This window comes from Gavia stellata, chromosome 1 (genome assembly GCF_030936135.1).
Source record: "Gavia stellata isolate bGavSte3 chromosome 1, bGavSte3.hap2, whole genome shotgun sequence".
NCBI lineage: Eukaryota > Metazoa > Chordata > Aves > Gaviiformes > Gaviidae > Gavia > Gavia stellata.
Genome location: NC_082594.1, coordinates 17,311,591 through 17,383,679, shown reverse-complemented (window position 1 = coordinate 17,383,679; position 72,089 = coordinate 17,311,591). Strand labels below are relative to the sequence as shown.

The 72,089-nt window shown below is 38.2% G+C and overlaps 2 protein-coding genes across 2 annotated transcripts; one reads left to right on the top strand and one right to left on the bottom strand.

Moving 5' to 3' along the window:
- Positions 1-23,530: 23,530 nt before the first annotated feature.
- AASDHPPT (aminoadipate-semialdehyde dehydrogenase-phosphopantetheinyl transferase) lies at positions 23,531-54,621 on the bottom strand. Its single transcript, XM_059824553.1, has 6 exons — positions 54,472-54,621; positions 53,176-53,401; positions 34,068-34,189; positions 33,444-33,605; positions 28,811-28,888; positions 23,531-23,763 (listed from the first exon to the last, which is right to left on the bottom strand). Exons 1-6 carry the CDS (start codon positions 54,613-54,615, stop codon positions 23,605-23,607), a joined length of 891 nt encoding a protein of 296 aa, XP_059680536.1. The 5' UTR covers positions 54,616-54,621; the 3' UTR covers positions 23,531-23,604.
- An 11,960-nt stretch (positions 54,622-66,581) lies between these two features.
- KBTBD3 (kelch repeat and BTB domain containing 3) lies at positions 66,582-68,202 on the top strand. Its single transcript, XM_009808140.2, has one exon. It carries the CDS (start codon positions 66,586-66,588, stop codon positions 68,200-68,202), a length of 1,617 nt encoding a protein of 538 aa, XP_009806442.2. The 5' UTR covers positions 66,582-66,585.
- Positions 68,203-72,089: the final 3,887 nt, after the last annotated feature.

Sequence of the window (72,089 nt, the reverse complement as noted above, 5' to 3'; positions counted from 1 at the left end):
CTGTTACTCACCACCTCAGTGGCAGCCTGTGTCAAGCCACTCAGGTGTAATGGGAGAAAGCAAAGCTTGTCTGAAGTGCTGAGCTTCATTTCACGTGTCCACGGTGGAGCTTGTCCCCCAGACTCCCACTGTTAGTGGAGGCAAGTGGGCACTTTAAGTCAGCAACTCCGCTCAGTGTGTTAAACACCTCTATTAAGCTGATAAGAATCATGCCCTAGAAGATCCCATGTTCCTCCAGATAAAAGAGATGCAGAAAGCTCAGTCTGTTGCAGACATCAGCACCTACAGATGTGCATCCCTTGTCATTTGTCCCTTCAGTCAAGTGCAAATCAGTCAAAAAAGACAAAGGATGCACCCACCTTCAAAAGAGGCCAAAAGGATGACATGGGAACCACAGGTCACTCAGCCTTACTTGAAAACTTCCTCCCTGGGCACACTGTAGAGCGAGGCCTCTTGTAGAGCATTTCTGAGCACAAGAAGCAGCTGACTGGGAACACTTGGCAAATATTTACTGAGGATAAGCCCTGCCTGACCAGCCTGACTGCCTTCTGTGATAAACTGGGCAGATTTTTCAAGAGGAGAGCAGTACAGAGTGGTAAAATCAAGTGCCTCGGCTTTAGCAAGGCTTTTGACACTATCTCCCACAATATTCTTGTATCCAAGATCTGGCTTGGAAACAAGCAGGTGGGTAAAAGGCTGGCAGGCTGGTACAAGGGGCGCACCACAGGGGTCTCTGCTGGGACCTGTCTGCTTAACATCTTTATCAGAGGCTGGAGGAGGTGACTGAGTGCACTTTCATTGTGCTTGCAGATGATGCCAAACTGGGGGGAGACTTAAAGAAAGGGCTGCCATCCAGAGGGACCGGGTCAGGCTGGAGGAGTGAGCCATGAGATTCAACAAGGAGAAATGCTGAGTCCTGCCCCTAGGAAGGAAAGGCATCTGCAACAACCCAGACTGGGGACTGACTACCAGGGAGCCGCTCCGCAGCAAAAGCCCTGGAGGTCCCATTGGGCAGCGAGCAGGACACGGGCCAGCAGCGAGTCCTGGCTGCAAAGACGGCCAACAGCAACCTGGGGTGTATGACCAGGGGCACAGTTGAATATTGTGAGGATGGGGGATGTGAAAGGAAACAAGAAAGGCTTCTAAAGCTGCATCATCGGTAAAAGGAAGGTGAGAGGAAATGTGGGGCACCTGCTGAGAATATGGAAAAGGCTGAGGTACTCAATGAGTTCTTCACCTCAGTCTTTACTGGTATGATATGCCATCAGGAATCCCAGACCCCTGAGAGACATGGGAAAGACTGGAGCAAGGACAACTTACCCTCAGTAGAGAGGAATCCAGTTAGGGAACATTTAAACAAACTAGACATACACAAGTTTATGGGACCTGATGGGATGCACCCACAAATGTTGAGGGAGCTGGCCAATGTCATTCAAGGCCACTCTTGATTGATTATCTCAGAGGGGTTGTGGAGATTGGGAGAAGTTTCTCAGGACTGGAGGAAAGCAAATTTCACTCTTACTTCAAGAAGGGCAAGAAGGAGGACTTGGGGAACTACAGACTGGTGAACCTTACCTTAATCTCTGGGAAGGTGATGGAACAAGTCCTCCTAAAAGACACTTCCAGCCATGTGAAGGACAAAATGGTGATAGGGAGTAGTCAGCATGGATTTACAAAGCCTGATAGCCTTCTGCAATGAAAAGACAGGCTCAGTGGATGAGGGGAGAACAGTGGAAGTTGTTTATCTCAATTTCAGTAAAGCTTTCCACACTGTCTCACTTAACATCCTCATAGACAAATAGATGAAGTTGTACTAGATAAATGAACTGTGAGGTGGATTGTGAAAACTGGCTGACAGAGTTGTGGTCAGCAGCACAAAGCCCAGCTGGAGGTGTGCCACAGGGATTGATATTGGGGCCAACACTGTTTAACATCTTCATTAGTGACCTGGATGGTGGGACACTGTACTCTTACCAAGTTCACAGATGACACAAAACCAGGAAGAGTGGTTGATACATCACATGGGTGTGCTGCCATTCAGAGGGACCTGGATAGGCTGGAGAAGTTGGCCAACAAGAACCTCATGAAGTTCAACGAAGCGAAATGCCAAGTAGAAAACTGAGTTGTCTGACTTAAATCACTTTGTACATTTCTACTTCTGTCAGGTCCTCGCGCATCCACATGTGTGACTAGGTTAGATGGCCGAACAGTATAGATCTATGATTGCTTCTGCAGGTCTTCTGCATTTCAGACATCTGATTTATACAAAAACCCCCTTGTGTTTCACACTCAGTCATGACCAGGCAGTAATGCCTATGTACTGGAGCTTTTTTTCAAACTCTGACAAAAAGAGTATTTAACTGTTATATCACCCTAGAGGTGATTACCTGATAGCAAAAAAATTATGTGCCACTATTTACCTCACATAAACAGATTTTTTCTTCTTAATACCAAAGATAATCTTGTTTTGTACCATTAGTCATTGTGAGCTCCTCAAGTTGAACACCACATCAGCACATTTCAGTGAATGAGCAGATGCTTGGCTGCTGCTCTGGGAATAAACTGAGATGTCAGCTTTCATTCTTTCAGGGTTATAACCCTGAAACTGTGTCATGTTTATCTTTAAATAGACTATTTCAGATTTTATGGGAAATTGTAGATGTTTTACTAAACAGAATGCAATATAGTCATTGCATGAAACAATGAAAAACAAGATCTCTGGCATTCCTGTAAAAAATATATAAAATATTAAAACGCAGCAAAAGCTACTAAGAGAATGATGTTGTGTTCACTTATTTTAACAGTAGAGTCCTGCTGGCCTCCTTCTGAGGTTCATTTTCTTCTATTTTTCACAAATCCATTCATATTTCACAAAAAGAAAAATATGCAATCAAGTACAATTTGCTGCCAAGTGTCAAGCAGGAATTCACAGGACTGCTGCAAGAGCAGCTCTTTGGCATCCCAAGGAACACGGCTATCCGACCTCCTGTGAAAGCAAAAGGGACTTTTCCTATCATAATCTGAAAAAGTTTGTGGGCATTCACATTGTGTTAACAGTACAGGGAGTTGGGATAGCCAAAGCCCAAGGGCAACAAAGCTGTGTGATTTGGCTGCCAGTGCCGTGAGCAGCACCACAGAGATGCTGGGGCTCGACACCCCGCCTGGGCGGAGGGCACAGCTCACACTGCTTGCTCCCTGGACATCTTTCCTCTGTGAACATCCTGAGAAAGCAGGCAGAGGGGTAGCCAAAAAAATGAAAAGGAGGGAAAAGTCACTGTTAAAGACAGTGAATGTTAGAAAGAAACCCTCAACCCATTCTCACCTCCCTGTAACTGCATTGGGGTACTCTGGAGAGGGGAAGCGGTGAAAATGAGATTTGTCTCAGGATTAATTGACAGACAAAGTGGAAGGGAGTTTAATGAAATGAAAAAAAGACCAAAACCACAGTCTGTGTCTGTGAGCATGGTGTTGCCATCAAAATAATCTGCTTGTGGTGCTGGTTTAAACAACGAGGAGAAGCATGTCAGCGATGCTTAGCGGTAACACTATCCTGCCTAAGCAAGCAGCTCCACAGGGAAAATCCAAGCATTTGTCCTTGCTTTCCCATACAATGATTCACATCTTATTCAACTTCTTATACTTTCCATTTCATGTCTGCAACTCTTTTCCCAGGCAGTGACTGGGGCTCCTCTCAGCAGCCATGGGATGTTCTGCTCAGTACCGCAAAGCAGGAGCCCGGGCACTAGCATTGCACGTACAGCCATCGACACACAAAGGGTTCATCTTTCCTTATTTTTCCCCTTGGTAAGTTCATAGTGAGTCCATGCATTTGCTGTGCTGGTGTTCTTATCAGTCACTGCTAATGCAGCAGAAAAAAGCATCATTTCCATCCCTCTGCCCTTTTCCACTTTCTGTTTTCGGCTTCGTGCTTGGATTGAAAGTGTTTTTGCAGAGAGGTGATCTTTTTCTTCTATATGTGTATGGCATTTAATTACTTGATATTAATTAGTATTAAAAAGCATCTTTTTCATGAAAAGTCGCAAAGACTTTGTAACCTGGCTGCTGGACTTGGGTCACTTGTTCATTTTCAGATTGTCACTGAACTCAAGCAACAGGAAGACTTCATCCTCTGGCTCGTCTTTTAGGCACCGTCTCCCTGCTGACAACTGTTCTTCTCCAGATGGCAAAATTCACACCCAAGTGCACAGCTTTTCATACTGGGGATTTATTTTGGATATGTCATTGCATTTCTTTTCTACAATTTTGAAATGGTACACAGAGCTAACTAGCAGCCTGCCCAATTTCAGATCTGGCAGAAAGTGCTGCAGAATTTCCGTGCTGATTCAAGTGGCACAGCCATTCATTCGTCATACTGCAAGTTGGAGAAGTTGTTTATAACTCAGCAAATTCAGTTGGTTTCCATCTTACATACTCTTTTCCATAAGATTTCACACCTGATTTTACTTTTTTTACTTCCCTTACTCTAATATCTCACACTTTTTGAAGCGACCTTTTCTTGCTCAGTAGAGGGAGAATATTTCTAAGCAACTTGTAAATCTCTGGACTGTCTTGATCCTTCTTTTTGGCTTCTATTGCTGGCACTCTCAAATGTTAATTATTTTTTACCACTTATTAGAAGTTGTCAATAATGTTCAAGCAATGGAAAATTCAGACTGCATACAGTAACTGTTACATTTTTGATGGTGGAGGTTGTAGCTTCCAAATAACCATCGAGCAAAAATTTTTTTACAAGCGCTATTTTAACAACCCTTATTAACCTTTGCAATTTCACCTAAAAATGCTGAATTGGAGTGGTTTACTAAAAAATTCCTCCAGTTTTATCAGAAAGAAGTAATCAGCCCTTATCTACTTTGTACATTCATAGATGTTTTTTATTCCAGTAAGTTTAGCTCCATAAGGATTGAACTGTGAAAGGCAATGAGCTTCCAAGCTCTCTCTGTAGCTTGGGACTGGGAAATTGAAGTAATTACATATGATGGTTTAAATGTGAATGGAAAGCAGCTAAGTAAGATTTTTATGAAATAATATCTCCATAGCAACACTTGGCCATTGGGTTTAATAGTGACTTACAACAGTTTTAGCTATTTAGACAAGCAGTTTTCCAGGGAATGTTTAGTAATTATAAGTCTTCCTATTCCCCTTCTCCTGGCAAGTGCTAGTCTAAGACAAATCAAGTTACTGTTCTGCTTTCCTCCCATTTTTAGATATACTTCTGAAATAAAGAAGAAAAATACTATAATTTCTCTGCAAAAGACGAAAGACTCCTCAGTTGCAGATACCTCAAAACAGCAGTGCAGGAGCTATTTCTGCCTCCTGCACGGTGTCTGTGCGGGGGGTGGAGTACAAAATAAACACCCGCTCCCTATACCAGCACCAGCACTGAATCCATGCTTAGCTGGATGTAAGTTGGCATTCTCACTCAAGTCAGTGCACTCTTTCCAAAGCAATTGTCATTGACGTCAATGGAATTACTCACATTCTTGAAGTAATTCTCTGAGCTGTCACCAGTGCAGCATTGTGCAAAGCAAAAGCAATATATCGCCTCTTAAAATACCAATGACAATATAGTAACCTTACATCCACTGCTCAAACTGTTTCTGAGGGTTTTTTGGTAATGTATAATATGACGTGATAGATTTTAATATACTGGAAGCCACTTAAACACTTTCATTTAAAATTAAATTTGAAATAATTTTTTTCCCAATTTGTTGCTGATGTTAAGGCTTTTACATGTTCAAGATGCTGTGCAAGCTCTTCATCATTAATTGCTCAGAAGACACTACCCTGTTTAGGTAAGTCACTATTAAATTTTTTTGCCCAGGAGGCTGGATGAAGACTGCTGAAGCCAAAAACATCAGTGTTCATCTTCTATTCAGAGTAAAACCAAAAAGCAGCTAAGTGTCTCCAAGAACCGAGAGGAGCCTTTGCCCAAAAAACACGTTGCATGTTAATGTGGTCAGAAGATGGTCTGCATGAAAATAGCAGGGTAACCTGGGAGGTGGTGTCATGCTGAGGCTGATCAACAGCCGAGTGTGAAGGGACAGTGGGTGATTTTTGGGGGTGGGGGGAGGGGTGGGGGGGTGGGGAATGGGAAATACTCAGGAAACTCCCAGATGTTGCTTGACCCTTGTGGAAACAGGTGCACCTCTTTGGAAAACTAATGGAGTTGCATGAAAGAAGTTCTTGTGTACTCATTCAGCCCCAAATACCAGTAACTCTGGCCAGATAATTAACCTTCTTCCACTGTATTTATGAGAATAGCAGACAGCAAGTTACAGCCACTGTTATCATGCTGGACGCCAAAGATTATAGCATTTACAGCCCAACCCAACACTTAGGCCCCCAGTCCTGAGCACCAATAGACTCCATCTGATGATGTGTGTCCTTCCCCAAAGACTTCCATGTATTCAGTGCTGCTGAACATAAGGGCACATCACTTACTTACATTACAAACACATGGTTAAAACCTTCCTCCTCTCCAGGGTTTGTATCCCAGGACCAAGAAAAGCCAAACCCACTGCCAGAAAAGTACCTTGTAGTTCTGGTGTACAACTAACAACAGTGAGAGGATGGGCTTAAACCCTCAGCTTTAGCTGCAGCTGGCTGTTCCCCACAAGCCACCGGGCAAACCAGAGGCACGGCGGTCGCCACTCTGCTCCTCAGCTCAGTGGGGTGCACGTCCTCGCCTCCCGCTGAGGTGCATCCCCCCGCTCTGGAGATCAGGACCGATTTGTGCCACTCGTGTGGAGAGCAGGGCACCACACCCGGCCCACGTCAACTGTGGGGCTTCAACACGAACCATGGTCTCCACTGGTATTTTTTCTGTAACGCGCAAAGATATAAGTGATGTGGTGAGAGGCAGGGATATGTCACCATTGCTTTGTGCTGAAATAAACGCTGGGCTTTAAAAATAGGCCTATTTGCCATACGGGAGCTTGATAAATGAAGAAGCAGTTAGGGGCTGTGATTGAGACTGTTCCCTACAGAGGAATTGAAGGTCCTCAGGAGGAAGATCGTCAGCTGAAGAGATGTGCATGCTCCCAGGGAGCCGGGGAAGACACTGCTGTGCCGTAGAGAAGTGGGAGCCACCTCTGAGACCTGGTTCCTCTGTGGAATGAGATCATCTCAGCCTGCCCTTACCCCACATGCCCCCTCCTCTGCTAGACAACCTCCCCCCTCCTCTGTACCAGCGCTGGCACCGGAGCCCTGATGGGTAAGCCAGTCCAGGGAACTGAGCAAGATGAAAACTGAGTCCTCAAAAGGCCACAGACCTCTTCTCTAGAGGACACCTGCTTAACAGATGCTTTCTGTTTAACTTCGTCTGTGTTGTCAAGCAATATCTTTTAGGGGTAGCATCTCATTGTACTGCTGTTCTTTTGAGTTGCATTACTGAAAAGAGAAGAGTAGCGTAAGCGTATGAATCATGACTATGCTGAAGAAGGCCTTTCTTTTAAAGCAAAGAGAAGCAAACTGGATGAACATTTATTGTTTCATCTTTATTTATTATCTCACAATATATCAAAGTACTGGGCCTGTTCTAAACACCTAATACAGACAACATTTACTGAAAACTTCAGCATTTTTTTAAACAAATATTTTTCATTAAAAAACCCCTTATCTGTTTCTTGCACTGATTGAAGTTTTATTTTAGAAAGTTGTATTTCGTCAGAAAGTTTATCAAAGCTTTTTCCTTGACGAACTGTGTGAAACAAAATGACAAGCATATATACAAACAGCAATGTTCTCATTTGCATTTAGATAAACATTATAAACACAGCTTAAGTAGTAGCAGTTCTCAGAATTCTTAAATGCCTTCTAGCAGTAAAAGCAATGCTCCACTTAGCTTAAATAGTTATTTTCTATGCATCATTACATTTGCAATAGTCATCCTGTACTTCTACACTCAAATCAAAGCCAGCCTTGAAAACGTCAGGCAGGGTGTGGATTTTGAATGGGATCATTATTTCAAGAGTATTGGGCCAAACTATAAGCTGGTTTTAGTCTGCGAAGTTCTTTTCACTTCAGTAGAATTAAACTGATTTGGGTCTGCTAACGGTCTGGCCCATAGCATTTATTTATTTGGAAAAGAAAAATAAAACCAGTCAGGTTTACAACAAGCTCCCAACTCAGGGGAACAGCCCTAAAGCACAAAGCAGAATGTCTGATTGCACCACAAAACTGTGAATATTAAATGGTACCTGACAGCAAGGAGAGAATGAAAATATAAAGCATTTAAACTGATGGTTTGACAGTTTTTTAGCTGTTACTATTCAAATAAAAATATCAAGATTTTTTTAAGGAGTGAAATGAGTAGTGTCAGCTATTAGTCAGCTTATAGCCACAGCACAGAAATCTACAACAACCAACTCAACAGTTTAGCAAGCTCAAGGTAACAGCCCAGCTCGTGAGTTTTCCAATCCGGGCTGATGGAAATAGGTTAGAAGATTTTGACACAATTATACTTGTACAAACGATCTGACTCGAATGTAAATTCAAATCGCAGAGTTAAATACAGCATACAACAGACCTATCCAGAGCTCCCAACAATGAGTGGATACGGCTCCTGCTCTTCCTAGGCTTAGCTCCAGATCCTTTGGAAACCAGAATCCAGGGCAGACCCAGTACTCCCACTGGCAGCCTCTGAGCCTGACGGACCTTGGCGGCAGGGAGAGGTCCGCCCATACAGCTGTCTTTGCTGATCCAGGGTAAATTAGTCCTCATTTACATCCATCAAAATTTGCAAGCTGTCTGGCAATAGCACCACAGATGTGTTCTCCTGCAAGAATTTAAATAATAACGATGTCATAGAAATAATTTAAGGGTAAATTTATATTGGCATTTAGGATCATTTTAGAGGCTGTCCAGCCCAGACTGAGCTATATGAAAAGTTCTCCCTATTTCTTTGTCATATGCTGAAGGTTGTTTCCAATTCAAGAGTAAAAGATGTGATATTGAAGTACTGAAAGTTAGAGAAGATAATTGGTCTGTTCAAATTAAATAACACAGTTTTTACAATTAAAAAATCATGGATAAAAATAAATTTGAAAGTAATCAGAAAGCTAGTACATGGAATAAAGAGAAATTGGGAAATGCTTTTCTCCAGAAAGCATTCTCAAATATTATTTGAAGTTCTCTAACATTTTTGTGATTATATCTGACATGAAGGAGAGCATAAGCCTGTGTGACTCCACAAGAAAAATTAGAGCAGAAGCCTAGGTTCAGTTTTAAAATTGTTTCTCCTTTTTGCAGCTGAGACAAGTCACAGAGTGAAAAAAGCAGCTTATGAATGAACTCTGGTTTCTGATTCTTTGCTGGAGCTTTCCTGTGCCTGGAATCAACCAGGAGAAAGTCTCATCTGCGCCCATGTAACACTGCAGCTCACACACTTGGGTCTGACTCTTTCCTGGCCCATCTGTCAATCAGATGCTGTTGTGCAAAAGACTACAGGACATCTTTAGGCACCTGCTTATTCCACATCGCTCTGCCTGCTCTATCTAATTCTCTCCTTTCCCGCATTCAGGTAGGAGGAAGAAACTAGCCACAGGCTAACCTGGATGCTGATCCTTTAAATATAGGACAGTAAGGCAGTTGTAGGAATGTCCAGCACCAACTGCTGACACAAGCTCTTGATCCCATGTGCATATCAGGTTTTCCAGATGCTCCTGTCTGCCTGGCTGCAGCACTGCTCAGTGATTACCCAAAGCCCAGCTGCCTTTAGGTATGGGTAGGTGAGCCAGCTATCATTGCTAACATACAAGCAGGGGTAGACAGCGCTTTTGTGTGATTCTGTCTGAATGACTTCTCCAGCCCTGGTGACAGATGGGGGGGCCACTCTGCTGCATATCCAGCTCAGCCCTCGCCCAGTCACTGTCTGTGTCCCACCCTGAAATGGAGGGAGAAGGTCTGAAGGTAAAGTGCTTTGTATTAGACAAGTAGCAGAATAAAGGGAGGGAAGCAGAGGTTAATCACATTCCCTTCATCTCACCTTCCCCAGATGGCAATGATGTATTTTCTAGCAGAGTTAGTGCATTCCAGTGATATTGTTTTCATCCTCTCTGTGTCAAAATTCAATTTTGCCTCCGTCACTGGAGACACCTTGAGCCATTGCAGAGACTGAGGTCTGTTTCTCACTGGTTACCACCGCATAACATGGTCTCTGCATAACACACTGGCCAGCTTTTACCAGAGCTCAGTAAAGGCAGCACTTATTACATCTTCCTTCCCCAGTCAAACATAACATTAAGAATAAAAAAATTTCACATATTACAAAATTAACATAATACAACATTAACATAATACAGAATTTTAAAAACATCATCCCGTTAACTAAAGCAGTTGATGAGATTCAGGGGGCGCCCAGCATGCCCTGGGATGTTCTGTCTTGCCTCTACTTCTCCTATTTGTCAAATGGTTGCAGGCAGAAGAGGTCTAGGGTCTCTGCTTGTTGGGCTTTGTCACCTACAATGCTGGAATTCCAGCTGATACACTGCCCTGTTGTCCATCCTGCAGGGATGAGAAGATACTGCTGCTTCTTTCACAGTTTATAATGTCCATCTGGGCCCAAAATGTCTACTACTGAGAACATTATTTAAAGCACATAACCCTCACTGCTCTGTGTAAAGGTAATTCAGGCACCTACTTCTGGGTTGTGGATTCTCTTCACAAGCTCATGCATCCAGCTTTTGGATGTGGCAGCTCTGAGGGGCTGAGATCTTTTTGAGCCCTCCCGAAGATATTTAAGACCCATCAAAACGTCTGTCAATGAACTGCCTCAAAGGTTTTCTTCTAGATTGTGTCATGCCCATTCCCACAATCATAAGCTTTTTCACTCCGTACAACTTCCACACGTATCTTGCACGTCCGGTGGAAGAGAAGTAGCAAACTGATTACATATTAACAGACTGTGGCTTTTGAAGTTAGAAATAACCTTTTAAATTCTGCTTTGATTACAGCTCTGTTCATTGTCCAATGCAAGTCTGTTGCCAGAAGGTCAATATCCAGATACACAATCCCTTATCACAGAGTGATTTGGACCTAATAATTCTGTTGGACAAAGATGGAAGAGAAGCAAAAGTTCAGTTTGTATTTATTGGAGAGACTATTCTCATGGGAAAATAATAGAAAACTTATTCTTTACTGCAGAAAAATAATAAAATCATAAGCATTTTACTTTTTATGCATAATTAAGCTAGTCACTGTTTTTGTTCCTGTGATGTGTAACATAAATCATTAATAAGCAGTTACAATATAAAACAATCTTTTGAAAGCATTAAGCTAACATAAAACTATTCATTTATCACATTAAATGAACATTTATCCAAGTACTACAGCCTAGTAGTATGCCCTTTAGCTATCTACTACATTTTGATACCTCTGAGAAATTATTCTATCCTGACAAATTTCAAAATATCTTATGAATAAAAATTAGACTTTATGCACTCCTTACACCAAATGATCTCATCAAAAGCTCCAGTTGCAGTCAGACTGTTCACACATACCTTGGAAAGCAGTTCTCTTTTTTGACTTAGCACACTGTTGGGGTACCTACTTTTTGAAGTGTTTTGGCAGGGTACCTGTTTTTTGCAGCCTTTTGGCTAGTATCAACCATCTCAATGAGGAGGCATAACTGTCTTGTCTGTGATTTCACCATTTCCATCAAACTGATGATTTGAACATTTTTGTTTTAATTGATTCAAGACCAGCTTCAATGTTATCTGATGACAGATGTTATAAAGTCTGTCAGACCCAGGAACTGCCTTATTCACTCACAGCTAATTGTAAGAACCGGACACAGGGATGGAAGGATGATAGGATGGATGCCTGCGATGGAAGGTCCAAAGAAGGGGCAGAGCCGTAACGCACCACAGAGGCCATGTAGTTGACTCCTTGGCTCTACCTGGGCTTCAAGATGTAAAGAAAGTGGTAGGCTGGCATCTAAATCCATCCGGGCATAGCCTATAGCTAAAAGCTAATCTGCTGGCAGTATGTGTGGATGCACTCAGGAACCTTCACAGTGGATTATGCTGATTTCTGCTTGAACATTAAAGCTATTAAAGCCTCCAAAATCCACTGATGTCTTTCCAAAATGCATAGACCCAACTGGAGTAACAATTTTTCAGTATTTTTCATCTCTGTAAAAGCTTGAATCCAAGGGCTTTGAGACACTAAACAATGCAAACCACTGGATAACAGAAACGTATCACCCCATTTTACAAGTGAGAAAGCAAGCGCATTGATGACTTGCTGAAGGTCCCATGTAAAGGGGAAAACAATGCCGGTGAGACCCATGTGGCACAAACCCAGACACTTTTCTTGTCTTGTTATAATGTCAGGTCCGGCATCACAAGGATACAGTGAAGATCCTTAATGAACCAAAGTAGCAACATAACCCTATTGTGACTCTGCTGTTCAAAAAGAGTGGGCATCATCTCTGCAAGAACCTGGATGAGCGTACTGCTGCCTGAAAACAGCGTCACAGGGTAGCTTGAGCCAGTCTAACTGGATGTGCCTTCCCCACCTCTGTAGCTAGCACATGGTGGCCTTTTCTGAGATTGATGAGGACAAAGGGATATATCAGAGAAAATGTAGGCATGGAAAAAAGGAAAAAAAAAACAAAATGGCCTCAGAAAGAGCATATCATTTGAGGAGAGATTTAAGGGCTATGTAGCAGAAAAGAAGAGGAGGAGGGAGCAACCTGGGAAGTAAAATGTGGATTTATTGGATCAGGAAAAATAGAAGGGGCTTTAGATTGGAGAAGATGAAAGTGTATCAGGAGAAAAAAGGAACTGAGAAGGAGAAAAGGGAAATAAGAAAGGTGAGGAAAAAAACCCAAAACCAAACCCAGAGACTCACGTTGCAGGTATTCAATTACACTCATGCAAAATTGGAGTTCATTGCACTGAATGGCTTTGCAGACATGGGAAGGACAATCTCCACTGCAAGAGGGACTCAGACTCTGTACCCCATAGAGGGAAATTAAACTGGAATGGGTAAAAGAACATGAAGAGGAGGAGGAGAGTGCTGTGATTATACAGTATTTGTGAATTGGCTTGGGATGTAATCAGCATCACAAAAGAGACCTCAGCCTGCAGAAGATAAAAATATTCTGGCCAAGAAGTTGTAAGTTAAGCAGGGAAGTATGGTGAGCAGAGACATATACCCTAAGCACAACTGAATTATCTTTTAGTTCATACATACACTCAGATTTAATTATGGTATTGTCAAGTCTTTGGCATGCTGCCTGCTGTATAAACATTTCTGGTGTAGATATTCTGTAATTCTATTACAGACTTATTAATTCAAATGGAGGAGTAGGCAGGCCTGAAACCAGCTAGAAATTTCAACCGAAAACCACCTATAGGTTAGGCAGAGAAACGCAACATGCCGAGGTGGAAAAGCCTAACAGTGACGTCTCCCTTCACAGGAGCCACCCAAGGTCTATGACCATCTCTTTAGTGTATTGGCAGTCAAACAGCCAAGTCTGTCTTGTATCAGCACAATGACTCGTGATCATCCCCCATGTACAAGAACAGCATCGTCTGAGTTCGAAGGAGCTGCTGTTGGATTATTAGGTTTGTCATTGGTAGGATTCAATTATTTCTGTATTATTTGTTTAAGAGTAATGCAAAGAGGCTCCAGCTGAGACCAGGCCTCCATTTTATGAAGTACTGGGAGACAGTTTCTTTCTCAAAAGGGGCTTGCAGTTTCAGCTGATGATATGCAGACAGAGGGGAAACAGAGGCATCAAGAAGTGATTTTATTATGGTTGCACAGAAATACAGTCAACAGGCAGAGGCTAATTCTAAATTACACTTTTATATTAGCTGGTATGCAGTTAAAACATAACCATATGTTCTTTCTTGATTAAAATAGAAGTAAGGCCATTTTAGACCTGAAAAATAAATAAAAAGTCATACATAAAATTACAAGAAAATGTATGTTAGAGATACAGAAATGTTACACTTTGGAAGCTGGAAGAAGGGAGAAAAATATTTTACCACCAGAATCGGAAGACTCCTTAACTCTTACCTCCCAGCTGCGCCGTTGTCCTGTACTGTGTCTAATAGAAAGCACATGTTTTTATTTTCCTTAAGGAAAAAAAAGACAGACTGGAGTCTTATTTTAGAATCTATAAACCTTAGAACAATTGTTTTCACCACAAAAATTACATTATAAACCATTCTACACAGATCGGGTTTTAGCTGCCCTGTACTTACCTTAAGAGTAAAGCTGCTTCTTCCAAAGTCTTGTTTGATGCCAGCTCGGGTGCCAGGCTGGTTTGCAGTCCTTGGCCTGCCTCACTTCTCTTACCAATTTTGCCTGGGTAATCAGAGCTCTCAGAGATGCTCCTGAAGCTCAGGAGGGAAGCCTTGTGTACTGTAATGGACAAACATCTGACTCGGTGTCCCGCGGTTGAAATCAGATTCCTTAGAGCCAGGGAATCATTTCAAGCAGGCACATAAAAGCTAACAGACATCCATCCTTAGCACCTCAGGATGTTCACAGGTGTTTAGATTCAGGTTTTTGTTAAAACTTATGCTCTTGATCATTCTGTTACCAATAATGTTCTTTTATTGACACCAAGAGTAAGTTTGTGTCTGTCCCGGAGGACCTGTACTGCTAAGTGGTGGAGAAGAGGTAGGCAGCATTTCTGGTCTTTGCCTTACACTAAGACCATGAAATCACCTCTTCAAAGCAGGACGGAGCACACAGTAGTTATTTGGCTGTGACATGCTCACCAGATTTTCTAATTAACAGGTGTTTTGCTACCTGCCAACCCACAACGTCAAAAGTCTTTTTCAGAAGCATTTGCTTTCTGAAACAGTTGCATCTGGACTCTTCTTTTGAAGACCCATGAAAAACTCAAACATATTTCAAACATGCACTCTAAATATACCACAGATTTTCCTCTGTCACACTGGATATCGAGCTAGAAAAGCCCTTAAGACCTATGGGCTAAAGCAAAACAAATTCAATGCAGTCTTATTTCTTGTGTTTCTGTTGTTAACTTCCCTCATACAAAGTGTCAATCATTAAATGACACAGAAAAAAATGGCTATTTAACTATATTCACTCCTTTTCACATTTTTTAATTCATGTATTTTCAATCAAATCTTCCAACAGATAAAGAAATTTATGTCTTAATCTGCTCCTTCCCCTATTTGTTCAAGGTACTGTTTTTAATTTCCCCCACTGCCGAGACTGAAATTGTCTCTTGCATCAGCCATTTGGTATTTGTACCATTTTTGTTACTTGCTCTTGAAGCTCTTTTCTTGCACTTCCCAGTTATTGAGTTAATAAAGATGGGGTCAATTTCTAGTTCTTTTAAAGCTGATTATGTGTATATCATATATATATAAAATGTATATATGTATACGTGTGCTACATATCCATAGCAAATCCGTGATACACCTGTCAGTCATGAACTGACTGTAGTCTAAGAACAAATGAGTTAAAACACACTGTGTGGCTGAAACAGGTATATTTGCATTAACACATCTAAACTTTAATGCAACTGCATTTTTGTTTCCCTTTTAAAAGCTGTTTATACAAACTCAACAACTCAATCAATGCTGCACTCAAACTGTTGTCATGCCACAAAAACTAAACAAAAAACCATAATCATTGTATCACATTGTTTCAGAAGTCCCAAAACTGACTTTTATAAATAAATCAGATATATTTCAAAATTCCTGGCACATACAAGGTTTCTTCACTATTTCAGCAGCCCTTCACTCTGGCACAAATTATTGCCTTCATATGACAGTACTTTAGTCCCTCTTTTAACTGAAGACTCGTCTCAGAAGATAAACTTATTTTCTGATTACTTAAAGGAATTTACATGACCAATGTTACATAGCTCTATGGCCAGCATATCTGACTTTACCCAAGCAAACTGAAACCAATGTGCTTTCACTGCAATGAGCAGTTAGCTATTGTCTCTTTTTATCCTGAAAGGTGACTGAGAGATAATAATGATTTCTGCAAGTAGGAGCTGCCTGACTGTCCCAGTTTAAATGCAAATAAATATCCTACTGCACTTCAGGGAAAACGTCCTAAATTAACACGGACAATTATTTAAAGACCCTAACAAGCAATTAGGCAGAAGCAATGATATCAGAAAGATCAGTCTCTTTGTACTATGTTGTTTTCACTTGCACGAGAATTTTAATTATGGTATAAGCAAATACAGAACTGAAGTACAAGCTTTACCCACACACAATTTTACTATACAAAATTAATCCAATACATTTTCCTGATGTTGTACAGGTAGCTAATTAATTGTAGATCACAACTGTCACAAGATTAACAAAATGCTTTTATGTAGGTAGTAAACACTGAGAATATTACTGTGTTCAGTAGACAGTGTTTGAACTTAATACATGCAGGAAAATTCCACTTCTCTTACAAAGAGACCAGTGACCTCACTGAACATGCAGTTCACTGTAACTTTCACAAAAGCCCTCAATGAGGATGAGTAGCACATCATAAAATCAGCTGATACACAGGCTGAGAACCCACTCACCACTTTCCAAGGTAGTATTTTCAGATTTTTGCCTGTGTGCTGTTTCAAATGCAAACTCAAAGCAATTTTAATAGGTAGTCATTTAAATATATCGAACTCCACTCTACAATGAAAAATAACAAAGGCATTTTTTTAACTACATGTAGGTACTTACACCTATACAAACTGCAGAGGAAAACACAGGTCTATCCTTAACTGAAACTCCATACAGTGTGTGTGTGTGTATATATATATCTGTAAGTCTACATGTATAAATATATAATAAATGTATAAAGTTCTTATATAACAGATAATACATGACATTGTGAATACATTACGTATACAGCACACAATATGTATCATGCATAAATAAAATCTGTAATCATATTTATAATGATCATTTATACTTTTGTTAGTCTTTTTGCACTTCTTCAACACTGCAGTCCCTTCTGCACTGGTTATTAGGATTGCCATCTATGATGCCTTAAAGCCAAAACCAGCAGTACGTTGCTATTATGGCAAAAATTGCCAACAGTGATGAGAACAGCCATTAGTAAATTCATGGGGCAGAAGCATTAGCTTCAACACTGGAAAAAAAATCAAAACTAATTATCAGTCATGCAACTGAGAGTTTAATATTCAGTGATGTCAAGTTGTGACATCACTCAGTTGAGTGAGTTAATTCAAGAAATCTTAAGAGCCATTACAACAGGAACATGTATTCCCCGCCTCAGACCAAAACAGGGCCACACTGAGTTACTGAATAACCCCTGGCTGTTCAAGCAGCAGCAGGTTGGATGAAGAGCTCCACTCTGTCAAGCTCTTGTGTCTGATGATGTATTTTTATGAGAACATCTGAGACGCACCGTCCAACTGCAGCCTTTGCCATCCCTTAGCACTGCTGTATCAATGGGAAGGACTACAAACACGCCCTGCCTGGGCAGCTAACAGTTTCTGCAGGCACAGAGGGTCCTGGATGCACAGGGCATGATCAAGCAGGAGGATGGGAATTTGGGGGCAGTCCAAGCTCCTGCTTTCGGCCTCTGGTCAGATTCCCATGGATAAAATGGATGTGACCAGCTACTTGAGTGAAATTCAGCCTATTTCAAGATTAAAGGAAAGCAATTTTTTAGAACACTGAACCAAGGCTGGAAACATTAAACTACTGTGACAAGAGAAACTCACTAGATGATAGTTGGAAAATCTTAACAGGAACTTTGGAAGTGTGTAATATAGATACTGCTATTTAACCTTGATGGAAAAAAGAGAAACCCAAATAAAAGGATTGAAATAATTTCAGCTGCTTTGAGACCTTAGAGCAAAGCAGAACTAAGAACTTCTCTTTGTGAGTTAAAATACACTTTCAACTTGTCTTTTACATTTATTTCACCTTATTGTTTGCAGTACAACATTAAAGTCTTAACACATAATTCCTTTACTCATCTTTTCCATTAATTACTAGGGAAATATTATACCAGTTTTTGGTAATGATAGTAAAACATTTTCTTGTCAGCTCAGGGACAAAAACCTGCCAGCAGGAATTTTCAGCATGCTGGCACTAGCCCATTAAAAGCTGTTGCAGCAAAAGGTACCTCAGGCAGATGTGTTGGAGGTCCTGTGGTACCGAGGGCAGAGCACAAGCCATACCGACACATGCAGAAACAGGATGGAATTGATGCATCAGCTTGTTCTAGTGCTTTACAAAAAAGGCAAGTTTGTCAACAGCAATGACACTGAGCTAAGTCCTCAAATCTTAAAGCAATCAAAACCTCAGTGGCCCTTGTGGAATATCTGATGAGACTTAAATGCCTGAATAACTTAAGGGGGTAATAAACAAATCTAGAATGGGACATTTATACATCTACAACATAGCTATCAAAACTTAAAAGTATAAACCTGAAAAAAAACCCACCCAACCCTTTTAGTGCTTTGCCATTTGTAAGAACATTACCATTTACCAAAGCTCCATCAGTCCTTCCAGGTTCTGGTATTGCATATATAAGTCTGGCACTGCATCTTGCTTCTGCTGGGAACCTTGGTGGTAGCTTCCTGCCCTAAGCCTGCGCAGGATGTTCAATAGGCACCCCTAAATCCCTAAAACATATCTGACAAGCAGTCTGGCAAACCTTTTAAGTACACTTAACACACAGCATTTCTAAGATTGGAACATTAAAAAAAAATAAATCCTTGCCTTCAGTAGTACCTACACCTTTTTTTTTTTGTGGCAGATTGGTAGATAGTGCACTTGCCTTGAACACATCTGCAAACCAATGACTTAAAATCCTTTATTCAGAGGATTACAACTTTGACTAAAAGGTATAAACTCCTCCAGAATCCTCCTCAGCATAAGGAAAACATAACCCCTTTCCAGAAACAAATTTGATTAGCAGGTTATAGGCTGACACAGGCAGGGTTACTACCCAGTAAGATTCCTAGCAGCCAACAAGAAATCAAAGTCTGAAATTAGCATTTGAATAAGACCTTTGCAACAGAATAAAAAGTCTGGGGTTTTGTACCCTATTGCCATGATTGCTCATGTGTTTTGCAATAGCCACTGGATAAAACCTTTAATCATTAGAAGCTCCCACCTACTTCAGTTCAAAGAACTAGATTTCATTACTTACATGTAGAGCGAGTTGGATGTGACAACATCTCAATCCACCACGCCTCAAACCATTCTTTCTCTTATTGGGCATAGCCCCTACAAACATAAAAAAGCAGTTTTAAAATGTATTATTCAGTTGTTAGTAGTGATGCAAACTATTTCCTAACATATTATACACGCTCATTGCAGATACTTTTCTATTTGTGGTATGAAGAATGCGTCTTTATAAGGCAGCTACTGGGCAGCTTCTGTAACACCTTGCTATATGACAGTGCTTCTTTACTACTTTGTAAAGTAGAAATAAAGGTGTCTAGGTACCTCTAGATGTTGGAGGATCGAAGATGCATTTCAACTGAAATACCCATTTTCTTACTGTTTACATCACTTACGAATTCAAAACAATTTTCAAGGGTTTTGAAGAAAACCCTTGTGCAAGAAAAAGTGCTTTTTCTTATGTGAATAAGCTCCTACTAGAACATGAAGAACCTTTGTGTTCTACAACATAGTTCCAAAAAAAATTCTTCAGAAATTTCCTTACATGTGTAAGTACCACTATGCAACACTGTCCCCTTGTATTTGAAAATATGTATATTCCTACAAGCATCAAACCTCACACTACTCCAATTAGGCAACACAAAATCAGAACACAAACACAAAATAACCCACTTTTTATTGAAATAAAGAAATTAAACTTAATCTCAGCAGGAATAGGAGTCATACATAGTATCTGGCCATAAAAACCTGTATGTACAGCACAAGAAAATAACATATTACAAAAAGTGACTTTTTGAAAAAAAACTTTTTAAATGTTGTCTCACTTGAAAAGAATTCAGAACTTATTTTCATGCCTACATTTTCTGTACAGTGTAGAGCAATCTAAAATACCCGTATTCTGGAGGAATTTGAAACACGTACATTTGATTAACACCAGTGCATTTGATCCCATAATATAGTAACAATATACATCTTGCATAGGTTTACAAACGTTGTGAAAGGCTAAGAGTGAATTCATATGATCCACATTTCAAAGTTACAGATTTTCACATCAAATGGCACCAGTCTCTTGTCACACAGCTGCAAATTGTCTTCAACACAGTTTTATCCCCTAATCCACACTAACAATTTTTATGCAAGACACACAAAAGTTTAAACATGATAATATGTTCAAATTAAAACACGTTTATTCACTTTTGCCAATCTGTTCACTGAAGACCAAAACTTTTTAAACTTTATTTTTAGGTCAGAGACTATTAATAGCTACTCCTCAGAAACACTGGGCTGATCCACAGCCTAGGGCAGCAGATCTGATCCAAGATCTAAATCTGTACTTTGAGAAACAGGAAGGCTGGTCAGTCCTGTTCCATAGGGAAGATGACTACCTAGCCACAGCCCTTTGCTGGGAGAGGCTCATGTGGAGCAAAGCTTGTGTTTTTGCAGCTTCTTACCCTTTAGGATCCAGGTACGTGGTATGGTCATGTGTAGCACAGTATATAGAAAACAAAACAGATAAAGGAATAGAACTCTGGAGAAGGAACCGGAAGGCCAGAGTGCTTCTAGGCATAACTGGGAAATTTCTTGCAGATAGAAGAGTGATGGGAGACCAGCAAAGGTCAGTTCATCTACACTGGACTGAGCCAACAACCTGAACTAGGTAGGGAAGCTGGAGCTGTGCCACACCAGTATTTCTAAAAATGACAGAGACAGTCTGTGGACTTTAAGACTGTATTCTGAGGAAATGCAAGGAAGCCAGTGTTATGGCCACATGTGGATACAGGGCTCAATTTTTTATATAAGGGAAAGGGTGATGGTAAAATAAAAAAAAAAGTCTTAGAGCTGTGAGATTACATTAACTTATCTGTACATACTAGCAATATTTATTTCAATATGTGCCTCTACAGTACACAGATGCCCAGAAAAACATTCTGATGACTTTAAGAAAGATCATTCACATTCATAAAGAGTCAAGAGTGTCTTGCTGGCCTTTTAGCAGCATGCTTTTAGCTGATAATTCCGTAACTATATACAGCTGCTCTTTCCCACAATGGTAAAAGCAAGGGTAAAAGTTCTATCTGTTTGCACTGACACTAAACAACCTGACTCAAGTGGCTCTTCACAAGGCATTATCATCACCTAACCTTATTGTTACCTAAGGTTAAAAAAAAAAAAAAAAAAAAAAAGATTAATCTAATTTTTCAAATAGTTCAGTGTAAATCAAAGAAATTCTAAAAAATCATAATGTGAGGAACTGCAATCTTTTACATGATTCTGTCTGGACTGTTAGAAACTATGCTTTTATTTCATGGAAAGATGACCAAACCAAACTCCTTTGTTTTTCTAACCTTTCTAATTAGATATAGTCCTGAAAATTGTCATATTCCTGGCAAGCAAACCAAGTGTAATTTTTCTAATTTAACAAAATTGTTTTGTCCTCTACTTACATGCAAGCCCAGTATTATAAATAATTTCATTAATACTTTTTAAACTCTTTCCAGTGAGAGAAAAATTCTGTTTTGAGACAGTGTCACCAGGCAAAAATAAATAATCTCTAATATGAAATTAATTCCTTTATTCCCAGAAATCTAGATCTGAAAATTCTCTGTTCATTTCACCCCATATTTGCAGTTCATTTCATTATCCTAGCAAAAAAGTTGGCAATTTAAACTGGTTGGTACAGCTGCAGTTGATGGGGTCCTCAGTGACTGGTGAGGATTGGCATGTACTGGACCAGTTAACAGCCAGCCAGCCATGGAGCTAAGTACTCTCCAGCCCTTCATACTCTGAACAGGCCTCCTTATTCTGCAGACTTCCAAAACCTGTGGCAGAACAAGTCCTTTCTTTCAGCTTGGCAACACTTCTAGTTATCTCAGCTCTTAAGCACCCTCATGTGCCTGCTCATCTGGGATTATAGTACACTTCAGGTAGAACAGAGTAAGACTGAGTCAACTGAATCAGTTGAAAATATCCTATCCCAGTAAACGATACCATTACACATCCACTGAATAGTCTTTTCTGGCCTCCATGGAGTGCCAATTATTTATGGCAAGTTCTATTTATTTTAAAAAAAACAGTCTGGAACACTTGACTTACAATTTGTACATAAATTATTCTGTATTTCTGTTAACTTCAGATTTGAAGTTACTGAACATCTAATTTAAGCCCTGTGGAGTCTGGAGAGAGGAGTCACTGCTTCACTGATTTGCAGTTTGTATAATATTGTAAAACTCATATCCGTCTCTCTCCAAACCTTTTCTTTATCTTTCTAATAAGGCATGGCTTCAATAGTTACACTACAAGTAGATTCTCCGTTAGTCAGAATACAGGGTGCAGCCAAGTTGCACACAAACCTGAATTCACTGAAGATCTATGTTTAACTGGAGAACAGAAATTAACTCTTTAGCGGTGAAAATCATTCTGTTCAGTATGACTCATTCTGTTCAGTATGTTTCCTTACATTTAGACCATTCATAATGTATCTATGACTTCTAGAAAGGAAAGGGAGAGGTAATGACACAAAATAGGATTTTTTTTGAAAAAGAATACGGAATACTTTAAAGGTGCACTCAAGATCTACAGATCTTCTCCAGAAATTTTAATTCACTGTAAGAAAATAAAATTTTCTGTCTTCAGATGTTATGAGACTATGTGGAAAAAGTAAATAGGTGGGTTTTTTGTTGTTTTGTTCCCCCCCACTCCTCGCCATGACAGTGTCTATGACAGTACAGATGTAAATGCAAGTCTAGGAACACTGAACTGCTGTTTGGCTCATATCTATTGCTGAGGGAAAAAAATACAAATAGAACTGTTAAAAATCAAATCCTAAATTACATACAGGAAGCTTTAATTAACAAAGATTGTAAGTGAAAAGGATATGAAATAAGTTAATTCCCTGCCTCAAACTAGTTTTGCACAGATGTAGTTCCAAGACTATTAAGATTCAGACTTCTTCAGCCTTCTATTTCACAAATACAAAGCGTGGTACAAACATTTACACCATACAGTAACAGCAAAAGGATTTGTACCAATTCTTCTGGCTTTATTCATCCATGTGAGAATAAAACTATTATTTTTGTGAGAGAAAAGGCAGTACCATAATTTAAGCTTCAGCATAAATGAAGTATAGAAACACATTTTTTATATATTAAACACTTGGTGACTAATCAACAACATTGTTGTAGCTCTGCTCCCTGTTCCTAGCATGGGTAATTATTGAAGTGTAAGAACCACAGGTGTGGAGAAGCAAAAAAGCATGTGGACAGCTTAGACTTTTCACTCAGAATTCCTTCAGCGAGGAAATAAGCATCTTCCTTAAGATACTGACATTCTTTATCAATTTTAAAAAAGGTGAAAATCAGACTTTTAGTTTAAATAAAGAAAAACATGTTTCATTTACACATGTACACTTTTTCCTACACTTTGAATTATGTAAAGTAACAGCACAACAATTTTGACAATTTTCTTTTTCTTATAAGCATTCTTATCTTGAATGTGAATTCTGTTTCACTGGACTCTCCTGCTTAGAACAAAAATTATCCCAATATGCAGAATCCTCAGGTGTGACTGGAATACCAGATGCAACTAAATCTTCAAAAGTCAGTAATGTAAACTGTGGTTGTTTAGGCTCCATGGAACATACCTAAGGAAAATACGTATTAGCATTACATGAATCAATAAATCTCAATTTTCTTCCTGCAATATTCCCTTGTCCAGTTTAAACTACACATTGCTTACCAAAGAAGAAAGAAAACATACCAGATGAGACCAATGTCACTGTCCCTAATTTAGGCTATACAGTAACTAATAGAAGCATGTAACAGGCCACACAGGAAAAGCAAGTTTTTCTTTGAAATTCAGTTCAGAAAACTGAAAGAATGAGGGATAGAGAATGCTGTAAATACCACAGAATAAGTGTTTAAGCCCAGGAAAGAGGAAGAAAAAAAGCCCATCAACAAACCCAAACAAACTCTATTTCATTCACCAGCAGACATGATTATTTGAGATAATAGCGTGAGGATTTATTCCACTAGAGGTGTGGCTATTCGTACTCTCTTTAATACCAGAAATCACTGAGATTGTGCATGCTTCTCTCAAAGTCATGCTATTTAAGGACAAAAGTGGTCACAATCAACCCACAATTCCCCATGTTAAATCCAGATTAAATGCAGACTGAGATATTAGAGATGAGAGTGCATGGTCCGTGTCAGTTCCATTACTTCAAGAAAAATCACATTTCAAAGAAAAAAAGGTGTGGCTTTTTGAGCATATGTTACTGTGCAGCCTGCTGTATGCTATCTGCAAGTGTAATTCTTTCCAAACAGCAGGGCAAAAAGTACAGCTGCATGAATTGAACGTGAATATAGCCGATCCTTCTAAATTTGGCATTTGCTCAAGCAACATATTCTTAACGTTTAATATTTCATAGAAAACAGCAGGGCTACTCTGCAGTGGGGTTATTCTGTACATCACACAAACTGACACATTTTTTGATGCAGGCTAGGGTGCTGTTAACTTCTTGGTGAGCCAATACTGATGTCTGGTAATCACAGAACAGCTGAGATTGGAAGGGAGCTCTGGAGGTCATCTGGTCCTATCCCCTGCTCAAGGAGGGCCACCTAAAGCCAGTTGCCCAGGACCATGTCCAGACAGCTTTCAAATATTGCCACGGATGGAGACTCCACAACCTCCGTAGGCAATCTTGGCCACCCTCACAGTGAAAGACAAGTGTTTCCTGACATTCAGAGGGAACCTCCTGTGTGTCAGCTTGTGCCCACTGCCTCTCGTACTGTCACTGGGCGCCAGTGAAAAGAGCCTGGATCTATCTAATTTGCACCTTCCTTTCAGATATTCACATACATTACTAAGATGCCCCCTGAGCCTTCTCTTCTCCAGGGTGAACAGTCCCAGCTCTCTCAGCTTCTCCTCATAGTAGAGACATTCCAGTCTCTCAGTAAAATTTGCAGCCCTTCGCTGGGCTCTCTCTGGTACGTCCACATTTCTCTTGTACTGGGAAACCCAGAACTGGACACAGCACCCCAGATGTGGCCTCACCAGTGCTCAGTAAAGGTGAAGGATCACCTCCCTTGACTTGCTGCCAATACTTTGGCTAGTGCAGCCCAGGATACCATCAGTCTTCTTTGCTGCAAGGGCACATTGCTGGTTCATGTTCAGTCTGGAGTCCACCAGGACCCCCAGTGCCTTTTCTGAAAAGCTGCTTTCCACCTGGCTGGACCCCAGCATGTACTGGTGCCTGGGGTTGTTCCTCTTCAGGTGTGGGACTTCACACTTCCCCTTGTTGAACTTCCTGAGGTCCCTGTTGTCCCATTTCTCCATCCTGTCAAGGTCTCTCTAGATGGCAGCACAACCCCCTAGCGTATCAGCCACTCCTCCCAGTTTTGTGTCATCAGCAAACCTGCTGAGGGTACACTGTCCCATCATCCAGATCATTAATGAAGATGTTAAACAGGACTGGATCCAGTTTTGACCCCTGGGGTACCATCGCTAGTTACTGGCCTCCAACCAGACTTCGTGCCATTGATCACCACCCTTTGGGCCCAACTGTTCAGCCAGTTTTCAGTGCACCTCACTGCCTGCTTATCCAGTACGTACATTAGCATTTTCTCTAGGAGGATCTTATGAGAGACAGTGTCAGAGGTAGAAGGTACTGAAGTCTAGGTAGACAACACCCACTGCTCTCCCCTCATCCACCAGGCCAGTCATTTCATTGTAGAAGTTTACCAAGTTGGTCAAGCATGACTTTTTCATGCTGAAGCTATACTGAGTAGTCCTGATGATTTCTTTGTCCTTGATGTGCCTGGAAATGGTTTCTAGAATTAGCTGCTCCTCCACCTTTCCAGAGATCAGGGTGAGGCTGATGGGCCTGTGAATGGGAGGCTGCCTCCATCTGTCTGTAGAGGGCCTCATCCACTTCCTTGTCAGGGGCATATAGCAGACACCCACCATACTGTCACCTTGACTTGCCCTCTCTTTAATCCTAACCCATAAACTCTCAGCTGGCTCCTCATGCATCCCCAGGCAGAGCTCCATGCACTCCAGCTGCTCTCTCACATAAAGGGCAACTCCCTCGCCTCATCTTCCCAGCCTGCCCCCCTTGATTGCAACAGGCCAGCCATGGGAGCCATCCTACCATGTCTCCATGATCCTAAGATCATAGCCCTGCAATTGCACACAGATATCTAACTCGTCATGTTTATTCCCCATATTGTGTGCACTAGTTTACAGGCACTTTAAAGGGGCACCCCAGCCTGTTGAGTTTCTGGAGAGGGTTTGGAGGATTTGTCCGTAAAGCTGCCTTGTAGGCACTTGCTTGCTTATGTGCAAGTGCTGGAGGTGACCTCGTTGATTTTGTCATCCCTTCCTGTCACATCAATGAAGGTAGGTCAGTAAATAGGTAAAGAGCAAAAATGTCTATTTTCCACTTCAGTGTTTGAGCAGTGAGCTACTGTTAGGAATAAATGGAGAGACAACAAAATGGTTTGTGTTTGTTGTAACAGCACAGCAAAACTCAAAGTTGTCCAATGCAGACTCAAAGCAAAAGTTAATTGAGCTGCCTGTCACTTTATATCCTCACACAAGTGACATGGTGTTGAGACATTACTGATCATTTGGCATTTTGGGATGAGGTAAGGCTGCAGGAAGTATGTCTAGAGCCATGCAAGTGACATCCAGATGCATACCAAACACAAGCTAACAATCTACTTAGCTCAGAGGCTTAAAAGTTCTAGTCTGAACTTCAGCACATGCTTGTCTGAAGAGAAGTGTGTTCTGACTGAATTCGTCATAAGTCTAGTGAAATTTAGCAAGTGATATTTTATAGCCCACATGGGAATTATAAAGAATTATAAACTCAGCCATCTTTCATCGAGACCTGCCTCAGATAACTGTCTAGATCTACATAAGGGTGCAGATAAATGTTCTGTCTCTTCAAGTATATTGCAATCACTAGTGGACATTTTGTTAAGATTCTTGACATTGGAGAATTTAAATTATAGTACTTTAAAGTAACAATTGGTCTTTCCTGTGAATTGTAGGTACTTGCTATCAGCTGGGGAAGAAAGCTCACTGAAAGTACATGTTCTGCAAACAGAACATAATGAATTACTCCTGTGATAGCAGAGAGGGAACAGAGACAGGCCTTGACAGCCCAAAGCAACAGCTTAATGTCTACACACTCAATTTTTTTAAACTAATATGAAGAACACCTTTTCCTCTCGACATATCTAGCAATACATAGAATCCTTTTTTACAGTTCTGTTAGAAAGAGAGAAGGCCACTTTTGTTTCCTCCACATTCCCGTTAGAAGGAGTCCTGAAAAGGCACCTTTTTCAGTGGATTGAGCTAATGAAATTTAGGTCATCACAAATTTAGTCAGTGGTCAAGTATGCCTTTGAGACTTTCTTGATTCAAAAGACTTTTCATCATAACTCTTGACACCATGCCTATTCTTTCTATGATAATTTTAAGGTGTGTGACAGTGATGGCGAAGGTCAATACTTAAAAATACTGGACTTCTGTAGAATACTTAGGTAATTGTCTTTAGAAATAATTGCTGCCACCTTTTCACCTCAGACTGACATTTACCAGTATTCCTGCAGGAAGGATGATATGCAGCCCCACTGGGAACTTAAGTATGTGCGTTCTGTTTGACAGAACATATGTTCTTAAAGAATACGTGAGCACTGATTTACCACAGTAAATCCTCAAAGGTAGTTTATCCCTCTTTTTTTTCATCTAACCAATGCTAGTTAAAACGTATGCCTTTTTGTGTTATCCATGATCACAAACTCAGACTTTATGACCATGATAGATGTGTGCACGACCACTTTCATCCTTTTATCCATTCATACACTAATTATTTTTTTTCTAGTTCCTGGCAGAACCTTTGTATCTAAATAACAGAAAACAACTAACTGATTTTCTTGTAAGCAACTAAAACACCACAGACAAATCTGGCAATTTGTCACACTTTCCTTTGCTGACTGTCTGGCTATTTCAGCTACAACTTGCCAGTCTGCCTCAAATTTGACTTTTATTGCTATTTTCATGACCCAGGTCTTAGTTAAATTACACAGAAAATCCTGAAAAGCTTTTAAGTTGCTTTGTTGCTTCTCTCAATAGAGAGACCACGTGGAATGAAAACTAACACTGCTGTTCTTCCCATCTGTTGGTGGTTGTTGCTTGTCTCAAGGGTTATCTTTTCATATTGGTGTTTGAGAGATGGATCTGCTCTAGGATACACGCACTGACGGTCCCCCATTAAAATCAACTTGGTGAGGTGCTGTGCTAGTTTAGCAGTCCAAATTGGTTCACTGCGTCCATTTCCCTCTGTGAAAACCATCTTTCCCACGTGAGTACTAGCAGACTGTGACAAAAATCACTTAATCTTCTCTTGAATGAACACATTAATGCTGTAAAACATATATTCCGTATTTGACATTATCTGTTGCTGTCCTCTGAAACCATTTCTCCTTCTCAGACCTTTCCTGAAACAGGCACAACAGAACTAGAGGTAACAGTTCAGTAACAATCTGGCTAATACTGTGCTCAAGACAAGCTTGCTCCTTGGCCCTACATCTGAGATAACACACTTTTAGCTACAGCATCAGACTAAGTTTATGTTCAAGTGATTAGTTATCAAGACCTGAAAATGTTTAATAATTTCTTACATCAGAATGCTTCTGCCCAAATCCCTCCTGTTTCCCGAGAGCCACTGCAACATGATGATGGTCATCTAACCGGGTTTCCTAGTAAAGATGAAAAATGGCAACGTAAACTCATTTTCTTTGTTTCCAGCAAAGACTACATAAATGTTTAGAATATGGTTCAGAACAACAGCAGAACATAATTTAAAATGCTTTAAAATAATGGCATTCAAAAAGCAATAGTCCTTTTCAGCAGTTTTGTTGGAGAGCTCAAGGATGCAGACACATTAAAAAGTTAGCAGGGCTGAACCGGTTACTATAGGTTACCATCATCTCACCCATTTGTCGATATTTATATTCAATTTTGTGACCTTAGCATCCCTTTACCAGTCCCTTTTAAGTCACAAGCTATACAATCCATCTTAGCTATCTGTTTTCCAATGAGATGAACTGTGAACTTCTGGGAGGTATTCTGAAAAACAACAATGTAAGCGTAAACTTAAACCAATGACTCTCTCACTCTTGACTTCAGACAGCATGTAAGATCACAACTTCAAATTTCTGACACGGCAGTCTGAGCACTACTCTGTGTAAATACGAATCAATTTTCCTCAAAAACCATTTTTAGATATACAACTATATATTTAGTAATATAGTTTATCTATTTAATAGTTTTGTTTAAAAGTGTTTTCCTCTAGAAGGGCTAAGAATTCATCCTAAACAATTCATTTCAGAAAAAAACACTTATATACTGTTTCAGAATAATGTTTATTCTATAGTCAAGCCATATATATATAAAGGGCAGGGGGGGAAATAATGTTTTCCTTGCTTCTTTATCCAAAAACTTTTACATAATTTCTGCAAACTTTCAAAAATGGAAATCAAGAGTAACAAGAATTTTACCTAGAAAAATGAATAATTTAGATATCACCATTAATCTGAAAATCAGCTAGTAGTCTGGATATTCTCCTAGGAGGTATGACTGAACCTACAACTTCCACTTCCTTGGGAAATACTCTAGCTGCACTATATTATAACATAAAGAAAGCATCATGATGTTCTTCTATTTCCTCTGACAGGTTGTTGGTTACCTTTTTTCCCCCCCTTTTAACCTAAGCAAAATGTCTTTTAAAACAATGACAACAGTCTGTATTAGGCTTCTCTACAGCTCATCTACTATATAGGATTTTCAAAGATTTCACTTGCAAGGAGACCATTTCTGTGATTCCCAAACAGCCCTGTATATAAAAAAGTGCCAAGATGCTCAGCTCAGGTCTATTCAACCCAGCTCAGCAAAGACAGCAGCTGCTTTAGTCATGTAGCAGCAGTACAATTATAAGGCTGGGGGACTTTACAGGCAAAGATGTGGGTGTCTTGGCAGATAGGTGCTGGTGTGGGAGTAGAACTGTGTTCTTACTTTGATCTCTTCAGCACCAAAACTGTGCCTATTTGACAGATTTAGCAGTGGACTTTGTAACCCTCACCTACTTAAAAACATCAAGGCTCATATTGTTTTACCTTTCTGCAAAGCACTAGTAAGAAAATTACTATTTCACTTCTATCTAGATTAGGAGAAATATTTAATGCACATAAGAAACACTAACTAATCTGCAGTGTAAGTGGTACTTCCCACAACTGCAAGAGCTATATGTGTACTTACTATGAAGTATTTTACTATGTTTTCTACTCCTTTACTACAACACAAGACTGAAAATAAGTCAAGCATAAAGAATGCTACCTCAGATTTGTACACCATTTGTATACATCACGCACATTTCTAGAACTTCCTCAAAAATAAAAAAGGACTATGAAAATTAGATGTTTGATCAAGTGTTGCTGAACAATTTATACAGTTCTAGGGTGGCAGCATTTTGCATTTGTCTAGATGGAAAAAATGACTACACCCAGTTTTTACTCACTTCATTTTCCACCTTTCTTTCATTTTTTGCATGTCCAAGAGGTTAAAGACTGATCAGAACAGAGGACACAGTACAGCACATTCAGCAGAATGTAGTAGAATCTGTAGTCAGAAGTTTGCAGACAACTCTGTTACAGCTTTAAGGTAAATGCACAGGAATTTTTTTTTTGTGACGTGAACTTGCATATTACTACTTCTTTGTGCAACTAAAAACATATTATAGATAGTCTTTTACGTATTGTTAATAAAATACTTTTTTGTCAGCTCATCTTATCTTTGCTGCTTCAGAGAAATGAAATCCAAACCAAATACAGAAGGGAAGGAGATCTTTCCTGGCCCCTACTAGTGGCCAGTGAAAGCCTTAAGGTATGGAGTTAATGAAACATACTGAAACCATAAAAACCAGCAAATCAGCTTGCTTCCCTATTCACCTGGGGATATTGCTATACCAGCTTATAAAATAAATCCAACTTCTTAAACGGAAACAGATGATTAAACGAAAAGAGAAAGAGGACAACTGTACAGAATTCCTCTGAGGTAAAGAGTTTGTTTTGTTAAGATTCTTCTCTATAAACCAGAAAACATAATGGATCAAAATTTGTTTTTCTCTGCACAGAACCAAAGCGTTACTAGAGCTGTTTAAGCGACAGGCACACAGAGACTTACAATAACCTCATTTCAAAGGCTCAGCAGAATGATGTGTCTGGGATTCAAATCATCCTGGATTCACTCAACAACAGACAGCTTATGAGGGAAACTGTACCTTCCCAGCCAGCAGAACTGATAGCTGTGTGAATCCAGTTGGATTAGGTAGTCTTAGAAGTAGAAGTTTTCATTCCTATTTATTCCTCACAATACAACAGGATTAGCTTCTTTTACTGAGGGTGAAAGACTTCATTACAGTTGCATACCAACAACAATTACGAAATAACTTTCAAATTGACAGGTAATCTCAGTTTGAAATTCATATTCTGGAAGTAACATATTTGCATATAGACAAACCAAGCAACTATTTGTTGTGAAAAAATAATTATTTGTGTAGCAGCAGTGATGCCAGGTGATTCTTAATCCCCAAGTGAGGTTTAGGAAAAATTGGGTGTGTCCTTTATAAACTGGTTGTATCCAAAATTGAGGCACGGACCAGAACAGAACTGTCTTCAGTCCAATTTAAGATTCTTCTTCAATATAGATTCCAAAAAGTGCTGTCTAGCCATTCTTCCTGATTAACTGTACAAAATTGGGACCAATAAGGAAGGAATCATGAACACACTTAACAGTTTGCAAATCAGTAATTAGGATTTTTTTTTCCACATATCAGATCTGCTGTAGATATATGTATTATAAAGCTATGTTTATCTCTTTAAATTATAAAACTTGTCATAATTGTTATCGATCAACTTCTTTCATGTATTAAAATTAACTAGCACTTCATTCTGTAAGTTTTTCTTCTTCAAAGGAAATAAGTGGAGCATACAGAATTACCCATAATAATAATCATCATCATCATAATAATGACTCCACTCTAAATTAATACCCTGACACAAATACTGTATTACCCTTCACTGGGCTAGTAAACTTTTAATTATTACTAAACAAATTCACCTTTTTAAAATGAGGAAAGTGTGCACTGCCTATGTGAATAAAGCATATTTAGTACACATAGCAGACATATCTTAAAATTAAATTTATGTTTTTAAATGAAGTTTTACTGTATTTTTTTCTCCTACTCCTTCCAAAACATTTGGAGGGAATCTGAGCAGCAATCTCTAGAGTACTACGTGAAAACAAGTGCCTAAAGCTAAACTGATCCATCAAGATCAAACAACAAGAGGCTGTTTCTGGACTACTTCTGTCTATCCAAGCTCAAAAATATATGAGGAATGGAGGAGGGGAAAGACACCTTGAACAAAACTAAACCCTTGGTAAAGGGGCCACAAACAGTCAACTACACAAAAAGGTAGTTCATTTGGTATTTACAACGAAATAACAAAAAATTAACTTTTTTTAATGTTCACAGAAAATTCTGTCTCCAAGATGAACAGGCTTTGCTCTTGTTGTGAACAGTTACACGGCGTCTGAACAGTGTCAACTTTGATTTACTCTGATTCACTAGTACTTCTCTTGACCTTTTAGTCATGACAACTATAAGGTGGTAGATCTTTTTCTAGTCTTTATGCTTTTAAGTTGCTTTTTTCACATTACATGGTACTTTCTGAAGGAGGAGATTTCAGAATATGTTGTGTAATTTAAATGGGTAAAATCCGCTTTATTTCTCTCTTCTGTTTTGGTAAATTAGATTCTCTTTAAAACAGAAATAAGACAATCCAAAATATGTGATAATTGGATTTTAAACAGCCTTGCTAGACCCATTCTAGACTGATGAAGAAGGTCAGATTCTTTAAAATCTTAGACACTATTCAGAAGTCAGGTCTGAATATGCTTGTGAACTCCCTGCACACCCTAGGCTGAATTTCATGCAGTGCAAGAAATATACTCCAGGAAGACAAAAAAATAAAAAGCTATTATAATGAATATATCTCTGGGGTGGTTTTGCAATCAAAAATACTTTAAAATGCTGCAGATTTATATCCTAAGTTTTAATTGTTATATATTCAATGTGGTTATACAGAATAAAGGTGTGTAGCTGCGATTAAAAAAAAAAAATCAAATGCGCAATGCAACCATAGGGTGTTGAGACTATTTATCACTATGGAAAAAATAAATTTGAGTATTTCTTACCTCAAACATCCACTCTTCTTCTTTATCTCCATCCAGAAGCATTTTTGTCTCCTTATACACCTTCCCTACTTCCAGTTGCAAAGGGGACACATTAAATTCAATTCTTTGCAAGTTAAAGCCAATTCCGACTCCAACAGCCTTTAAGAAGCTTTCCTTTAAGGCCTAAAACACAGAACAAATGTATTTCATTCATACTGGCTGTTTTCAAACTGGTCTATAAACATTTAAGACTTGTACTACTCTAAATGTGAGGGTAGACTGATGCAATTATCAAGAGAAAAAGTTATCAGCATTGTTAATACCTAGCCTAACTTGCTGCATTCTAATGAACATGCAACTGGAATTATCAAGTGGCACATACAGGTATGAACCCTTTACCTTGTTCTGGGTATGTTTTAAAACTAGTCATAAATCCAGAAATGTCAGCTGTACTATGGTTCTCAAAGTTATTCAGACATTAAAAAAAATCACTAAAATATAAAACCCATTAAAATGTTATCTGCACATGAACATGTAACTATAAAAAGTATACAATTTTACCATAATGAAAATAATAACAAAATATATCAAAAGAGAATGTGCAGGTTATAGCATTGCAGTCTTTAAATAGAAAAAAAATATTACCCAGTGCCGATGAAACATATCCAGCTGCATCCATTCATTACTCATAGACTTGATTACACCCCACTCTGTTTCAGTAAACTGTCGCTTCATGATGCGAAAGAAATTTGGAATTGAGCTATTACCTATAAATTAGAAAGATATATTTACAGAAATTTTAATAGAGTAGTAATAATAAGCAAATGAATTACCTCATGTTATTGCTCTATAAAAAACTCACTCATAAGAAAAAAATCGTGAACCAACTCTGCTCTACAATCTGAATTTATACAGCCTGAAAGCAGTGATTCTGATGACAGTTCAGGACACAACATGAAAAACCCCATTTCTATAGCCGAATTACTGCATTAAAAATGTGAAATGAAATTCATAAACGTATTAACGTATTTTCAGCATTCTCTAAAAAGGAAAGTATTTAACCAGTGCTGATTTTATATTAAAAAAAAATTTATATTCAGCTACAAAAGTAGCATATACATTCTTTGACATTTGACAGCTTGATCTAGTAACACTTTATAAAACAGCGTGCTGTTTGTAAGAATTCATCAAGCTATTCTGCCTCCTGCCCTTGGATGCTGGGATACAAAAGAAATACTTTTTTTAAACACATGTAGAAACACAATCTCCCAAATTTATCACATGGCTATTAAGTCTTTTGGATTTATTCTGCAAGAAAAATGGGGTTAGGGAGATGCCCATAATGACAGTAAGAAAGATATCAAGGAAAAAACCCCCGCCAAACCTTCAAATCCTCAGATTAAATATAAACCTCCTCTGAAAATAAGCATAGCTGTGTAGTGCTGCAGCAGCTCTTCAGGGGCTACACCACATTTCTCCACTAGTCTGAATTTATTTTGCAGAAGACACTACAGGCTGTGTGGTTATATTGATCAATGGCATTTCTATAATTGGAAGCTATGGACCTCATTACACACTTGGCTAATCACCCACGGCCTATATAATTAATCAGCATACCATGCAATCTGTCCAATAGGGCTTACAGCTGGCTAACAGACAATGGCAGAAAGCAATCTATTTTCTTTAGCAGGGATAATAAAAATCTGGATAGAGACAATTCCACGTATTGAGACAAAATTTTTTCATAGGTTATGCAATGTTCATATTAAAAATAAAATATTAGCCATATTTAATCCAAAACATAGTCTCTCCTCCCAATACCACACTACTTTTAAGAACCCATCACTAAATAATTGGTTAACAAAGATGCAGATTCTAATCCTCGCTCTGCCACTGATTCCATGAGTGATGATGGGCAAGGAACTTCTGTTCTCTACACTAATGTTCCCCATCTTAAACCAGAGATAAGGTATTAACCCTTCTCTACAAAGTGGTTGTCTTCTACAGATACCTAAGCATTACATAAAAACAGGTACTGGCAGCAGGAATAATCGATCTGAACGAACTAATGTCACACTAAAGCACACATTCAGGTTTTCTGACAATTCCCAGATCATATTGCAAAGTGTAATCTGACATACTGTACACATCACACAAGACATGGCAGTGACATTTCAGAGATGCCCTCAATTTCATTTACAGACTAAAGTGAAGAAAACATCTTAACACAGAAATTTTGTTGACAGTTGCAGTAGTCAGATAATGGAATAATCCAGAACAATCTAAGGACAGAACTAACTTTCCTCTCTGGAGAAAATGATGATACTGAAAAAGAAAAGCAACCACAATGTCAAGTACTTTTTAATGGATTACCAAGGCAAATGAAATATCCGTCTACGTAGACAATCCAAACTCCCTGAAACAATGAAAAATAACAAAGAAATTTGTTCAACTTGGACAAAGGTTACTGTCTTTCATCTCCGAGTTTATATGGCCCATTTTATGATCAAATAACTGTTAACACCTGCTCCAAACAATCCACTGATTTTTTTCATTCTCTTCTCTCATGTATTTGAGACAGCAGTGGTGAGGCACCAGCCTCTTCAGGTGATTCAAACTACAAAACATTCAAGAATGTCTTGGTATACCCTTCCTCCTCCATTACTTTCAGAGAGTTCTCTTGCTTTCGATAACCCAGGGCTATTCACACTATCAGAGAAGACTATCCAAGACTATCCACACTACACTATCTTCAGCACCTAGAGGCATATAATGCCTTCTGCATTGTCAGTGCTTCTGCCATCCAAAGCTTATCATGCAAGGTGAATACACTCAATACTTAAACTGTTTAGTATACCAAGTGTATAGCAAACCCATATGCTACCACCTTTTCACTCCTTTCTTACCCCTTTTTTGTCCTAGGTTTCCGCAACTGTTCAGCTACTCTTTGACACTTATGTTTAAATTTACACAGTACTTTCCCCTCCACTCCAGCTGTCTGTCATGTCCCTCCTCTGAAAAGCTCAGGCACCGCTTTCTCCTGAACTGCCCTCCCCTCCTGTTTCCTTCTTAGTACCACACAGTTGCTTCGCTTTGAGGAATGGATCACATTAGAGGAGCTGGGACTATTATTCTCCACAAATTACTATCAGTACCACAGCCTGCCTAGTCCATTTCTCTATATTTGCTTGAGTATCAGAGAAAGATAGATTCACAGAATCATGGAAAGATTTAGGCTGGAAAGGACTTCTGGAGACCATCTGGTCCAATCTTCAGTTGAAAATAGAGCCTTATGTTAGGTTACCCATGGCCCTGTCAAGCAGAGTCTTTCACCCCTTCTCTGGGCAACTTATTCCAGTGTTTTACTGTTCTTATGGTAAAGAATTGTTGGGTTTTTTTAATCCAGACATAATTTCCCTTGAAGCAACCTGAGCCTGTTGCCTTTTGCCCTGTTCCTGCGCACCTTCATGAAGACAGCTACCTACATCTTCTCTACAGCTATCTTTCAGATAAACTGTGATTAGATTCCCCTCCTCAGAACTCTCCCCTCTTCAGGCTCAAACAAACTCAGCTCTATCAACATTTCTACATAGATTAAGTTCCCCAACCCTCTAATCACCTTGGTGGCCCTTCACTAAACCCTCCTCAATGTTCCCATGTCTCTCATAACCTGGGGGATGAAGAGGGGACAAAACTAGAAGCAGTACAAAGTTTTCTTTTAGATGCTGCCTTTTTTGCTTTTACTTTGAGCAAAAAAGCCTCAAGCATACTCACCACAATTTAAAATCTTCCTTTGAAAGAATGGAAACAAATCACATATACCAATTATTCAGCTGGTTTTAAATTTGCATTTCTAAATTACCTCCCATTTGCAAGCTGTTTCAGAAATAAACTCACCTATCAACAATTATACAAACATTTGAACTTATTTCTGTGACCATTTCAATTCATTAATAATCCAAGTTCTAGTTTACAAAATTATTAAATTTCATTAAAAATACACCAAAGAGCTTTCATGCCAAATTATTCCAGTATGTATACTTCAGAGCTAACAGCTATTTTGGATACAATTTTGGATTACACATGGTATAGTCTACATATGATCATAGAAAATAGAATCATTTAGGTTGGAAAATACCTTGAAGATCATCGAGTCCAACCATTAACCTAACACTGCCAAGTCCACCACTAAACCATGTCCCTACGAGCCTCATCCACAAGTCTCTTAAATACCTCCAGGGATGGTGAATCAACCACCTCCCTGGGCAACGTGTTTCAACGTCTGACAACCCTTTTGGTGAAGAAGTTTTTCGTAATATCCAATCTAAACCTCCCCTGATGCAACTTGAGGCCATTTCCTCTTGTCCTATCACTTGTTACCTGGGAGAAGAGACGGACACTCACCTCGCTACAACCTCCTTTCAGGTAGTTGTAGAGTGCGATAAGGTCTCCCCTCAGCCTCCTTTTCATTTTTCATCATTTGAGGCACAGGGCAAGACAGGGTACCCGTTAATCACCTTTCAGTTGGGTCCTTCACTGAACAACTGAGCTTCTATTTCTGATGATAACATTCTAAGACCTTCTTGATTATTTTTCCTCCTGTGTTTATTGCCTATATTTTTCTCTCAGAGAAGTTTAGGAAAAGTGCTAAACATTTTTGGTAATCTCAAAGCCTACTCCGTAAAATTTAAGTGAAGACAGAAAAAACGTGCCTCAATATTTTAATGATCTTCATGAAGCCACAATATTTTCTACAAGGAAAATGCAAAGACCATGTGACAGAATATAAACAAAACTGGAATGCAAGTTGGAACTCTAATAGAAAATAGAGGCAAGACAAAGAAGTATTTAAGGGTTATCAACCACACATATCAAATTATTCTTAAAAGTACTTTTAAAAGTTGCAGAGGATCTTCCAAGACTTGCCAAGTATTCACCACAAAAATGACATAACGTGATAAACATTCTCATAGTCAGGTTTTGGCTTTACCTTCAGACTTTCGTTAAATAACTAAAAACGTGAATTCAGTATCTGCGCTTCACTATGCAGCGGTTTCTTCTCTATGAGATGATACCCATTTTCTAAGAGAAATTTGGCTGCAGTGTACATGTATGTATTTATGAAGGTGGAATGCTGTTACATAAATGCTCTAAAATCAATGCATGCAAACTTTAGTATTCTTCTAAGAGCAAATTATAAGAAATTTCTCTAGAAAAGATCTATGAACTGGAAAAGCATGATAAAAATGAACTGACAGTAAAAACTTGAAAAACAGATTTTCTGAAGGAACAAATGCTTTTATTGTAATGCACCCATCTAATACAAATACTTCCAGGAATACTTTCTGTCTTTACGTTTTCAATGAACAATGATAAGGCTAGACACTCACTGAAACTTATGTAATTATACTATTTAACTCACAGCAGTAAAAAAAAAGGATTCCTTTAAGATATGCTTATTCAGGTTGCAGAAAACTGCACATTCGATCTCTTTGTGCTTCTAAACATCCATACACTAACAAGCTCCAGAGCAGACGTCACGCAGCTGGGTTCACACAGTACTGAGTCCTTGCTAATATAATCCAGCACTCCCTTCCCAGCGTTCAGGGTTATTCAAAAAAGCACCTAAACTTTGAGCCAAAAAATTAGCTGGGGATACAATTATGTGGAAAAATTTAATTGAAATGTTCAAAACTGCATTTCAAATATTCCTTCTTGTAAGTCACATTTACAGCTTCTGAAGAATCAGAATTTAGATCCTGATTCCAATAAATCCAATATACTTACAGTAATCTTGTCCATCCCAGTGGCAAAGTGAGATTCCTGTAACACACAATGTGTGCACTTCAGAAAAAAAATTTATGTATGTAAATTGCTTATTTAAATTGGTGAGCATCAGGAAATTGCACAGTATTTATCTGATCGGTCAAGCATCTAACTAGGTGGGGTTCATCACCGAAATGGAATAAATTCAATTTTGTGATTTTAGGAATACATAAGAGAGATAAGACATGTTTTCATATGAGATTTGAAAAAATAAGTGGAGTTGGAAGCACAGAAAAACAGGAAGCTTGTTCCATAGATGGCTTATGATTAATGGGAAAAGATATATATCCCCATCAACTATTAAAACTCTTTGAAAGAACAGCCACTCACCGTTTGCTGATTTTCTCTAAGAGAAGAAAAGCTGTGATAGGAGCAGATCTATGAAAACACTGGATAAAAGGTTTCAAAAAAAGAAATGAGAAAAATGCTGATTTAGATGCCACAGGGAATTGAGAAAGTGCGTTTCAGCAGACAGAAAAACTGAGCCACTGGCATGAAAGTTATTAATGTGACAAGGGGGTGAGAGGGTATGGGTGAGATTTTTGAATTAAACATGAAACGAAACTTGCCTGGGTTGAGGGGATTAATGAAAATAAGCCCCACTGTGAGAGTTTTCTTGCTTTGAAATTGAAGGTATCGATTACTGTAAGTATTCTGTCAAAAATCTAACAATATCTCTTTTCACAATTAGCCTGTACTAATACCTTAAAACCAAGATTTTCACTTAGTCTAGAAGCCTAATCACAAAAATGTTTATTAATAAAGAGGTTTTTTCTTTTCAGAAGTGCATTTATCTGTTCAGTCATCAGCCAAATAACTTCACTATAAACCTTATGAAAATCTAAGTTAACAGCTACAAATTTTGAACATGGTAATTCCTGTCAATGTAAACTTTAAAACTATTTTCATTGCTTTGTATAGCTACTTCTTACTCACCTATGCCACTTAATTTCCTAACTTACAGTCAGTATACTGTTCAAAATTTATATAACTCCTTTTCAAGAGAAACTGGGAAACAAATTTTAATTCTTTTTAATACTGAGCAGAATTATATTGTCTCTTCTCTCTCATTTGAGAACATATTTTCATTTGTGTATGTTTTTATAGTTCACTCCTTTTCTCACCTTTACACAAACCGTTGCACATTCTTTCTTTTTGCATTTGTTCATCCTAGCTAAAATTCTGAAAGTATTTTTCTAGTCTACTGTAAACTCTACACTTGAAAAATTTTTGTTACAGAGCATGACAAACTCTAAATATTGGAAGCAGTTTTTGTTTTTACATTGGATCATCTTACTGAAAAGCAAGAGTCAACCAGAAAACTCTAATAAATTTAACCAAAACATACTATAGCTTCTTTTCATAATATCCAATTAACTGACAATAATTTGTCCCAGTATCTGACTGCCTAACATACCTATACGTTCATTTCCATTAGAACAAAATTGACTGGATGGTTTAGCTATTCAATGTCCTAACTTTAAAGTCCTTTTTCCCTAGAATATGGAGAGCTCTGCCTCCTTCCTAAAAGACTCATTAACTTGCTTCTTAGGGAACAGTAGCCAACAGAGGAAAGGCATCCACAAAATCTCTGACCAGTTCCTCCAGTTGGTGTCTAAATTAGTTTGATATTCACAAGAGAAGCTAGAGGTTTTATTCTTGAGACCAAGATATATTTCCATTGTTTTTTCTTTAATCTACAGACACTTAAGCCTCACACCCCTATCACATCATAATGCAGACCTGAAACCAGAGTAGTTCACAGAACAAATTAAATGTAAAATTAACACAGCTGTGAAAGCAATCAATTTATTACCTATCTGCAGTATTATTCCCTGCTAATAAACTTTAAAGCACATTAGATCCTTAAAAATACAATCTGAGCAATCTCAAAACTTGTCTTCTATTCATTTTTTTTAAAAGAAACTAAACCAAAAGTTAAGTTTCTTCATTAAACTAAAAATACACAATACCCTGGAAATTTCAGGAAGAGTGAGGAGAAGAAATAGTGAATGATACTGTAAAAAAGTATAATATTAGACCTGGAAAGTAAACATGCTATATACAGATAAGTGTGCACATACATGTGTGTGCAGATGTGTGTGCATTTTGGATTTTTTTGCACAAACTATTCACATTGAAATATATAATGCCATTTTTTTCCACTGCAAATGACAACTAGGTATTTTATTAATGTTTTTGTAAAGACTAGGCCAAAAATCTGCTTTGCATTTTCCTTGTAAAACAGAAAAACCTCAGACCAGATATAAAAGAATGATTTTAAAAAGATGTAGGAGTGAAGAATAAGAAAACATTCTATATTCCCTAGTCCTATTTGACAAAATGCGTTAGAAATAATAGATAAAAACACTGTAATTTCTCCCTATTTTTCTACCTGATAAAAAAAGCCAAACAAGCTGCATTTGTAGAAAGGTAAAAGACAATCAGAATTAAGACCCAAGTAAATTATGAAGCTATTAATAGTGAAGATTACTATCCATAGGGCTAATACAGAAATCTTCATACTGGTATTTTCTTTACACTGTTACAAACATCAAGTCAATCAGTCAGCTTCAGTAATACAATGTAAACTTGAGAGGTAGTAACTGTCCTGTTGTACCTGAAGTTATTAAAACCATGACATGCCTTCTCAAAAATAGTGAGAAGAGTAGATAAATGACCATCCTCACCTCAGTTTTTACCAGTTTTACAGTCTTCAAATTGTTTTGGTCAGATACAGCTAACTAGCTTATATTGTGGTTCACAGCCAAAACTGGAAATTGAAAGTTAAAAGCTACTACTGCCAGCTCATTGATCAACTAATCCCCTGAAAAAAAACAACCCAAAAAATGCTAACAGACTCCTAACTGTCTTGAACTGCATGAAAGGAACAGGTCATTGATCAAGAACTAATATTTAATCAATACATATCAATTCACTTTCAGATGGTAAATGGGCCCAATGACAATGTGAAACGTACTACCTAGCAAAATGAGCGACTGAAGCATAAACAAATCAATCTACTTAATAATGTGAAACACAGGCTAGCTATAAATCCGGCAAAGTAACAAACTGTATAGGATGAATAAGTTTTGAGTCCTGACTCTTGGGCTGACAATCCTGACACAACCAATATTTGATCATGTTTTACTATCTCTAAAGGAAACCAAAGTAAACTGATACAGAGAAAACATTTCTTCTGCAACAGATGCCCAAGTCCTAATTGTTTATTAATACCAATTAACCCTTATACAGATGTTTAGAAACAGCCAACACAGGACAAATAATTAGCTAGATAAATGACTTAGAAGAACCAGACAGAAAATTAACAAACCATGTTTTTTAGATCTATTAGCTCACACAGCTTTAGTGTGAATTGGAAATTGGATTTCCATTCTGTGACTGCTCCACTTCCTGCCGTTATCCCACAATTCTCCCAGTGATACATATGTTAAATATCCATCCTCGTCACTTAACTACTTATGATATGTTTTATCCTGGCGTACCTCAGAGATGCAGCATTAGCTTTAAAATGTCAGAAGATTTGAGGTTGCCTCCTTTGAATTACTCAACATTTCCCAGATTGTAAAAATGGAAGTGTCATAAAAAGACTGACATAATTTGATAATGTTTGATATTTTCTCTGCAGTTAGGATTGTTAAGTCTTTGCAATATTAGAGAAACTGCTAATGTTTCAATCTCATTCCTGTGATTGGGTCTAACAGTAGTGATGAATATTTAAGCATAGTCAATGTTAAACAAAAGAAAGTAAAGAATCATAATGGATTAGATAGGTCTACCTCCAAAACTGCACTGAAGAAATAGCAATTTTGACACAGGTATGGCTCTGATAAAAATAACTGCAGAAAAGTCACAAGCTATTAACTGGGTATGTCATACCTGATCAATTTACAGACAGGTAGTGTATGGTCTGGAACAGACACGTGCTTTTTTGTCATTCGTTCTGAAAATACAAAAAAATGCCAGATCCTTTCAAATTTTCTTCAGACTCTAGCATACTTTTACATGTTCTTTCTATGCCAAACATTCAACTATAATACATATTTGTCATTGAAGAGCTTACTGACATAATCACACCTGGGTGCAAGTGCATGGTTTTAGCTTGCTTCTCAGTAGACAAAATAAAAGTATTTAAAATACAGGGTCTTAATCACCAAGATGATTCAGGAACCCCAGATTCTTTTAATGAAATGTACTTACTCAAAACTACACAGTAATAGTAAAAAAAGATAATGAGCAGTAATAAAATAAGAAACTCTTTCTTAACTTGTCTATGTCAATGGTTATACCTTTTACTTGCTTAAGCTCTTTCCAAGAGGTTGTATGAACACAGCTAGCAGACCTCTAGGTAGCCACAGTATTTCAGCAAAAAGGTAAATTACCCCATGAAAATGCTGTTTTAATCAGTTTTCCATTATAGAACATATCAAACAGTTGAAACAATAATTTCATTTTGTCAGAAGAGCAGGAACTACTTCCTTTCAATGCTCATGAGGTTACGATGCACCACACTAAAAATAAACACAAACCCCCAAAATCTAAATAAACATAAAAACAGACTTTCTTTTACAAAGCCATTATGGTTGCGAGTTGTGAGGCACAAGTACAAATGTAAAAAAAGTCAAAGATGCTCAGATCTCTAAGGGTAACAGACGTTTGGGAACATAACATGTTTTAATGGAGCTTCTTCTCTGTTACTCTTTAAAAAGACAACAAAAACCTCAAGACCTTGCTAGTGCAATAGCACCCATGTATCTTATATGTGCCTGACCATCTATAGCCTTACACTACAGTAGTACTACCAAGCCACCAGATCTCTCAAACATTTTATTACATTTTATGAAATAATGTACTAGAGGGCCTTTCTACACATACAGAAAGATTATATTGACTGAAAGCTTTGACAATTAATACTTTGCTCAAAAATAAATATTTTGAAGAAAATCTACCACTTAATACTATCTACTATTCCCAGAAAACAGACAAGCAAAGACCCACTGCTATGAGGACGACAACCCACTGTCAAAACTGGATCACTTCATACCTCCAGTGAAGAGAAATCAGATTAACTCTCACACTATACAATATACAACATGTGTGTGTAGATATATATCTACACACATATTCATACACATGTATATAAAAAGCATATATATGTATATATACATATATGCACATATATACTGGGATGTGTGTGTGTGCGTGTATATATATATATATATGCATGCATGCTGTGAGATCCAGCACAAGGGGAATGACACCCAGTTCTATCTTTGCATTGAATCAGATATACCGCAAAACAACACCACCCACATGGTATTGCTAATGGTTGCTACTGAACCATGAAAGTATTGATATAATAGTAGCAAGAAAGTGCAGGTACTTCAGTAAAAATGTGATTATAGGGAGAGTATTCCCATCTCTAAGAAATTAGGACCACTGCAGAACCTGGGAGTGCATTGGGTTCATCTTGGTACTTGTTATATAAATGTTATATTGGACAAAAGAGTGGGAAAAAAGCCAATTCTCAGTATCTAAGTCATCTTCATCTTCCACATGAATTTGACTACATGATTCACACTTCCTAACACCTCCTTGATTTGACTAATATTTTTTTTTCCTCCCTAGGAAGCTCTGTGACCTTAGAAAGCACAAGCTAATTCAGATTGAAGTGGTTTCTCTGAAAAAGTCCGATGAGAGATCGCTCTTCTGAATTCGGTGTTTGGTGTGGAAATGGTCCTCAATATTGAGAAACACACGCTCTGGGACCATGTCCTTCCACATCACGATATCCTACTGCAGTAATGAAGCCACTGAACGACAGAGTGCCTTGTGATGGCAGGATTTAGGACACTGCACAGAAGCCTGTCCCAGAACATGAATCTCACAGCCGGATGCAGTAAAAATGTCCCTTATCATTTTCACACTTAAAACATCCCCACTTCTGTGTATACACCGTTCTTCTCTTTTCCCCCTTCAAAATTAAGTCCAAAAAACCCCGCGAGATGACATAAGAAGCATTAGTGTTTTAAGTTTGGGAATCAATCTCTTCTATAGAACAGTGAAAATAATAATGTAAGAACATGCTTTAAAAATAAAACCCTTGTAAAGCCATTTGTTTGGCTTGCCAGCAAACAAAAGACTGTTTGGCCCACTTGACAACTAAAACCCAGCATGTTTTGTTTGGTCTTCCCACAGAGAAGAGACAGCAGTCAGCTAGTCATTCAGCATGTTGTCCCCCTGACATCCTTCCCCCCCATCAACACACCAATCAACTTCTGCATAGCTCCAGACCAGCCACTGCAGGAGCTGCCTTTTATCCAGCCTACAGGCTATGTAAGAAAAGATGCCAGAGGAAGATAAATGTATTGCAATGTGGCAATAGCTGAGCATGGCCCACAACTTAAAAACTGATGAACTTCAATGGTCCATTCACCTGTATCAGTTAAATCTACTCTTGTAGATACTATCTCCAAGTGTTTGCTATATTTTTATTAAATTGTTTTTTTACAAAACCCAACAATTCTGATGGACAGAAAGCTATACAAGGCAAGTAACAATTTTTTAATACACTACAAGATTGGATTTTCTATCAAAATGCAACTCAGCACGTAACACAGGATAAATGCCTAGAACTTACAACCTGATATAAGGCAAGAAAATAGTAAACAAATATTATAGCAGTAGCAAAAGTCTCCTGGTCCTGAACTTCCCTGAAAATCTGACATAACAGCAGCAACCTGTCACCTTCAGTGAAGAAATATAAAAACATTTGCCTTGTTAAAAATCAAAATTTCTCTTAGAAAGGAAATACGTCAGGGGAATCCTGCTGAAGTTATTTTTTTACAGTTTCTGAGGGGAGATGTTAAACATTTAGGATACGTTTCTACTATTTCATAAGTCAGTCTAAAAATCTGCAAATCTGTCTCTAAAACATTGTCTCCCAACCTTGAAACTAATAAAAGCTTCAAACTGTAGTTCTTGCACAGACAATATCCAAATAAGCTTTTGACAACACAGAATAAAGACAGCTTCTATTTTCCAACTCTTGCAACAAATATATATATCTGTAGAGCTGAAGCTATTGGAAATGGGCAGTGCTAGCAAGAAACTCCTTGAAAAGCAAATTCTTAATACCTACATAATAATGACTTAATCTTGGCCCTCCTGTCACAGCTTTCTGCTAGACTTTCTTAATTTGGAAAGCCAAAGCTAATTGTCATTAGGGTGAGCTAAGAAGTAATTTTAGTTTCGTTAAAAAAAAAAAAATTAAGTTCTTTTTAACCCCTCATTTTGAATGTGTAACTTAATTTTCCAAAAGATCAAATAAGGAATAAATTGTGATTATTGTAAGTTCGGTGTGCAGAAGGATACTTCAGAAAAAAAAACAACCCCAAACCCACAACAACCCAAAACCAGACAAGCATTCTAATAGTTTCTCTTTGTTCCACCTCTTATTTTTACTAAAAGCTCCTGGTTTAAGTTTTTTGCTTTCTTAAATTGTTAATTTACTGCTCATTTTAAACATATCTGTTCTCTACAAGTTAATTTTTACTGTTCTACATTTTGCTATCGGTTTCTATTTTAATCCAAATGGTTTTATGTTTTCCTATTAAAAAACAATCATAAAGGACTAAGATAGGCTTTTTAGAAAGAAACAATTTCCCCTCAAAGAGGAGATTCAGCACAATATCAAATTTTCCCTTCACAATTTATCAGGCATCGGTGCTTAATCAATTATCAGAATGTGCAAGTGTTTTTTTACAAATGTGATGTAATTCCAAGTTAAAACAGTGTTAGAAAAGTGACTAAATAAAGCCCAACAATGAAACTGCTATATAATATGTATTCTTTAAGAGTATATTTAAGATGGCTGTTTCTTCCCATTTTCAAATAGAACAAGAACAAAGAAGTTCCTCCCTGTTTACTCAGTGTAAAGCATATTACCACTACGATTCATTAGTTCAACAAGGGTATTAGTTAGCTGTTTTAACACTACTTTACATCTAAAAGTGATCTGTTTTCATATTTATAAATTCTGACTTCCTTAATCAATTAGAAATAACATTTAACCTAAATCTTTCGTTAATTTCTTCATCCCAAACAGTGCATCTACATATCTAGAGCTGTACCTTTACCTAATAATTTGGCAATCATCTCTTGTAGTAAAAGATTAGATGCTGATTGCTGCTATGAGATTTACCGAAATACAACAATAAAACCAGAAACAATTAAAACTTTGCTTAAGGTAAAGTTAAGGCACCTTATGGTGTCTAAGGACAAAAGCACTTCAAAGGACAATCTATTTTGGCATTTCTTTCTAGGTCAAGAAATTCTTATTGCAAAAGTTGAAATGCAGCAATTAAAAAAGCATTAAAAGTTCAAAAACTTAACATGGCTGCTAGGTAAAAGTCATGCCAAATAACTTAGCTATGATGTAGGTGTGCCTAACTCTCAATTTAGTTTATGACTACCAAAAGAAATGGCACAAAGTTTGTAACTGGCTGGAGAGGGAGTGCTTTCTTCCACTAGCTAGACTGAAGTATGGTATCTAGCTTCTTCATGTGGGACTTATATATTCTGACTCATGTGTGACATATCTCTGATTTGAAGATCTCTATCATCTCTTGTGTTATCTCACCTCAATGATGAAATAATGAGAATAAAAAGAGAAAAATAAGTTACCTTCTTGTTTATATTTCTTTGCCTCAGAGAAAAACAGTTTCAAACAATCAGGTGTTTGAACATAATAAGCCTACTTTCTTAAAAAAGCATTTCAGGAAGTATTTTTAGATCAAATTAGTTTTCATGCCGAAAATTTAACCTTTTGTGTCTTTTAATAAGCAAACCTAGCATAAAACCAAAAGATTAATGAGAAAAAGATGATTTTTTTGCTTGTCAAATATTTGATTCTGGAATTACATTGAGATTGGAGATGTCCAGATCAAAGTAACTGTAATGCAATAGGTAAGAAAGATGGCAGGCTGACTATGAAAGATCAGGAATGAACTGTTTATTTATTTACCTTTGTAATTCCATCTAAACTAAAAAAATTGCATTACTGAAAAGAAATTCACTTGCACACCAGGAAAGCTCCTGAACCTAACATCTAAACTTTTTTCAAATGCTCAAAGCAATCTTTATTAGGCTATAATTATTTCTTAAGTCTCTGAAAATGTTCTGCTTTATAGGGTTTAAGTGACTGGCAAATCAACATCCCACACACAACTTAAACCAAGTTGACACTTGTTGCAAAATTTCTTATCCATAAGTTAAAAATCAAATACATTCTCACAAGCTGAGTTTTTCCACAGGAGTTAGTAGTATTGTGAGAATCCTTCTCATTTGTTTTGTGAAAGGGTTAAAATAATTTCATATGCATTACCTCTCTTGCCAAATAATGTCCACAATTACTTCCATTAAAAAAATTACAGTACAGTGTGCATTCTCCCAAATTATTCAAGAGTTCATCTTAAACTGATCTAAAGAGAAGAAAAAAATCGTTTATCTCAGTAATTCTTCAAAACCAAGTAAACTGAAAGCCTGATTTAAACCTACAACAATAACCTGCTGGATAACCAAAAGGCAAAAACACACAATACCTAAAGAGGGCATTTTCCTTTTCTGCCATCAATACATTATTTAGTTCAATATCTGAATAGAGGAAAAAAGGTGATAAACTGTTGCATACCTGTGGAACTTTTGTAGAATTGTCTCTATTTGCACTGCTAAGAATAGGTTCTTGTGTGGCCTGCCTTCACCTTCGAAGAAGGCTATGTCTTGCAGCAGTTTCATTTTTCAGATTTTAATAATGCAGCAAAAGTAATATAGAAAGAGGCAGCTTCTTATTGCACATAAATGAAACAAAAATAGATAACATGGATTAAGAAGTGACATAAAATGTTTATGTGCACCAGGTCTCCTTGTTACATGCTAGCACACAATTTAATTGCGTATTTCTCAAAATTTTCAGCTGCATGATACTCTCTTGTATATTTGCACTGCATATTGTGTTCACTGGTTGAACAATAAAGGAATATAAGAACTAGAATACTGGAGACCTCAATCAAGATTCTATTGGATAACATCATAAGATGAAGTACTTTGTATTTAAACAAGCATTTGGAAAAAAAAAACAAAAACACTACTGTAATGTACTTTGTACATAGGGAAATCTTTGTCCTTGTAGCTATTCCAGAGAAAGAGATTGATAGTGGATTCACTCTCAGAAAGACAATGTACTTAGCAACTGCAGAGCAAGAGCGCCACTCAGTGGCACTATCAGATAAAACTGTCAGGGTTGAAGTTACATATTCATAGCAGAGCAGTAAAAACAGTTCCAGGTAGTTCTACTAAGAGATAAAAATCTTTCTCAGAAAAATTTTAGGTGAAAAAATTGCTAGCTTTAGTGCATATTACAGAGACTAATTTAAAATTCTACCCTTACTATTGTTTATTTGATGTCTTACCTTCCCACATACAATTACTAAGTTTTCATGCTATCATATTTCTTTTCCAAAAAAACCAAATTATAATTCCAAAAAGGAAGATGTATGGCTATAAATAAAACCTCTTTAAAATTTGGAACCTGGTATTTTTTTTATTTAATTCACAAATATTTATGTAAAGTTACTTAATGTGAAAAATAATTGCACAACCAGGCGCTGACACACTTACGACAGCTATTTCTTATGCATAATGACAAGCATTGAAGTTCCTTTCTCTCCTTGTCAAAAGATAGAAAATATGTATACAAGCTGTTGACAGCTAAATTACTTCAGGACAGACTATGCTAGCTGCGGAACTTCAGATATCGGAAAGGAAAGCCAGAAATTTTGTAATGATGCATTTTTTACTCCTCTGTATGCACTGTGAAGCTTGCCACCAGGAATTCATATTGTGGATACAGTGACTTGCCCTAATAGCCCCTTTTTCTGTTAATATATACCTAGAGGGAGAGGTGGCTAAAGTGGCCATGGGTAAAGGTGGATAAAGGACCCATGTTCAGGACTCCTAGCAGGCTGCATCTGTCGCTAGCTTGTTTCAGATTGGTCACCTGGATACACAGTTTTTCAGTATCACTTTATTACAAAAGCACCAATTTAATTCCATCATTTAGTCTTTGGAATCATGGGCTTCTCCAGAATAACCACCATTTTTCTCTCTATGGGTAAAAACATTGAAGCCTGTTTGTATCAGATCTCAAAGCGTTACTTAATCTCACCAGCTCATAGTCACAAATTAAATCCACACAGCTGCTGAGTTCAGCTGCCCAGGGGGATGTGGCAACACTTGCTTTATGGTAAGAGGTCATGACTGCTGCCATCAACAATTCTAGGACACATGGGCAGAGGCCACTCCTGCTACTCAAGAAGTTAAGAACTGCATGTTGTATCTAAACCCTGTTTGTACTTAACTAAAAACTGAGTTCTGTTTCACTGCTTTTCCTACATTTCTTCTGAGATTAAACTCTTTCCCTGATACCAAATCCTACTTTCAACTTCAGCTTTTCATGTTGTTATTTGGAGACCCTAAGACAGGCAATCAAAAAGCTATGTGACAGAAGCAGAATAGCAACCAAAAAAATCATTGATAGGATGAACTCAAGATAATTTTCCCTAAATTTAGCCTGCTAAAGTTGACATAACTAAGAGTAAGCGACAATATATATTAACGGTCTAACTTTGATTCCACACCTCTTATGACAGCAGTGACTAGCGCCACTGAATGAAAAATACACTCAGACACAAGGTAAAAGAACCTTGATTTGTTCTGACACTGCCTGCAGAATGAGCAATAGATCAATGGACACTGATTTATCCACTATTTCAGTGATTTAATCTGAGGGAAATGAGAAAAGAACAGTAAAAAGTAAAAAATACAAGAGAAAGGAAGCAGTAGAGATATTTTTTTTAAAAAAGCCAGCTAATATTGAAGTTAGAAGATATTTTTTCTATTAACTGGAAAAGAACTACTATATACCCTTAAGAAGTTGAATGCATTCTATGCCAAAATAGGGAAGTAATACAAATACAGGTTTCTAAACCAACGTATAAAGTTAAACCTCTACTCTTCATAATTATTTCCTACTTTCAGAAGGAGAGTTTAACACATTTCAAAAGATTTGTCAGCTGGACATCAGCAATGTATCTTTAAAATGCCAGCTACATTTCCAGCTGCATAAAATGCCAGCAGAGGATACAAGATATCCCTACCTCTGTATGTGGCATGTATAAATCACTTTCAATTTTTCATTTCCCAAAAAAAGCTTAAAGTATAAAGAAGAACGTTTGAACATTTTGATTTGCACTATTTACCTGCTGAAACAGGAAAGCTTTTTAAAAGGAGTAATTAGGGAGTGTTGTGGCCTGTGGCAAGTGCAGCCAAAGTGTTTCCAAGGGTATGGGGTCTGAGTGTTAATTTTTTTCATAGCAGCCTGTATGGCACTGTGTTTTAGATCTACGCTTAAAACAGTGTTGATGCCACACCAATATTTTATCTACTGCTGCAGCGTTTGCATAGCATCAAGGCCTTCTCTGTCACTCTGCCTCCCCAGCAAATAGGCTGGGGTTGTGCAAGACATTGCGAGGGGACATAGCTGGGACACCACTTCGTTTTGTTTTGCTTGGGAGAGCTATGGTAAAAGCACTGGCCTTGAGTTTAATCTGGTATTTGGGCTCTGCATTACTGCAGCCCTTCAGCGGTGTACCTGTTCCAGTGCAGCCTTATCCACGGGCCACAGTTTCTGTCACGACATACAGAACTGTGCTGGTGTGGTGTCCTCCACAGGCTATAATGTGGCACCACATACTGACCACCATCTTTAGAGTGAGGGTCTACAGTAAATGGAAGATGGAAGTCACAGAGAAGAACAACTTCACTTTGGATTGTAATAAAGTTTCTGTGCATCTTAGCTAAACATGCCAATCCAAAAATGTACACTTATAATAATCATTAAAAAGGGGTAAAGCGATCAGAGAGAAAGTTATCTAGTCAGGGTTTATTCAAATCTTTACTTTACTACACAAATTATTTCATAGCATAAAATGCTGGGCAAATTCAAGATTGTGAAGAGAGATTTTTTAAGAACACAGCTATTACTGTCATATCTGGTTAAACACTTGATGAGGATTCTCACAAACTAGAATTCCAGTAAATCTTAAATCCCAGTATGTTTCTCCTTTAACCCAGTCATGAATCAATGAACATTTGTGAACTAAATGATCTTCATAAAACTATTTTAAAATACACTTTGCTACAATTCGCATTTATAATTCGGGTCTTGAAAATCACTAATATGGTCAGGTTAGTGCAACATTTCATAGAAATACATAGGCCAACAAATAAAGTTTGTGAAGTCTAGTCTTTTACCAGGGGGACCTCAAATATTCCCTCATGATCCCTTCTCACTGAGGATTTCTGCACACTCACAGCACATCTTCAACACCAGTTTGCTACAGTACTGGGCCTGGTGCTGACACATACAATGCCCACACTTATGGGACAAGGGAGTAACGCTCCCAGTCACAGGTTATAAAGTTCTCATGGGGATGGATCCCATTGTCCCCAGTTGGAAAATTGCCCCTGCTTCTACCTAAGAGAAAGCAAACCCCTAATTACAGTATCTGCAGATGCCAGTCCTGCCAATATCATAGCAGAATTCATGATCTTATTTTTCCAGGGTTCTGCTTTTCTAAACTGGAAATATATCTGCATCTGGCATAACAGAAAACCCTAAATAAAAAATGAGGAGCGCATTTAACAATTAAAGAAAACAAATACACAATACATTCATACACTCTCTTCTAATTACACTTTCTAGGACACAGATTGGTTCTTTGGGAAACGTTAAAATGTTCAGTACTTAAACACTATAGAATCTGCTTCGGTCACCATAATGCGTTACCTGGTAAATTAGTCTTCATAACATCAATGCCAACTTGAAGCTCAGGCTCAGCTGCAAGAACTGCATAATCTCCTTGATGAGAGACATTGAAGTTGTAATTCGAATAGATACTGAATACGTTATTTGCCAGGAAAGGTTTTCCTTTTGACGTCCTTTGCAATTGTATTTCATTCCAAGGTATGCACAACTTTTCTGCAATTAATTTCCGTATCAGCAGGCGACCAGCCTATGAAATAAAATGGAAGTGATTCATACAGAACTATTACGCTATGTGCAAAATATCTGTGGTCGCTAGAAAAATGTGGTTTTATTATCACAAACAGAAAGTAAAGAGTGTATTTTAGCCAAATCATTTAGATTTCTCCCTTTTATAAAAGCCTGTGTCAAGTAAATTTAACCAAGAGTTCACCAGACACTAGTATATAAGACATTTGTTATCACTATTAGCACAAAGACAACACAAGACCCAATAAAGAGCAGTCCAAGCCCAGAATCGTATAAAATAGTTCTTCTCTACCTTTTTTACTTACTTCGGATACTTTATCGCATAGATTAATACTTTTTATACCACACTGAACAGTAAAACTGTCCCAATAGCTTTCCTTCCAGTACATTCCTTCAGTTACTTAGGCACTAAATGAAATACTCAACAGCTAAAAATGGTAACTTCTTATAGACTAATTAGCAGGAGTCTGTATTACTACCACATTGTTATGCGAGATTTAAAACCTGAATTATGTAAAACAGCTTTATTCTCTTACACATTACACTACCGCCTTCATGTGCAGTCTCCTAGATCGCGTTGATTTTGTCTCATAACTTGACATCACGATGTAAAACTTGTGAAGTCTTTCACAATAACTACTACTAGCAGACGGCAAGCATCCCTTTTTCCTCCTAAGTGAAGGTGTAAGTGCATTTACTTCCCTGAAACGCCCTCACAGGGCATATTTTCCTACGAGAAGCCAGAAATTTGGGCAATACTGACTCTGCAAAGAGACAATCGCGCCCCCATGGGAACGGGCCGGTCCCGGGGCCACGAGTGACGCCAGAGGGGGCTCCTCAGCGGAGCGGCCTCCGCCCGCGCCCTGAGGGGCCCTCGGCAGCCTCCACCACGGCCCCGCGGAGGGGCAGGGCCCCGCCAGCGACACCCACACTCGCCGCAGCAGCGGGGAGGGACGAGACGGAGGGCTCCGGGCAACGCGGCCCTTCGAGTCCCGCCCGTGGGCTAACGCCGCCAGCCCTGAGGGAGGGGAAGCCGCCCCCCGCCATGCCTGCCCCCCCGCCAGCATGTACCAAGGCGGCTTTGGCATCGCGGGCAAAGACAAACTGGCCGATGCGGTCCTTCTCCTCGGGCTGCACCAGCCGCGCCGCCAGCAGCCACTCCTCGCGGCAGGGGCGCCAGGCGGCGCAGGGGAAGGCCCAGCGCACGCTCCCCATAGCCCCCAGAAGACGCCACGGCCGGACGGCCGCGCTCCCCAGCGCCGTCCAACGGCAGCGGGGCGCTCACCCCTCCCCCTCGGCACAACCCATGAATGCGCCTATCGGTGGGCGGGAGGGAGGGACGCACTGTCGAGGCACGGTGGCCAATCCGGTATCAGAGTGCCCTGTGAGTGACAGGGGAATGCGCCAGGTACCGACTTATCAGGGGAAAGGCGGTACCTGCGGCTGAGCTACACCCGTGGTGTCGTCAGCGCGCGCCCGGAGAGGAACCCGCTACGGAGGATGGGCGGGCTTTCAACTGGATTGACGGCCGGGAAAACCATTCCAAGTGCAAGAAGCGGGAGAATGACACCGGAAGGAGCCAATCTGCTGGCGCTGCTGCTGGGGAGGGTGGGCCAGACTGGTCGGCGAGCTGCTGGTGTTGGCTGCAGGTGGGTGCGCGCTGTTCGGAGGGAGCGCTAAGGGGGGGGGGGGATTAGCTCTTTGCCGGTTACGGAGCGGCGGCAGCGCTTGGAGACCGCCACATCCCGTGGCCGGGCCCCGCGGTCGCGTTGTGAGAAGAGGGGAAGCCCTTTGCACCATCCTGCCTGTCCTGTCAGAATTAGTCCTCCCTTAGAATGAACGGAGTCGTCGCAGGGCGCATGCGCGGTCGGCCTGGGTATGCTCAGTGGCGGTGCTGACGCCGCTGCCCTCCCCCCAGCGGGCGGGGCGGGGGGCGGAGGCGATGGCAAAGGCAATGGCGGTGGCAACGGCGGTGGTTGCTGTCTGCGAGGCCGGCGCTGACGGGCTGCAGGGGCGGGCCGGCACAGGCACCGGCAGGGACCGGGGCGGTAGCTCGCTGATGAGGTTGGGGGTGGCCGATGACCCCGGCCCTGGCAAAAAGAACGTAATTTCCCTGTAACTTCTGGCCGCCCCGGCTTTGTGCGAGCCAGGGCCGCGTTCATCCCTTTGGGGATAGTGTCCGTTGGGAGCTCTTCCTGGCACCGTTATCCGCTAACGGCAGATGATTCCCCTCGGTGTCTCTGGCCCCATCGTTGCCATTAGTACATCCATGCTCCTGGAGAACCATCCCGGCCCCTGGTAGAGCTGACACATGCCGGCAGCTGTCGCAGCGGGGGTGGCCTCTGTGCCTTCCCTGGATTTGCTGCTTTGTATTGACTAGAGAAGAGAAGACAATTGTTCACGCACCAGATGCAAAGAACTGCATCACCCTAGTTTGATTCTGGCTCCTAAACATTATGTCCAAACAAAAGCCTTTTATATCCTGCACTCTTTGTTCTGCTAAGAACTGTAATGGTGGTCAGAACTGGATTCCCATGTGCCCTCAATTACAGGCAATCTGAAAATCATCAGAAGGTAATAATTCTGTTTACCCTTTGTTTTTGAAGTTGGGCCATGGCTAAAAATTTAGGGTCTATTTGAAAATTTATGACCTTTCTTCCTGTTTCTTGCCTTTAGAAATATTTACGCTTTAACCGTTCCATATTGACCATGTACAAATGTTGCAAAAATATTTTACATTATATTATTTCTTAGAATCTTTCATTATTTTTTTTATTGTTTAGCATTCCCAGCTTCCTGTTAATGTGAAAAAGTGTTTCTACACAGGCCAGAAGAACTGCTGTCTTTCTGCCCAAAATAAGTCTCAGTTACAACTGAGTATAGGTTGGTCTTTGCAAAATATTTTAAACACAGAAGTAACATTTGGAGAGAAAAGTGTTTCAGCAATGAATCAGTAGTGTAGTTCCCTTATTTTTAAATATGATTCCGATTTTTCTTCATGACTTAGTCAAGCAAGGGATGCTATACATACTCCGTTATGTATTATCCAAAGACAGAGACAAAGTTAACTGACAGCAGAGAAGGATTTAGCACAGTCAAAAAAACCCCCAAGAAAATGCTGTTCACCAATATAAAATTGTAGCTGAGGCTTACATTTCAAGCATTGTATTCTGCACATTTTGAAGAGGAAATTGTGGCCATATCTGTATTTAGTTACTGATATATAATACTAATGGAATGTGGATCTTACCTAGTTCAAAACAAACCCCTCAGTTTTGATTAATAGGTTTGACTTGCCCATGCTTTCTACTTAGAGAGATGTAAACATGTAGCAGTTTTTTTCACTATCGGATTTATTGACTTCTTTTAAAAATAAGCATCAAGTGTAAGTGCAAACTGAGGTTTGAGATGTGCTGTATAATATGGAATATAATTATGAATATATTCACTATAAACCCACATTTTTATTATAAGTAAAACATGCTATGATAATAAGCTATGCCAAGTTATTCTGTAAGTATGCTCAAAATTGCATGTATGTTTTGAAAAAAATACCTATTTTAATGACATACAGAAATGACAGACTACTGAACCCAGTAAAAGCAGTAATTTAATGTTCCAGAATTTGCAGTTATTATTTTTGCCAGAATAAGAAGTACAGCATGGCATTTTAATTCCACTTTTTTTTCTGAAAATTAAAATTACAGTTCTTGAACTTTTTTAGCTAAGAAAATAATTTCCAAAGGAACTTGATGAATTTGAGAAATTCAGCTGTAGGATAAAATCCAGTCAGTTTGCGTTCTTCTAAGTTATTATTTTCTTTATCTTAATGGATTCATGTGTTTGTGAGAGGATATGCAATTAAAGATCACTGCTTGCAGAGAAGGAATCTTCCACTTTTGGAATGCCTCCAGGCATCAGTGCAATTTCACTGCTTCTTGTTGGTACCATGCTGGGGTTTTTTTCATGCTGGTTTTTTTTCAATCACTTCTAAAGAACCCAAAGCTTTAAAGTCTCTGTGTCACCTTTCCTTCTTAGAATACTGTCTCAACATGTATTATTGATAAATGCCACTTTTGTGGATTAAATGTCTCAGAATGTCACATGCATCTTTTTTGATTGTCTAAAAACGATTGAATTTTAATTTTCTCTGAAGTTGTGTTATTTATGAAAAAGCTGTGAGACTGAGCTGCATGGAAATTTCCAGACAGGAACCTGGAATTGTGTTACTGTCTGTTTTCAATCTTAGACGGTCAATGACAGTCAAAACAATAATACAATCTAAAAGTACAGAACTTTGTACTTAGTATTTATAGTTTAATTACATTTCAATCCACTCTTGTCTTTTTAGTCAGCAATTAGAAGTGTCACCAAATCCTTTAGATACCTGTTCCATTCACATTCATCTTGCTGAATATTAAATTAGGTGCTGTTAAATTAGATGTGTAGTGGGGAGTGGTGTCTTTAAAAATTGTTAACAAATTACTGATTTCTCCCTCTTTGAATAGACAAGGAGTGAAAATAGCAAATCATCTTGATGAGTATATAGTAGACTTAATACTTACTTTTAATATTAGATTTTAAAATGCTGACCTTGACCTTTTCAAAACTTACATTACTTTATCTTCCTTGGTCTTAATTCTTTCTTCCTCGGTAGATAAAGTATGCTGTAAAATACCAGCATTTAAGATGTCTCTTTTTTAAAATCCTGCTATCTAGTAAGACGTACTATCCAAGGTGGGAGAAGGCTAATTGACAAAGGTAATGTTCTTTTGAATAACAATTTATTTGTCATAGGAAACCTGCTAAGAACTATTAAGAATTAATATTCTTTTTTTTATTAGTAAGAGTGTGCTGTACAGAGAGTGCTGTAGGACAGCTATGTTGTGCTTTGAGATAAAGCAGATAGATTGTTTTACAATTGTTTGTAAATAATGAAGTACCAAATAAAGGTTGAGTTTAGACTGGTTTTGACAGCTGTATTGGTAGAGGAGAGAACATCTACACACAGAATGTTATTTGTACTGTCTGAATGCCTATATGCCTCATGTAAGATTGGTGTCCGTTGTGCTGGGAACAATCTGGGGCTTCAGTCCCACTACAAAGGTTCGGTCATGTTTATTGTCAGACAGGCATGGCCCTAACATGCTTTTTCTGACAAAGTGCTAACGTACATATACACGATACTTATGTATGCTCAATACTTTCACAAAACAACATCCCCTAGCCTATTACAAAGTCACATATTTGTATATATATTTTTATCTTACTATCACACAGAGATCAAAACAGTTTGGTGTAAGTTCTCCAGTGTCAATCTGTACCGTGTGTCCTCATCTGGGTGTTCATGCTCCATTCCTACTACACAGGCCCTTGCCCTCCCTTGTTTAATAAATTTTCCTATGTTATTCACTTAGAATTAATTGCACATCTTATACCATTCTCAACTTCATTAGCATATTTAAACTTCTGTAACCATTTTATCTGTCAGTCGCAGCACCTAAGGCTATTGTGACTTTCAGCAAAAGTGTTATGAGTATATGTAGTTTATATGAGTCTGTTCTGATCAACGTTCTGGTGGGAACTACAGTAGACCCTGCACAAACAAAAGTTCATCTCTGCTTAAAGTTCACTCCGCAGTTCTGTTTGCTTTGCTGTTTCAAATCTGGTGGAATGGATGTTAACACCATTTCTAGGAGCATATTGCAGCAGTTATGATTTTAGTGTATGCCTATTGAGATATTTTGAAAATGGCTGTCCTGGATGTTTTTGGACTCCTATATAAGTTTAATAGTATCCTGTGTTTACAGTCTTTTAGTGTAATATCTAGGGTTCAACAAATATCCAGGTTATGAAATTGATACTCAAAAGGTCAGCTGGACTTTCTGAAGGATAAGTATAAACAAATAAATTACACATTTCAACTTCTTCCACATACAGAATTATAAGAACATCTAAGAAGGATTGTTGGTAGCACCAACTAAAAGAAAATCTTTATGTTGTGTCTTATAACTGTCTTTGGAAAGGGAATATTAGCATTGGTGAAGTAAAAAAATTCCTCTAGAAATTCAGTGAGTGTTTTTGGCAGCTGTTTGCTTGGTATACAAGTATTAAGGTGAGTTGAACATTTTCTTGTAGCTTTTTACCAATAGATTAGATACTACTAATAGGAATGTGTGTGTAGCTCATATTTTGACTATGGGGTTATCAGACTTCTCAGTGTGGTTACCTGGCATCTGGGTCAACGAGCTCATTATGTTCTAGGCTGTTCCATCCCTTATCGTCTTGGGAAAAGGACAGTGTTAAAACAGAGGGGTCTTGTGAACAGCAGAACTAATGAGGTCTGGGTCCTTATTAGTGGACTTTGTGACAGACCATAAGAATGCTCTTGCCCTCAGAGCTCCCAGATGGTCCTTTAGTTCACCCACCATAATGACCAAAATGACATTACCGTCCCCAACCTCCTTCTGTTCAACTGCTAGCTGCTTTGTGGCCATATGTAGGCTGGCCATTTCTTGCCGCTTAATTATCAGGTGTGCAGAATGCCTTGCCCCTCAACTGGAGATCTGTATAGATAGCTTTGAGAGGTACGTATATCTCCCCAAGCATGTACTATGTGGGGTTGACCTTAATAACTTTGAAGTCTGTATTGAATTTCCCTGTAATGGCCAATGGGCCACCTGTTTTATGTGACTTTCAAGCAGAAAAACATGGCAAATGTATTAACTTTAAGGTGGTTTGGTTTTGGAGGCTTTTTTTAGAAAAACCAGGCTAATAGCTAACCAGGCATTTGTCAGTATAACGTGTAAACGTTCAGTATGCGAGCAGAGTTTTGTCAAGTGATGGGGTAGCTTGAATTTGGTCACATTAGAGAACACATTTGATCTCACCGCAGGCCATACCCAGTCACATACGCCAGTACTCTGGGTCTGATGCATCACATTACAGGAGATGCTGGAAGGCTGGTTGTGTGACAAGTACCTGGTGGGTCAGATGATGGAAGAGGGCTTTGCCTGCCATGATAAGAAGGTGTATGGTACACAGCTGTATGTTAAGAAACAAAAGTAGGAGATCCCGACTCTAATAAACCCGTACTGGAGTTTGGTTCTTGGTAATCCACATAAAGAGAGACTTTGTAATTGGAATTCTGTGGGAGTAAATGGAGCAAATATAAGGAGGTTCGTTGCCCAGCTTTCCTGAACTCCAGATCTACGCAACCTCCTGTGTCTACACCCCCTATGTTTTCCACCATTTTGGCAGTAACTTGGTCAAATATTTGTAAATATAACTATTGAGTAATTCCTATGGCTTTGTAGAAGAATGCATGAAATAATTATAAAGGTTAGTTGGCCTTGTTTAGCATAACAAGGTTTAGTTGAATTGTTAAAATATTTTGGAGGGCTCTAAAATCATCAACAGATCCAGTAAAGTGGTAAATTAGTACCAAAATTATCAAATAAAGCAGGAATTGGCTACAAGGGAGATGAGAATTGAATTTTTTAATATTTATTTTTTTAATGGAGTGGAGGGGAGGGTGAATTAGGCTAAGCCATAGCACAGTGTTCATTAGTATCTTCCTTAATGATGGACAAAAACATTAGAGGTACACTGCTGAAATTTCCTTTTAATAAAAAAAAAAGGAGACACTGCTGTTACAGATTAGGATTAGGATGCACTGGATGACCTGCAAATTGGAGTAGTGAGACATTGATGAGATCTTAACCATGATGCTGTACAACAAATCTGATCTCAGTGAAGGAAATATGAGATCAAATTGGAGTGGATGAAGAGAAAACTGTGAGAAATCATAAGGAAGACAAAAATGCAGTCCTATAAATGGACCTTGGAAAGTCTGGCAATTGTTCATTCTAATAAAGGTCGAGAGAGGATACCAACACTCTTGATAATTGTGAGTGAATAAATATACAAAGGAAAATTAAGTCAAATGCCAATTTTGACAGAAGAACAAATATATGTAAGCATTAATAAATTGATTGCGTAATTAAAAGAAGGTTTGCAGTCTTGGCACCAATGTACTGGGATAGTCTTTCTGTGGAAATAGTGGTGGTAAAAGAAAACCTTTTGAAACATAAATTGCTTTTATGAAAGTGATTCTATGATGTCTTTGCCTAAAATAGCAGAGACGGACTTGATGACATTAGATGTTTCTGTGTTCATTAGACAAAGATGAATATTACTGAAATTGGTAATTTTGCCTACAGAAAGCAAGTAGTAGGTCAGAGCTCACTATAGAAATTGTGTGTAAACAGAGAAACATGTCTACTATCTATTATCAATTCAAGAATTTTGTGAAAAGGTTTACATTTCCTTTAGAAGAAGTGTTACTTTACATGATGCCAAATAAACCTTGAAAATCACTTACTTTTTTTGAAGTTTCATTCAATGTGAGAAACTAATTTTACTGAAACAACTCTGCTTTTGAAGGCTCAGTATTCTGAGGAACAGGCTTTTAAGTTCATAAGAAAAGGGTATTCTAGAGAATTCTGGCATACAAAAAAGCGTTATGATTTATGGATGGATTTATGGGTTTATGAGGCCATACATTATCAGAATAAATGGTGGTCTTGTTCTTCTGTATTTTCTTAGTTCCTCAGGCTTAGAATGGAAAGAGTGAATACGTGAGATTGTCTGGCCATGGGAAGGAGAAGATGCCTGCTCCAAGCGTGCCAGTGCTGGCAGCAAGATCAATGGATCTCTTCTATTCCAGGAGACATGGAGGTCTATTTGTGGTTGGAGCTACCTGACTAGATAAAATATAGATCAGTCTGCTATGAAAATACCTCCCATGAAGAAGACTGCCTGGTGGCTTAGTTTGCTCTTGAATGTATGAAGTTACCAGATAAGCCTTTTCATGAAATTAAAAACCAAAACCAATATTTTTCTGGTTTCCGGGTTTAGCTTCAAATTTTTTATCCCCTCCTTTGTCAATTCAGGTGGGCCATTATCTGTTGCTAATTTTAATTGGAATTGTGGAGGCAGAATCCTGCAATAGAAAAACCTTGGAATCTTTCCTTAAGCTTTAAAATAGGCAAGATTGACTCAAATTTGCAGTAAGGGCAGTTTATGCATCGGTAGCAGTATAAATAACACTTTAAATAGGTGTAAATAAAATATACTCATGTTTAAAGTTTCTTCATGTTGTCAAAGTGAGTAAAATATTTTTAATGTAAAAAATAGTGAGGCCCAACTTACCATACAAACAATGCACTTCAGTATAGAGATTTTCACCAGAAAAACTTGGCTGCTGAAAGGGAGATTGCAGTGTCTTAAATTTAAATCGGTTCTGAAGCCAGTTAATTTACACCACTGTAAATGAAGCTCACGGTGTGCAGCATAAGCTGTAAGCAAACATACAGCTTCATAGCAAGACTAGAGGTACAAGATAAAATCAGTATCAATTGACTAAACACTCAAAGTTGTACTGTCACCAAACCGTCTCTAAATGACTCCATTTGGTAAGCCCTGGCAATCCTATGATTAGGCCAGGCTGTTGGGTGTTTGTATTCTGTCAGTTTAGTCTGGAATGCCTACTGGGAATCCACTTAGAAAGCAGTCTAGTAGCCTGTATCTCCCTTCCACTGTAAGCTGTAGAAAGACCATTGGTCTGCTTTGAGGTTGGGGGTTTGTAGTATAAGATGAGCCATTTGGTATCTAAAAATACGTAACAAAAGTTTTCCTTTTCCATCTTCATTTTACATTAAATTGTAAGAGTTTGGGGTTTTTTGAGGGTAAGCCTGGGACTAGTATTTCTCTTAAATGACCATTAAAAAATCTAACACACTCCTTGTTGTGCTTCCTGTGGACTTTATTGAAAAAATTCCTACAGGTGGGTACTATTTGTAGACTTGTTCTTTGATACATACCAGATATTTTACTTTTCAAAGTATGCTATGTGTATATATTTTGCAAAGTAGAAGTATTATTATCAAATTAAATTCAGTGTAAAAGTCACTTATAACACAAATTTAGAACTGTGCATAGGACTTACAAACCAAATTCAATGCTGGGAATTTTTTTGTTTGTTTTATGGTATGTTGATTTTTTTTTTTTTTTAAATAGTAAGACTATACAATCAATTACTTATCTTTCCATTTCAGTTTCAGGCATAGATTGAAGAAACCATGGCCAATCAACGGGATTACATTAGCAGACCTATTTGCAATGGAATTTCTGTTCCTGAAAATAAAATCAATTCCTTAGTGGCTGAAGGTCATGGACAACAAATTCTAAAAGTACTACAAAAGTTCAGAGAACAAAATATATTTTTTGACTTTAAAATTCTTGTGAAAGATGAAATAATTCCTTGTCATCGTTGTGTACTGGCAGCGTGCAGTGATTTTTTCAGGTAAACCTAATTTTGGCATGAGTTTGCAGGAAATGGATTGTAAGTTCTCTGGGAGGGAGGGAAGAAGTATAATTACAAGAATTAAAAAAAAAGTAATCACAACTTACTTACGTCTGCAGAGTTTTGAGCAAAATGTTCAAAAATCATATTAAGGATAACAAAAAAAAAAAAGCCAAAAAACACCCAAAGCTACCACGTTAGATGCCTAACCATACCCCAAATACATCAGTTTGTATTTCCAAAGTGACATGAGGGCTCTATGAATTTGAGATTCAAGCAGTCTATACTCTGAAACACAAAAGTCAAACCATAAGTGCATGGTTCTGCTGTTAGGTAGAATTGACACAAGTTGTGTATCTTTAAGACTTATCTGTTGCCTGTATCTGCAAAGGTATTGTTTGACTTTGTATGGGACAGTCTATGTACTTTTGACACATTTATATTGTTGAACATAGAAGGTTGATTACAAATACATCTTGCACTGAGCAATTGTGGATAAATTGTACATGGTTTTGGAATGGGGCTGGATTTTGTTTCTTTAAGATGAGTGGTCAGAATAGTGGAGTTTGTCTTCAGAGGTATTTAAACAGATGTATTTTTTCTAAACTACAGTTTTCAGCCTTTCAGCATGAAATGGATCTGTGGTTTTCCTTCTGGTGCTTAAAGCTATGCATTCTTAAGGGACAGACAGATCATTCACATACAGGATATTAATTTATGAAGAACCTTGCTAACTTTTTTATTACTAGGGCTCAAACTTGCAATTCCGCACTGAAAGTCTGTGTCCAAATACACTCTTTACTAAAACACAAAGCTAAGGTGCTCTAACAATGAAAAAATGGGCTCCTGGAAATGAGTTAATGAGCGTGATTCAGTTGCCCATACATAGGTGACAAATATTTTCAAATGGCCTGGAGCATCCTGTGGTCTGTGGGAGTCTGCCATATATGACAGAGGACATAGGCTAGATGTGTTCTTAGGACTACTGAAAAAAGAAGAAATGCAGGTGAAATAAGCTATTTCTCTCCTGTAGCAGCAGATTTGGTTTTTCTCTGACACAAAGAACTACTTGCATTTCAAGTGTTTACTGACTGACAGCACAGAGATGCTCTGGTAGAAACGAATATTAGGATGAAATAGCTTCCAGTGGTAATTTTTAGAACTGAAGTTAAGCACATGGTAACATATGTGGCCTTTTCACTACCTACAGGCTCTTCAGGTTAAAATTTGCCAGGAGAGACCTCTCTCTGCATGTAACAGTTGATAACAGCAGCCATCAAATTCACAAGTTGTCCTGGAATGCAAGGCCCATTTATTAACTTCAAGGAATAAAAAGTACCTAGGTCCACTAGATAAATTTTAAAATGAAACACCTTTTGTCTTCCTTAGGCTTTGGACTTCTCTTGGTTTTGGTTTCATTGTGTTAGCTTTCTGAATCAAAGCCTTTGCCTAGATTGCTCTCCTTCTACTAGTATCATTCAATTGCTATTTTACTCTGTAATTCAGAGATTTATATCATAGCTCTTGGGTTAATGAGGAAAGGATTCTAAGGATCATCATTTAGTATGCAAAAATGTCTTTGGGACATATGTGTCTTACTGTAGTTCTATGTTCTTGTTCAGGAGGTCAGACAAGTTTGTCCTTTACCTGCTGTTCACTTCCCCCAGAGTATGCTACACACAGTGATTTTTTTTTTTTTTTTTTTTTCTCTTTGGCTTCATAAAAGTATGGGATTTTAAAAATCATGTACTACATAGATACTCATTGTATAACTGAACTATGATACAATACTCTTTTTTTTAATAGGAACTATCTATGATATATTAATAATCCAGATTACATACTTAGTATTTGATGATTTATCTAAATCTTTCTCCACTGTCATCTTTTGTCAAATTCAGAAGTTGTTGCTATCACAGCCTGATGCTTAGGCTCTGGGAGGGTAGGGCAAGTGATATTGCAGCACTATTGTGTTGCCAGCACTTACCACCTTGAAAAACTTTAATTATTTTATCTTGTCATGTTAGATTGTGTGAAATAGTTAAATGTTATTACATATTTAGTAATAAAGCAGTCAAAGTTGTAATAAAATTTGCATAAATCTACTGACAAATAGTTTATTCCACGATTTCAACCATCGTCTTTGTATTCAGTCACAATCTACTTTCTGCACAAGTTTCATTGTGTCATGCAATCTTATGGCAAAACCTCATTTTTTTCTGACATCTGCCTGTACCCATACATCTACCTGTCAACTCGGAAGCAAGAATTAAGTTTCCTCATGTTTTTTCTCATCTTTCACCTGCCACCTACTTTTATTACTGAGGAATGCACCCATCATCCATCCTGCCATTTGCTCAGCCTGCAATTTGGAAGGCCTTTTTTCGCTTAATTTTCTGTATTCGTCCCAGTGCATGACCTAAATCATGGGGCTTTTTTGCTATATATTTTTTACATCAGCCTTTCTTTCTCAAGCTGTTGAAACTGATGCTGCCCCAAACAATTTCACATTCTCTCTCACATTGAGAGCTGCAGACTTCATTGCACTCTGTGAAAATCCATACAAAACACAGGTGCTGCTATCATTTATATGAGCCATCACTTTGAATATGTTCTTATCACCACTCCTTTTTTCTTGAACCATATCAAGCAAATGCATTGCTCTTAGTTATGAGACCCCCACATTTTAGACCTATACAGCCTGCCCACTTTATTATATGCCCCTGATTATCTCCTTCCTCTCACATCAGTGTTCTCTGCTGTTTGCTAGATCTTTAATTTGTATGTGTATCTATCTTCTATATTTTATCCGCAGAGCCATGTTTGAAGTTAATATGAAAGAACGAGATGATGGCAATGTTACTATTAGTAATCTATCACCCAAGGCAGTGAAAGCTTTTCTTGATTACGCTTACACAGGAAAAACAGAGATAACGAATGATAATGTGGAAATGCTCTTCCAACTGTCGTCATTTCTTCAAGTTTCACTCCTTTCCAAAGCTTGCAGTGACTTTCTAATAAAAAGTATTGATCTTGTGAATTGCTTACAGTTGCTTTCTCTATCAGAAAGTTATGGTTCTGTTCGCTTATTTGATCGTGCGCTAGATTTTGTACAGCACCACTTTTCCTTGCTGCTCAGATCAAATGATTTTTTGGAGATTAATTTTGAGATATTACAAAAATGTCTTGAGGCTGACGAACTAAATGTCCCAGAGGAAGAATCAGTGTTGAAAGCTGTCCTTCAGTGGACCAAACACAACTTAGAAACACGACAGAAATACCTGCCTAACTTGATTAAAAAAGTGAGACTACACCAGTTACCTGAAAAGACTTTGCAGGACTTTCTATATTCTGAAGAACACTTACTTAAGAGTGCTAATTGCTCAGTAATAATCAGTGATGCAGTTAAAAGTGTGCAAAACTTTAGTGGGCTGTTTCCAGATGCACGTCCTTCAACAACAGAAAAATATATATTTGTTCATAAAACTGATGAAGATGGAGAAAACAGACATACATTCTGCTACAACATCAAAACAGATAAATGGAAAGAACTACCACATACGCACATGATTGATCTGCCAGGGTCAAGTTTATCTAGCTATGGAGAAAAAATATTTGTAACTGGAGGATGCAAAGGGAATTGTTATAGGACTGTCAGGCTTCATATTGCTGAACCATTTCATGATGCCACTGACCAAACCTGGTGCTACTGTCCAGTCAGCAATGAATTCTCCATAGTGTCAGCTATGAAAAAACCAAGGACAATGCACACATCTGTTGTAACCTTAAATCAGCTGTTTGTAATAGGTGGAAAGACCAGAGGAGCTCAAGAAACCCGAAGTCTGTTGGATGTAGAGTCCTATAATCCTCTTTCCAAAGACTGGAAATCTGTAAGCCAATTACCAAGAGGTATCTACTATCCAGAAGCAAGTGCATGTCAGAATATAATTTACGTCCTTGGCTCAGAAGTAGAGATTACTGATGCCTTTAATCCATCTCTTGACTGTTTCTTTAAGTATAATGCTATGACTGATCAGTGGTCTGAGCTTGTAGCAGAATTTGGGCAATTTTTCCATGCAACTCTAATCAAAGCTGTTCCAGTGAACTGTACATTGTACATATGTGATCTCTCCACCTACAAGGTCTACAGTTTTTGCCCGGAAACCTGTGTTTGGAAAGGGGAAGGATCTTTTGAATGTGCTGGCTTTAATGCAGGGGCAGTTGGGACAGAAGACAAAATTTATATATTAGGTGGTGATTACGCTCCGGAAGAAATCACAGATGAAGTTCAAGTCTACCATAGTAGTAGGTCGGAGTGGGAAGAAGTTTCACCAATGCCAAGAGCCTTAACGGAGTTTTACTGTCAGGTCATTCAGTTTAATAAATATAGGGACCCCTGGTCATCTGTATTGACAATTTGCTCTGGAGAATTTTGAAACTCCTGAGTCAAAAGAATCTATTTAAATGCACAAGTTTTAGAACAGATTTTTAGGTATTAATTTATAGACGGAAAAATATGTACTGTTTCGGTTAAATCTTCAGTTTAAGTGTACGCTATAGAATTGCTTTTGGAAGAGTCCATTAACTTGTCATTCATGCTAGTCATTATATCGAAAGTATTACTTAATTTTATATGCAAGTCTTCTCTGTAATTATCTGAATAATTTGCAAAATGATGCTACTTTTCAAAAAAGTATAGTCATGAGGAATTCATTGTGTAATATGTGCCATTATTTCTGTAATATTCACAGCTGTCTCAGTAGACAAATTGTTAAGTGAGAAAACTGACTGTGATACTGTTTTCCCTATGTAACTGAAGTTTAAAAGAAATCTACATTAGTTTTGTTTTATTTAAGTTTTTTATATTCATAAACCTGTAAGAGGAATTCATTGTCAGCTTTATCTTATTAGAATGACCTTAGCAAGGGCAAGAGCCAAAGTGACCTTCACAGCATTAAAACCAGGTATCTAACTTGAAGAGACTGGTAATTCCTATCGTCTTACTTCAGCTCTTCAGTTTTACCAGTTTTTCTCCATCCTTGTGCCTTAGTAGTAGCTGTACTTTCTGTTTTCATCCCATTAACTGTGGCAAGATAAACTTTGATAACATACTACAGGGTGGGCAAGATCTCTACAGATGGATGATTCATGTGGTATCTTTGCTTCAGTCATGCTGTTAGCTAAAGAAAAAACACTTCAGGATGTTTTCTAACAGAAGTCTTCCATCTCTGAAGTCTCCAGCGCTACCTACTAAGCAGCCACTAGGCTGCTTACAGCAGCAAGCTGTGAAACAAATTTTAGTTGTTGCTTCGGTTAACTATGGGAAAAGTTCGTATCTTGTCATACATCAAACACAAAGTTACAAAAATAAATCCCCATATTTAAAGTCAAAGTAGGTAGTATTTCTGAGGTGAACTTGTATAGTGGTTTAAATGAATTAAAACACTTTATCTTGTACTTCATGGTAATTTTAAGTGTTAAAATATTACATGGTAAACACTACACAATATATTGCTTGATAAACTTTCAGTAGTCATCTATTATAATGTTAAAATTGTAGTGGACTTTTAGTGTTAATGTTAGTCTAGGCATACATTGTGAAGTAAATTTGATCTCATGCATACTGAGTGGGACCTGTGTCTGACAGGACACTGAAATTAGCTGGGTTTCATAAATTCATTTGTAATCTTCCACAGCCTGAGAATTTTCTTTCTTACCAGCTATTTGAATAAGATATTGGGAGCCCTTACGTTCCAGATAACCTTACTGCTTAAACAATACTTATCTTATGCCAAACAGAATGGTTCTAAACATCTAAGCACATATTTTCCAAGCAGTTTAAAAATGAACAAAATTTAGTGAGGCGTCTAAAACATCTTCCATATGGCTTGAGATGACCACGGTAAGTTCATTATCACATCACTACTGCATGTACCTTTTTGCGAAACTCAAGCTCAATATTAATGCTTAAAGCTTAATATTGCCTAGCAACATACTTCTGTTTTAAAGAGTAAACAATGGAAAGTTCGAATTCTGTGATTGACTCTATAATTTGTTATCAGATACCTTTATAAATATAGGTAATATTCATCATAAATATTTTCATAAGGATGTAAAAGAAAATATGCACATTTGGAAAACATATTAATAGAGTGGAACCTTCCCATTCAATAATTTATTTGTATTAAGATGCGTGTCAGTTCTGTAGAAGTAAATAGCTTGTTTTTACAGTATTTCAGGCACCCTCCACATTTATTTTGCTCTTTCCGTAGTGAGTCTCCAAATCATATTATAACTACACTTAGCTAGGTAACAATCACCATACTGAAATGCAAGCATTTTTATATTGGAACACAGCTACTTTTTGTTAGTGCAAAGCAAATGTATTGAATAGTTTAGAAGAGATGGAGAATACTATTCCTGCTTACTGAAACAGTAGGAGAAAAATAGACATATAGGAGAACAGTAGTTTTAGCATTAGTAAAGCTACTCAAGGTAGCATAGAGACTTCATTAACCATTAATTATTGCAACTTGTCACTTCATCGGAATACATGGCCCGATTCGCCTTTGCTTGTGTTTTTGTGTTGTTTTTATACCTGAGTAATATGAGTATGCAATTTATGCAATGAGAAAAGTAACATTATGCCCCTAGTATATGGGTATAAATAGCTATGCAAATTAGAAGAGACTAGAGAATTGTGAGGTTTTTTTAATTGCCACTGTCATGACCAAATTGCTGGGTCACATAAACAGCAAGTGAGTGAGTCAGCAATTCAGCTGATGCTCTTTCCTCTAAGTTTTTCCTTACAGCAATTTTTTTTGGCGGTCTTCCATACAGCCACTTGCTACATATATAAGCCTCTGGCATATAACACCAGACAGAGCAATGACATACGTGGTAAATTACTCAGTATATATAGTGAAAACTGAATGAAGCTTTATTTGTAAAATAGACATGCTTCTTTAATATTCTATGCTATATTTGCACAGGAACTAATGTCAGTTCCCAGTTTGACAAATCATTCATGCATTTCAAATGGAGTTGAGCTCTCTTACTCAGTGATCAGGAAGTAATGTAGTAGTGTCAGTTACTTTATACCATTGCTTACAGAAAAGTTACTGTGAAATAGTATAAATTTTCTTCAGTTATGTAGGTAAGCCTGTACTACAACTGTCACAGAGGGAAAAAAGGTAATTTGCCACAATTCCACATACAGAGAGTTAAATCCAGTAGCAGAATTGAGTGCAGAAGAAGCTGCATCAGAAAGTCATGGCTAAACCCAAGGCTTTATGATAGAATTAAAGGCCTGTGTTCCAAATCCTGTAATTAATTGCTAATGATGTAAGAAATCTCAGTGAAGTTAACTACACTACCCAGAAGAATATGGATTACTTGCATGAGTAACTGCTGTAGGTCTGGATCAAATAGATTTTTCAGTCTACTTTACACAGCTGTTAGGCAATTTTAGAAAAGTCACAAGATCAGTGAAAAGCAAGTTTTTCTATATCTTTTCTGACTTTTCAAAGCTCACAGTACTTTATGAAAAAGTACCTTCCTCTAAAAATAGTCAATGACGAGGTTAATGATTATCTATGTTCTCACTGAAATATAGTAAGATGTTTAAAACATACAAATTGCATGTAAAGTTATAACCTACTATTTGCACTTAAACAATGTAACCAAAACGTTTCTAACAGTATTCTATTATATGTCACAGAACACATTATAAGCATGACCAGTATAATATACATGAAGGTAATATATATTGTATGTGGGATTTTAATATCCAGTAATGATTACATTGGATAATCTTAATTTTTAAAGAATACTATCAAAACATTATGGCACTTTGGTAATGTTATCATACTGGTTTAGTTGTTATAATAAATATCAATTATTCAGGTGTTTATATTGATTATGTTTGCACAGACCTGATGATTACTCTATTATTTATGTACTAATGAATTTATTTTCTATATTCTAAATACATTTGTAGTAAGTCAGTTTACTGCTGTGAAAAATTCATTATATTCACAAAATGGAGTAGATTTACTGGGTCAGATTTATTTCTGGTATTACTCCATGAAGAAAGCTGTATACCTCCTCTGATAAGTAGTAGGTAAGGTGTAGGCTGTAGAATGTCTAATTTTAGATGTTTCTATTTGTAGGTGACCAACAGGAGGCAGCATAAGATCTATTTTAACTAAAGCAGACTGAAACCAGGGATATATTTGACAATATTTATAGCTATAGTTATGCTCAATTTTGTTTTTTCCCCTTCTAACATCCAATAAAGCATACAGATCAGTAACATCTTGCT

Coding starts and splice junctions, on each gene's coding strand:
- AASDHPPT (XM_059824553.1), bottom strand. CDS start 54,615: ATGGGGAGCGTGCGCTGGGCCTTCCCCTGCGCCGCCTGGCGCCCCTGC. Junction 34,190..53,175: donor TATGAAGACTAATTTACCAG/GTAACGCATTAT, acceptor TCTAATTTATAG/GTAATAGCTCAATTCCAAAT. Junction 33,606..34,067: donor ATATGTTTCATCGGCACTGG/GTAATATTTTTT, acceptor TCTGTGTTTTAG/GCCTTAAAGGAAAGCTTCTT.
- KBTBD3 (XM_009808140.2), top strand. CDS start 66,586: ATGTTTGAAGTTAATATGAAAGAACGAGATGATGGCAATGTTACTATT.